The sequence below is a fragment of the Zootoca vivipara genome, chromosome Z, assembly GCF_963506605.1.
Source record: "Zootoca vivipara chromosome Z, rZooViv1.1, whole genome shotgun sequence".
NCBI lineage: Eukaryota > Metazoa > Chordata > Lepidosauria > Squamata > Lacertidae > Zootoca > Zootoca vivipara.
Genome location: NC_083294.1, coordinates 41196118 through 41267993, shown reverse-complemented (window position 1 = coordinate 41267993; position 71876 = coordinate 41196118). Strand labels below are relative to the sequence as shown.

The 71876-nt window shown below is 42.9% G+C and overlaps 2 protein-coding genes across 6 annotated transcripts; both read left to right on the top strand.

Moving 5' to 3' along the window:
• The first annotated feature begins 22441 nt into the window (after positions 1 to 22441).
• On the top strand, positions 22442 to 48793 carry FMR1 (fragile X messenger ribonucleoprotein 1). 5 transcript variants are annotated; one of them, XM_060270599.1, is made up of 16 exons: positions 22442 to 22904; positions 26136 to 26188; positions 29332 to 29425; positions 31425 to 31496; positions 32074 to 32222; positions 32823 to 32916; positions 33011 to 33127; positions 34389 to 34559; positions 34703 to 34781; positions 37208 to 37317; positions 39152 to 39214; positions 42425 to 42511; positions 43246 to 43441; positions 44345 to 44524; positions 45673 to 45755; positions 46869 to 48793. In XM_060270599.1, exons 1-16 carry the CDS (start codon positions 22854 to 22856, stop codon positions 47028 to 47030), a joined length of 1761 nt encoding a protein of 586 aa, XP_060126582.1. In that variant the 5' UTR covers positions 22442 to 22853; the 3' UTR covers positions 47031 to 48793. The 5 variants fall into 5 exon arrangements, with proteins under 5 accessions (XP_060126582.1, XP_060126577.1, XP_060126581.1 ...); XM_060270594.1 differs by having other exon boundaries at positions 22699 to 22904; positions 44381 to 44524; XM_060270598.1 differs by having other exon boundaries at positions 22699 to 22904; positions 46874 to 47008.
• Positions 48794 to 57573: 8780 nt separating this feature from the next.
• Positions 57574 to 71372, top strand: FMR1NB (FMR1 neighbor). The gene is made up of 5 exons (XM_060270581.1): positions 57574 to 57640; positions 59767 to 59880; positions 63109 to 63249; positions 68152 to 68245; positions 71213 to 71372. Exons 1-5 carry the CDS (start codon positions 57574 to 57576, stop codon positions 71370 to 71372), a joined length of 576 nt encoding a protein of 191 aa, XP_060126564.1.
• Positions 71373 to 71876: the final 504 nt, after the last annotated feature.

Below are 71876 nucleotides of genomic sequence, written 5' to 3'. Positions count from 1 at the left end.
GGCACTTCGCCCTTCTATGGGCATCAGAAAATGGCGGCGGCGGCAGCGAAAGTCGCTTTTACGTGTTTCCGGTCATGCGCGGAAGCGACTTCCGGCGCTGGCGCCGCCATTTTCTGGTGCCCATAGAAGGGCGAAGCGCCACCGGAAGTTGCATCACGCAACTTCCGGTCATGCGCGCGCTGCCAATCCCGGATCTTTACGATCCGGACTTGGCAGCTATGATTGGATGTCTATGTGTTCTATCCACTTTTTGCAGTGCACCAGCCAAGCAATGTGTTCAAATTCATGCGGCATATATTAGGGCAAAATGTGCACGAAACTACATACATGAGAGAAAATAATATACTAAAATGCATTATATTGGGGAAATTTTGTTTGTTAAAAAAAGGGCATTCAAAAATATGAATATTAAGAGAAATTTGCATTTTAAAATGTTCATGAATTTTTATAGTTACAGGTACCATAGGTAGCCGTGTTGGTCTGCCGTAGTCGAAACAAAATAAAAAAATTCATTCCAGTAGCACCTTAGAGACTAACTAAGTTTTTTATTGGTATGACCTTTCGTGTCTGAAGAAGTGTGCACGCACACGAAAGCTCATACCAATAACAAACTTAGTTGGTCGCTAAGGTGCTGCTGGAAGGAATTTTCATGAGTGCTTTAAGAAAGAAATCCGCAAACTGACGTAGGAAGGCATTAAGATTGCAGAAAAGAGAGAGAGAAACAGGAAGACCTGAAATGATCAAGTGCATCTGTCCCAATGCAATACCCATAGTTACCAGTATTGTTCTTTCTTATTGCATCCAGATTTTATCACAAACCTCCTGACATTCTGTACACTCAGGAGAATAAACACAAAATCCCAGAGCAGATCCAGAGCAACCCTGAAGTTGGTTTTCAACTTTTGTTTTACACAAGGAGTCAGGGGAAAATAACACTGGAGCGGTCTCTCTCTCTCTCTCTCTCTCTCTCTCTCTCTCTCTCTCTCTCTCTCTCTCTCTATATATATATATATATATACACATATATATATACACACACACACTGTATCTCAACAGCCAATTAATAATTCAAATAGATGCTGACCTATTCTGCCCCACATCCCATCGTTTATTTGTTTTCTTTGGGTTTATCAGAAGTGCCCATCAAGCCTCTCTTGATGCATCTGTAAAAAAAAAAAGATATGACTGCATGACAACATAAATCCATCTGACATAATGTCAAATCTGAAAACTCCCCTTTGGGAAAATCCAGCTTTTGAACCTGCTCCAGAAAAGGAGCAGGTGTGCCTTCTAGCAAATACAACCCAAAAAGAAAACCTAAAGCCAGGTCTGAAGAATCCCCCCACCACCACCAAGTTAAAATGCCCACCAGTGGCTACATTATAGATTGTCACTCCAGCCACTGAAAAAGCCATAGCAACTGCCCTGTGTGCAGAAGATTCCCAGGTTCAATCCCCAGCATCGCCAGGTGGTGCTGGGAGAGATCCCCACCTGAAATCCCGGAAATCCACTGCCAGGCACTGTCGACAGAACTGAGGTGGAATCCACACACACATTTTTTATTTGAAAAAACACTGTGAAAATGCTTTTCTTAAAATAAAATTTAAAAGTTTTCAAAAATACATTGAATTTGGCACAGATTACACTGTTGCCATCCAGGGTCACATTTACATACAGTATTGCACTTTACAACACATTTAAAAAGTTTTATTTGCAGCTGCATAGCTGAGTCCTGAGTTAGGCAGACCGATGGTCTGACTCAGTATAGGGCAGCTTCCTACATTCTTGGCACCCTGAATTCAACGGCTGAGGCAAAGCTTCATAGATGCAGGCAACAATAGACTGTCTTTTTGCAGCACCTCTAGAGGGTGCTGGAATGCAGCTAAGACGTCTTTCCTTCAAAAACAACAACACGCCTTATCTACCTTATCAAAATGTAAGTCCACCCCCTACCTGAACATGCTGCAATCTTCACTGCAATCCTGTTGGTATTATTTATGTATTATTTAATTGCAGCATTTATTTGCTGCTTTTCAAGCTGACCTTGCAAAGCAGTTTACTTAAGATGGTTTCAGCAATAATTTTTTTTTTTAAAGTTACAATAGAATGGAAAAGACAAGTTGTTTGTTTAAGACACACCTGCTACTGTCTCTTCTCCCCTCCTCTCTCAGGGCAAGATGGTTCTGCAGAACCACCTGCAGTGGCTACTAGATGAAAGAAGAGCCACTTCTCTGTGTGCGCGCGCATGTGCATGCACGCATGCGCAGCTTTTCCCCACTAGCTTGGTGATGGATGAATCATCCCCCCCCCAAAAAAATATCACGTGTTTATGGAGATTTCCCTCAGACCTTCTCTAAGGCAGACTAGAGATATATAACTGTGTTCTGAAACCCTCAGTAAGGTAATACCTTTATCCTATATAATAATGTGCAAGTGTCTCTGCGTCCAGATTCCCTGTGTCCCTGTGTCTGTGCTACTGCGCATGTGCCCCATGGACACAGGGACTGGACGAAGAGACTGCACGCGCGTGCGCTCCCCCCTTGCCTCCTCCAAACGCCGCTCCCGGCCGGACACCGCCTCACTGCAGGGCACGTCGGGGAAGCAAGGGTGGAGGCCAGCGGAGGTGAATGGGGGGGAGGAAGGGTGCCTTTGATGAGCCCAGTCCAGCTCCCGATGCCGCCAAGGCGGGGAAGGAGCCTCTTCTCCCTGGCGTAGGTCCCAGGGTTCGGAGAAGCACTGCGCAAGCGCTTCTCTGAACCCCGGGGTGTTTCCTTCCTGTCGGCGGCTGGCCGACGACAGCAAGGACAGGTCCCGGGGTTCGGAGAAGCGCTGCGCAAGCGCTTCTCCGAACCCCGGGATGTTCTAGTGCCCATTTACTCAACGGGCTGAATTACACTAGTTAGGAATGAAGCATTTGCCACAAAACAGTGAGCAAGCTTTTAAATGCTCCAGAACATTTCAACAGGCTGGATGTTAAGCGAAGTGTGTGGGGGAGAAACTCCCCCTGTCTCTCCCATCAGACCCACCCAATTTCAGTATTGTCAACAACAATAAGTGCAGGATCTTACAGTTCCTAAGAAGCCTCTGAGGACTACTCAAGTTGGCAGGTTCCTTACCCTTCAGGATTGTTCAGATCTTCCAAAGCTGCCTTGAATTTCACTCCAGGCAAAACCTGGTGGAAGCTCTAGCCCACTACCATCCACAGCTATTCTAAATTATGTATCTCTCTCTTCCTGGCCAGCTGTCTCAATACGCTGCAACAGTGCTTCATTTTTGGCTTGCTCATCTAACTGGTGATCTGCAAACAGATGTTCCGAATGAAATGGGAAACCCGCTGCCTTTGACATGTATTATTCCCATGCCAGATGGCGGGCAAAGAATGACACTATCTGCTGAGAGAAGGGAATTGTGTTTGACATGTCCTTCATTTCGATGAGCAACATGGCACTGCTGGTCAAACTTATCATCCAGTCCATCAAATGCTACTTGACAGGCCTAGGCATCTGCTAGGATGGCGAGTGCCTGGGTATTACATGACAGAATAAGAAGTATGGCTATGTGGAGCATGCATTATTTCAATTATTTGCCAGGTTACTGAAGAAGGTCCTGCTGGATCAGGCCAATGCCCTGTCTGGTACAGCATCCTGTCTCTGGAAATCCTGCAAGCAAGACCTGTCTGGTACAGCATCCTGTCTCTGGAAATCCTGCAGGCAAGACCTTAGGGCAATAGCACTCTCTCCACCTGCATTTCCCAGCAACTAGCATCCAGACACATGCTGCCTCTGATGGTAGAGGTGGAACATTGCCTCCATGGTCTGTGGAGGTAGAAAATAGCATCTATCATGGTTAGCGACCATTGATAGATTTATCTCCATGAATTTGTCAAACCCTCTTTTACAACTGCCCTAGCTGATGGTCATCATTGCCTCCTGTGGAAGAGAGTTCCCTGGTTTAAGGAGTACTTCTGTCAGTCCTGAATCTCCCAACATCAGGTTTGCTGGGTGTCCTACTGTTCTAAAAGATGGAGAAAACCTTTTCTCTATCCATGCCGTTCATACGTTTCTAAACCTCTATCTTACTTGCTTTTTCTCTAAACTAAAAGGGGGAGGGGCTGCCCTTTGACTTCAAAAGGTCTAAATGAACAAAAGGAAACTTTGGGAATTGTCTCCATTTGAAAAAACAAAACAAAATTCCAACAAAATCCCTGGGAGAACTGCTTCTGCAGTAAATGTCAGTTTCTGGAAAAAAAAGGGCCTGCACCCGCCGAGATACTCTGGCATACAACATACCAAAAAAAGGGGGGGGTTGGGTGGGAATATTTATACAATTTGGAACTGCATGCTAAAGGACATCTGAAGCACAAACCAGTTTTGAGGCTGGGGCAAGTGTTTCTGTTTGTTTGCATCAGGACACCTCCCCACTTTCAACCCCCGCATTTCTGAAGCATAATAGAGGGGAGAGAAAGGAGGAAATGGTGGGGCAAGGTTGCAATTCTCTGCTGATCAGGTTTTACAATGCACTGCTCCATTTCTTCACTTTCCACAGCGTCCCTAAAAAGTAAAGCAGGTAGAAAGATCATATCATAATAACAGACAGGGGCAATAATGGAAGGTGACCATCTCCCCAGGTAAAATCCTCCAGCAGCCCTTCTCTACACAGAGTATTCCAACAAATGCAGAAATGATTATGCTCACTTATTTGTCCCACTCAATCAGAGGAAGCTGCCTTATACTGAGTCAGACTTTTGACCTATCTGAGTGTTGTTTATTCTGACTGGTAGCCATTCCCCAAAGTTTCAGACAATGAGTCTCTCCCAGCCAAGGGTTGAATCCCAGGGCCGTCAGCATGCAAGACAGATGCTCTACCACTAAGCTATGGCATACAGCTCCATGTCTGGACTCTGGAATGGGAATCAGCAAATATGGTTGGTATTTGCTGTTGTTACATGTTACAGGCTTGAATACATTCCACATACCCACACCACATACCACACCCATGCATTGTGTTTCCTTCACATTTAAATGAATGGAGTGGAATAAGTATGTGATGTAATATTGCCACAGCAAGCAGCAAGAAAAATAATGTAGTGTTTGGGGGCAGAGGGCAAACTGCAGCAGAAGGGAAACATGCTGCATGTGATGAACACAGGGAGGAAAGCAATGTCTTCTTATAACCCTACATAATATGGCTGAATTGTGCCCCTTGAACCAAAAAAACTTGCATTTGTTGCTACGCCTGCTTTTGCCCTAATTTCCTTTTTGGAGGAAGGGTGATTAATCAATATTCTAAATAAATTCCCCAGCAATCCACCCCCCCTCCATGGTAATTCCTCTGTTCCCCTCTCATCCTAGAAGAAACCTGATGCTGTCAGTTAGCTAGCAAGCAGGGCAGTCTCGAGCAGGTCGGCCGCCCTGGCACTGAGGGGCAGAGATCGCTCCGGCGCCCCCGCCCTCGCAGGGCGCAGCATGGGGGGGCCACCGGGGGTCTACCTAGAGCCGGCCCTGCTAGCAAGTCAGAAAACAGTCGCTGCAGGGCTGTAGTATTGTGAGAGACAGGCTGCAAGTCACCAGGGAGCTTCTGGGCACATTGCAGCTGGTTCATAGGTTGCTTTGTGAACAAACCACATAAGTTTGCTTTTTTGTGAAAGAGAAGAGTCAGGGAAGGGGAGAGAAATAAGTTTTCCAACCAGAGTCCTTTTTTTTTTTGCTGGCATCGCCTCTTAGGTGCTGACCAAGGGCGGCTGCCATAGGCTGGGCAGAAGCAAGCACAGATTCAGAAATAACCTCCAGGAACTGGAGATTTGATTCACAATGTGCACATTCATTCTTCCCCAAACTGCAAACTCATGCACCTTCTCTTATCCTCCCAGAGTGATTGCCGTCTCTCAAAGATCTCCACAAAAAGTTGAAGTGTTGCCATTTCTCAGTGCAGGGCCTTTTAGCGTTGGGTCCTTAGGTAAAATAGTTGATGGGGATGCTCCAAGCATTTGGGAAAATGAAAGGGGGAGCTACAATCTGAGTATCTAGACACAGGAATGTAGGAGTTTGCCCTAAGAATTTAAGAGCCCTGCTGGATCAATCAATCAATGGACCCTGTATTCCAGCATCCTGTTCTCAAAGTGGCCGCCCAGATGCCTCTGGGAAACCCACAAGCAGGACCTGAGCACAAAGGCACTGTTCTTTCTACACAGTTCCCAGCAACTAGTATTCAGAAGCACTGCTGCCTCCAGCCATAGCTTTTTCCGGTTCAGGCATTGTATACCGTGATCATAGCAATCTTCAGGTGTCTGTCTCAAACACAGTTTCCATGTGTGGGCAGTATAAGGTTTGCTTGCTTGAAATTAAACACAAAGAGAATGTTTTGTTTCAGAAAAAGAAGTGTGTGAGAATGAAAGCGGAATGGAAACAGCAGCTCCTATAGGAAATAAGGGAAAGGAGATTGTCTATCCTTGTTGTAAGCCTCTTTGATGAAGAAAATAATCACAAGGCTTAATATAAAGTGAGACAGCACCCCCTTATGGCTCAGTGAAGAAATGATAACAGATATTGCTGGGGGGACGGAACCCAGTAGCAATATATTGGATATGGGAATAATTATTTAGGTCTGGTTACAGGTAGGTGGCCGTGTTGGTCTGACGCAGTCAAAACAAAATTTAAAAAATCCTTCCAGTAGCACCTTAGAGACCAACTAAGTTTGTCATAGGTATGAGCTTTCATGTGCATGCACACTTCTTCAGATACACAGTGTATCTGAAGAAGTGTGCATGCACACGAAAGCTCATACCTATGACAAACTTAGTTGGTCTCTAAGGTGCTTCTGGAAGGATTTTTTTATTTTATTTAGGTCTGGTAATTTTAACATTCGATCTCTTTATGCACTTTCTTTTTGCAACAGCTAGAACTCTGAAAGGGCCTGAGTGAAATTGAATTGTTAGTGGTGAGGGTATTTTATAGTTTTGATTGATTTTTAAACATGTTTGCAATTGTTCTTACATGTTTAAAATTTTAATAGTTTTGGGTTTGATGCCCTAGGTTCCTTAGAGAGGAAGGGCAGGGTATAAAAAATTTAATAAATGATGCAATAAATAAATGACTGAATAAAATAATGAAATAAATAATATGTAACAAAACAACATCAACAACAATTTTATTGTTTATACCCTGCCCATCTAACTACCGGTATGTTGCCCCACATCTCAGGGCATCTTATTATATTTATTGTGTGAGCAAAGTCATTTTGGGAATGGTGCTGTACTAAACTATTAAAAACACAGAACATTAATTTAGGCAAAGTTCAGATACCCAGTCAGTTCTCCACCACTGATTCCTTTATTGCAAACGTTAGTGCTGCAGTGAAAACATTGTGAAGTTTCAGTGCTGATTCATTCAAAATAGTTGTACAGTATATAAATGGTTTTGCATAGCCATTTTCAAACCCAGTGTTAAGCACTGAATGAATGAAGCAGACATATGTGAGTTCACAATGCATGCATTTCTTGATTACTGGAGGGTAATGGGAAGAGCCATAATTCACAGGTAGAGATGTGTCATGTGCCAGGAATCGGCTTCACCTGCTGAGCAGCAGCTTGAAGGAGCAGAAGGCAGAGTGACACCACTTGCTCCAGCTTTCTTAAGCAAGGTTTCCAGCCTCAGTCAGTTGCTGGAAACAACATTCCTGGCCAGACCTTGCTGCTTCTTGCTTCTTGTGACCTTGGACTCTCAGCTTTCTGGACCCCCAGACTGTCTGACTATGTGAACTGAGATACACCTGACCTTAGGACTAGACTGAACCTTGCATGATGACTCTGCCTCCAGGAAAGTACTCACCAAGACTTGGCTGGTTGGCTGGCCTCTCTTGCCACTGAGCTCTGCCATGGCTGGGCAGCACAAGACTACAGCAATTTGTTTCCAGCACCTTTAATCCCCACTTGCCTGGAGTTCAAGTAGGCCTCTAAATATGCAACTGCCAGAGGGATATGAGCAGTTATTGTCTGAGAAGGACCAGTTGGCCCAGCAAGTGACTTAACCAGCCAGTTGCAGGCCATCCAGGTGGTTGGACTCCTATGCCGGAAGCTTGTTCCGAGAAGTTTGATGGGTCCCATCGAAGTTTCCAGCCTTTGGGGGCCTGGGCCAGTCTTTCCTCAGTTTGTGGTCTGAGGACTTTCTGCCAGACAGTATAAAGTGGAATTTGTCATCAACCTGCTTTCTGGAAGCGCTGCCAAATGGACAACGCCCTTGCTGCAACAACAGAGTCCACTGCTGGCTGATTCTGACTCCTTTAGTCAACAGCTCCAGGCCATGTACAGAGACCCCGTCAGGCCCCAGACTGCTGACCGCCTGATCTGGGTGCTGAAACAGGGAAATTGGTTGGTAGGGGAGCATGTCAGTGAATTTCACAGGACGTAGCCTGGAATCAAGCAGCTCTGGTGGACCAGTTTCAAGAAGGGCTTTCAGACCCAATTTTAGATGAACTGGCCCACACAGAGTGCCAAGGGGACGTGCAAAGCCTGAGTCTCTTGTGCCTCAGGATTGCTGGACACCTACAACAGTGCAAAGGCTGGGACAGAAGCCATCTGATGGCACCTACTCCAGGGGGTTCCATGCCCCAACCTGCCTCAGAAGCTCCTCCTGCTGAGGACCCAATGCAAATAGGGGGAAATTGCCCTCATTTGACGGCAGCTGAGAAAGAACAGAGATGCAGAGAGGGACTGTGTCTGTGGAGGCTGGGGACAAATGGCAGCCACATGCCTGTCAAAAGAGGGGATCTGCTTCCCGTCCAGGAAACAGAATCCCCCTTGTTTAGGTAGGCTACTAAGCCAGGGTCTGATGTGTATTGCTAGTGCCCAAATGCCTTGCTCCACACCCTCCAAGCACCTGGTGATGTCCATCACCCTGACACCTCCAGAAAGACCAGCCCTGCAGACCTGGGCCATGATAGATTCAGGGGCTATGACCAACTTCATGGACATGGACTTTGCTACCTGGAAGGGAATCCCCAGGGATCCCATCCAGCCACCTCTTGTGGTGGAAACAGTTGATGGTCGGCTTTTGGCCTCAGGACCAGTGACTTGGGCGACAGACATTCTGCGGTTGCAGGTGGAGACTCATAGTGAGGAGGTGGAGTTCTATTTGGCTTCTGCACCCCATTTCCCCATTGGATTGTGCCTGGAATGCTTGGAGGTCCATGATCAGTTGGTCCCAGAGGCAAATCAGCTTCATTGCCCAGGGCTTGGCAACCTGCCTGCCAAGTGTGCCAAGTTTGCTGACGTGTTCAATGAAACAGAATCAGACCTTTTGCCACCCTACGACTGCCCTAGTGCCCTATTGACCCTGATTCCCAGGGTCCTGTATTTACCTTTTGTTGGAACCTAAATTGGCTGTGTTACATGAGTTCATCACCAAGAACCTGCAGAGGAGTTTTATACAACCCTCTTCCTCACCAGCTGCTGTTCCTGTACTATTTGTGAAAAAGAAGTAGGGGGAGTTGCAGCTTTGTAATGACTACCAGCAGTTAAACCAGGTCACCATCCAGAATCGGTACCCGCTACCCCTCATTGCTGAGATTTTGGAGAGGCTGCCAGGAGCCACACTATTCACCAAACTAGACTTGCGGGGAGCCTATTACCTAGTGTGCATCTGGGAGGGTGCTGAATCGAAGACAGCATTTTGGACCTGATAGGGGTTCTTTGAATACCCCATAACACAGCCTCAGTCATGGAAATAAGATTTGTCATTCCTGGCCAGACTTTGCTGCTTCTTGCTTCTCATGATCTTGGACCCTTGGTTTTCTTGACCCCTGGGCCGTCTGACTACGTAACCTGAGATACTCCTGACCTTAGGACTAGACTAAACCTTGTGTACAGACTCTGCTCCAGGCAGGTATCCCTCTGAGACTTGGTTGGCTGGCTGGCTCATCCTGCTACTGAGCTCTGCCGTGGCAGGCCAGCAAGAGACCATGGCAGGATGGGGGAGAAATTCTTTTTAGTTTGTATTTCCAAATTCAAATTTTTCAAAACAGCACCAGAACCATAGCACAACCATACTTCAAAGTCTGCATGTCTCCAAATTTCACAAAGCATTTCTCCAACCAAGTAATAGCTACAAAAATGCAAATATTAAGGTGTGCCTAAAGATGGTTATTTCTGTGAAAACATACAAAACTGTGTTGCATTGTGGTAAAATTACTTGTAATGACATGTACATTATACAAAGTTGCATGCCATTTCCGGCTTCTGCATGCAATAATTGTGTTCTACAAACAGGAATGGGTGATTCTTTGGACATCTCTGTTTCTTATTTCTCTGATCTTAAGTTCATTTATCCACATTTCCACATCAGCTTCGGATTTGTTTGTTTGTTTGTTTGTTTGTTTAAACTCCTTGTGAAAATTCATCAGGATTTTAGTGTTTACTAAAATACACACATTTTTGTATTTGACTTTGCTCATACAAAATAGGAACATTGTATTCTATTATTAATAATAATTATATTTTTACTCCGCCCATCTAACTGGGTTGCCCCAGCCACTCTGGACAGCTTCCAACATATATAAAAACATAATAAAACATTAAACATTAAGCTTCCCTATACAGGGCTGCCTTCAGATGTCTTCTAAAGGTTGTATAGTTACTTTTCTCCTTGGCTCGGGGGTTCCCTAACTCCATCCCCTCCAACATTTCTCTGATGAAAATAGAGACATCCTAAGGAACAGGGGTCAGGGGTCATTCTGGGATCAAATCAGAAACTGGGATGGCTTCTGTAGATCCAGGACTATCCCTGGAAAATAGAGGCATTTGGAGAGTCTGATATGAGCTGTGCATGCGATCCATGAGTGACCACTAACACAGACTCTCCCAAAGACCCTAGTGATCTGGGAGGCCTATAAGGGATTAGATGGTTCTTGGGGTATCCTGGAGCCATGTTATGGAGAGCCTTGTGAATTAATACAAGAACCTTGAACCGGGTCTGGTAGCATGTAGGCAGCCAGTGCAGGTTTTCGAGCACTAGAGTTATGAGCTGGCGATGCATGGATAGCTCAGTTGGTTACAGCATAGTGCTGATAATGTCAAGGTTGCAGGTACGATCCCCTTATGGAACAGCTGCATATTCTTGCCTTGCAGAGGGTTGGACTGGAATCCTCTACAATTCTATGGTTCTTATTGTCTGTCCCTATCAGCAGTCTAGCTGCAGCATTTTGCACAAAAGCTGTAGCCTTTGGACCAAGCCCAAGGGTAGCCCCACATACACTTCTGGCATACACTGCTTCAATCCAAGCCAATAATCCGATAAATATCAGTTCAGTAAAGTACAGGGGGTGGGGGACATTGGAATTGAGACTCTTATTGAGAAAAATGAGCATGAGCTTAAGCTCTAAAGAGAAATTCATGCTGATTTTGTTTCTTTTTACAAGTTTCTACCTTGGCAATAAAGACAGATGTCTACCACAATGCCATTAATGTTATTGCCATCTTTATTAGTATATTTTTACCACAGGAGACAAGATGTTATTCTTTCTAATCTCAAATATGATGTTTAATACGATCATTCCAAACACATCTCCTCTGGTAGTTATTTTATTACATTTGCTGCAGATGATGCAATACTCAATTATCTGCCTTGTTATTGCTACTACAGCCTTTGGTTTAGAAGCCAAAACCACCATTTACTGGAATAAGCTGATTTTATGAGTCATATAATCTGCAGCATGGCTTAAGAGATATTCATGACCATATCCCTTACTACCACAGCTCATTGGTGTAACATGGAAAGAGAGTCTTCCAGCCCTTTAAAAAATGTGGCAGCATAGCATGTAAATATTTCAGAAATACATAAGTACCTTCCACGATTCAAAACCTACACATTTGTTTGCAGGCATGGTTGTTGTAGGTGGTGATTGGCATTTTAACTCACCATAGTCCGCTTGTCAGCTGCAGATAACCTATATAGATCAGTATGTGATGCACACCCCTTCATGGATCACTGCCTTGTCATGGCGAAGGGGCTTAAATAACTTAGAGAAGTTATGTTTTGACCAAACGTGATCCACCTGGAGAAGGAACCGGCAAGCCACTCCAGTATCCCTGCCAAGAAAACTCCATGGACAAAGACAACAGGCATATAAAAGTTATGACGCTGGAAGATGAGCCCCTCAGGTTGGAAGGTGTCCAACATGCTACTGAGGAAGAGCGGAGGACAAGTACAAGTAGATTCAGAGCTGATGAAGTGGCTGGACCAAAGCCGAAAGGTCGCTCAGTTGCGGATATGCCTGGAAGCGAAAGGAAAGTCCAATGCTGTAAAGAAAAATATTGCATAGGAACCTGGAATGTAAGAACCATGGATAATGGTAAGCTGGATGTGGTCAAAAATGAGATGGCAAGAATAAATATTGACATCCTGGGCATCAGTGAACTAAAATGGACGGGAATGGGCGAATTCAGTTCGGATGACTATTATATCTACTACTGTGGGCAAGAATCCCGTAGAAGAAATGGAGTGGCCCTCATAGTCAACAAAAGAGTGGCAAAAGCTGTACTGGGATGCAATCTCAAAAATGATAGAATGATCTCGATACGAATCCAAGGCAGAGCTTTTAACATCACAGTAATCCAAGTTTATGCACCAACTACCGGTGCTGAAGGAACTGAAATTCACCAGTTCTATGAAGACTTACAACACCTTCTAGAAAGGACACCAAAGAAGACGCCTGCTTCTTGGGAGAAAAGCAATGACAAACCTAGACAGCATCTTAAAAAGCAGAGGCATCACCTTGCCAACAAAGGTCCGTATAGTTAAAGCTATGGTTTTCCCATGAGTGATGTATGGAAGCTGGAGCATAAAGAAGGCTGATCGCCAAAGAATTGGTGTTTTTGAATTATGGTGCTGGAGGAGACTCAAGAGTTCCATGGACTGCAAGAAGATCAAACCTATACATTCTGAAGGAAATCAGCCCCGAGTGCTCACTGGAAGGACAGATTCTGAAGCTGAGGCTCCAATACTTTGGCCACCTCATGAGAAGAGAAGACTCCCTGGAAAAGACCCTGATGTTGGGAAAGATGGAAGGCACTAGGAGAAGGGGACGACAGAGGATGAGATGGTTGGACAGTGTTCTCGAAGCTACGAACATGAGTTTGACCAAACTGCGGGAGGCAGTGGAAGACAGGAGTGCCTGGCTTGCTATGGTCCATGGGGTCACAAAGAGTCGGACACGACTAAACGACTAAACAACAACAATGTGATGCACAGCTACTGCTATGCTAAAAACAGCAATGGTAGCTTAAAAATCTTGAACTGGTAAATGCATTTAAAGTATTTCCTGTTGTCCTTGTACTAAAGGTAAAGGGACCCCTGACTGTTAGGTCCAGTCGCAGACAACTCTGGTCTTGCGGTGCTTATCTCACTTTATTGGCCAAGGGAGCCGGTGTACAGCTTCCGGGTCATGTGGCCAGCATGACTAAGCCGTTTCTGGCGAACCAGCAGCACATGGAAACGCTGTTTACCTTCCCGCCGGAGCAGTACGTCTTTATCTACTTGCACTTTTTGGTGCGCTTTCAAACTGCTAGGTTGGCTGCAGCAGGGACCAAGCAACAGGAGCTCACCCCGTTGTGGGGATTCGAATCGCCCACTGATTAGACCACAGCACCACCTGCGTCCCACGTTCTTGAACTAGACCACTATTATTGCTTGCAGAGAAATCAGGAGGTTTGCACTGGATTTCCCTGTGTCCATAATGATTGGGGCTCTGTGGAGAGATTGAGCAAGGTGGCAGGTCAGAGACTCTCCAGGGAGTTTCAGAATGCAAATCAACATTGGTAGAATCATGTCAACCATGATGTCAGGGATGACCTGCAACACCAGTTTACAAAAGCATGCTTGCATCAATGGTTTGTTGTTGTTGTTTGTTTACTGCTTTATGTTCCAAATGGAAGCTTTGGAATAATGAAGCTCTATAGACCACTTAGCCCTTGACTTTTTAGGTACACAGCTTAGAAACCACTTTGCTTTCAAGCCATGCTCAATACATGTGCACTGCCTAGAGAACATAGGCTATGGGCCAAATTTTAAAGTACACTAAATAAATAGATGTAAGTTAGGGGGTGCCAAGGGACTGGAAGGACTCTTACAGGTGTGTGGCAGAGGCAAAGGGGTTGGGGACTGACCCAGGAGATGGGGGCAGCAATTTATGGGGGTTTGCACCACCTGAGTAGCAGGAGCAAAGGCGGGGGGGGGGGGGGCGGAAGCTCAGAGCAGTCAGAGATGGAGGTGGGGGCACAGGACCTATTGGAAGCAAAGGAAGAGGCTTTCAGGCAAGGCGTGAAGCAGTCAAATCCCTGCCTTCCCTGCCCCACTGTCTCCTAAAACCAGAATGGGTTTGAAGAGGGAAAGGTAGTGGTAACTTCCATGCAGGAGAAGTCTCAGGTTGTGTTTGTGATTAGTCTGCTGGAAGGGGAAGTCAGCCACTGGGTGGTCCCCATTCTCATTGCTCGGCATGCCCACCTGCTAAATTATGATACTTTCATCACACACACATAAACAAGATGTTCCAAGAATCCCAGAGTCCAGCATACACTGGCTGCAGAGACTGAGACAAGGCTGATCTACACCACCAATTTCTGTTTGTTGACCCAAGACATGGGGTGGAATAATGTAGCGCTGATAGCTCAGTACCACTCGGACTAAAAAAGGAGATAATGGATGAGCTGATCTGGACCAGGCTGCCCAGCACCCTAGCACTTGATTCAGTTATGTGTGGTGGGAGAGATAATGAATGAGCTGATCTGGGTGGTGGGAGAGTTGCTACCTGCCTTGAAGGTCAGCTCCTAACAAGCCTGGTCCTCTGCACCTGACCTCCCCACTCTTAAGCCCAAGCCAGTGGTGGTTTTGCATTTCCCAGAGAGTGGCACTCCAGGAACTCATCAAGGAGCTTACTGGACTTCGTTGACAAGGCCCAAATTCAGTGCTTCCTTTGCAGTATTAGATATATCTGTAAGTTGCCCTGACAATACATTTAGTCTCCAAAGGCTGCAATGCTGCTGACAAGTCTGATGCCAATGCTGTTTGGATTTTGTCATGATATTCATCAGATTCCCCCATCTCATCAGCTAGAGTACAAGAACCTCCTTGCACCATGTCAGTGTCAGAGGCCTCTTCTGATAGCTCAGAGCAGCCCATGTAAATTTCAGCCCTCAGATGGTACTTTCCAATTTTGCTTTTAGGTCCCCCCAAACCTCACAGCATTATCTTTCCGAAGACAGTTTTAAGCACTGGAGAGCATTTATTAGCAGGAGACTTAATTTTAAGCCTCCATTAGGATTTCCAGCAAGCCACACCCCACCTTCTAATGAATTTTAATTAGCAAATCTGTGGAGGGCATGTGATTTGGGCCCGGGGCTTCCAGCCTCATGCTATGTCACTATTGTTACTCAAGAAGGTTAAATTGAGCTGTCTCTTTACTAGAAGTCTTACACCACAGTTCCTTGCCTTCAGTAGTAAGTGATTTCATTTCCCTTAAGTGCTTCTTGTTCACTCTTCTGTTTTCCTCACCCACACTGTCAATACCTTTCACCATGTTTGATGTCAGCAAGACCTCCTGACCTTGCTAATGCTCTTCCTACTTCCAGGTGATGTGGTGATGTGGTTCCTAATCAAGTGATGCTCTGCAATTGATTCTCCAGCCATTCCAACTCTGCCTGTGTGCTACAGATTCAGTAAAGGATGGCTGCCTAAAATCTTCCTGCTTAAGGGCCCTCTTAAGTTTAAATGAAAAACTGCGTAAGGACTTCCTTTTTGATCCCTTAGAGGAAAGCACCTGAAGATGCAGCTATGCTGAGTACAGCCAAAGATGACATGCAGTCACACTGCAGGTCAACGCTAGTCAAAGCCCTTTTGTCAAAGTCTCCTGTTCTGATGGCTCTGAGATGGGACAGAGCTCTGGTAGCAACAGCTGCGCTTAGGTGGGAGCCCTTAAAGAGATGGTTTGGAGGACTGTAGGTGGAGTATATGGAATGTTAGAGGACTGGTAGTACCTCTGTCAGGGGGCATGTTGTGTGATAGGTTGTCCACCTTTGGTCCCCACCCTTCACTCGCTCTCACCTGTGGCTCCTAGAAACTGTCAGCATGTGACAGCTGCCACATGCTGGGAATGGCTTCGACTGACTGGCTAAAGCAGGTGAGGATAGTTGATGAGTCTCTATCACTTGGTAAGTTAGGGACTTCCCCTGAATGGAATGACAGGCTATGGTGGATTGGTGGATTGTCAAACCAAATAAATGGCAGCCAACATTCCCTCAAAGATATCTGGAAGCTGTAGTTTGTTACAGGTGAAGAGAATGGTTAGGAGACCATTATTCCCCTAATGAGTTATAATTCCTGAAGTGATTAAAGAATTGATCCGTCTTTGAAGAAAACTCTAGGAATCATACTCCATGGGAGAAACAGGGGTCTCATGACCACTCGAAAATCCCTTAACAGATGGCAGCTCCCATAATTACTTGGGGAAAGCTATGAATGTTGGAAGTGGTATCGTAGTGCTCTAATGATGTGAATTTGGTCTGTGACTGAGAGCCATGGAACACTGACAGTGTTGGCTTGGGAGGTGGGAATGGAAGATCTGGTGGGAGGGAATGTATTATACTGTAGTACACTGAATGTTAGCATTAGTGTTGAGGGATGTGTACCATGAGTTTAAGAAACTCCTCTCCACAGGGTCTCCCACATCCCAGCTGTTAACAATAAAAAACTCAGCTTTAGAGGCTGGCAGACAACCCCAAAGCACCATAAGAAATCAGAAGGAAGTTGTCAGTTGGGAGGGGAAGGTCCTTCCCCACCCCACCCCATTTCCTCTCCCTGAAACCTTCCTTTCCATCTGCAAATGCCAAATACCACATGGGTAGGCTCAGCTGGTTAGAGCATGGTGCTAACAATATCAAGGCAGGGGCGTAGCCAGGATGAAAATCAGGGGGGCAAGGGGAGGGGGCAAGGGGAGGGGCCAAGGGGAGGGGCCACAGCAGGGCGAGGAAAGCTCCCTTCTCCCTTGGCAGCTTTCCCTCCTCCCGCCCCGGCGATCGCGGAGGGGGAGGAGGGGATCGGAGCAGCCCGATTTCGGACTGCTCCGACTCCCTCCTCCCCCTCCTCGAACAGCTGGGGCGAGGAGGAGCCAGGATCAGCCCGAAATCAGGCTGCTCCGACTCCCTCCTCCCCCTCCGCGATCGGCAGGGGCGAGGGGCGCCAGGATCAGCCAGAAATTGGGCTGCTCCGACTCCCTCCTCCCCCTCTGCGATCGGCAGGGGCGAGGGGGAGCCAGGATCAGCCCAAAATCGGGCTGCTCCGATCCCCTCCTCCCCCTCTGCAATCGCCGGGGCAGGTGGAGGGAAAGCCCCAGAGCCGCGCAAAGCGGTTGCCTGGCTTTCCCTCCGCCCGCCCCACAGCCAGCCGGCTAGAAGGGACGTCTCCCTTCTCCCTTGCTTGCTGTGGGGCGGGCGGAGGGAAAGTCAGCCAAACGCTTTGCGCGGCTCTGGGGCTTTCCCTCCGCCCGCCCCACAGCCAGCCAGGGAGAAGGGAGACGGCACCGGGCGGGCAGCGGGGCAGGCTGGCCAGCGCCCCTGCTTCTAGGGGGGGCAATTGCCCCCTCCTGCCCCCCTGCCTACGCCCATGTATCAAGGTCACAGGTTTGATCCCCATCTGAGACAGTAGCATATTCCTGTATTGCAGGGGGTTGGACTAGATGAATCTCGGGGTCCCTTCCAACTCTACAGTTCTGATTCTAAATACACCTGCTCTAGGCTGGCTGCAGCTCAGAACAAGTGTATTCAGTTCTCCTTCATGGGCTCTGGGTTCCACTTTTCTTACTAGAAGCTGAAGTGTAGCTTATAAAAGCCCTGAGACACAGTTGATTTGCATGCGTTACTCAGGGAGAACCCCAGAGATGTTATGGGGTGGGGGGTGGGTAGAATTAGAGATCCATTCAATTATTTTCCCTCAACTATAATCAGCAGCTATTCGTTATGGAGATCATTCTAAATTACTGAAAATTGTGTTAGCTATTTTAGACTATAATAAAGGGATGTGGAGAAATATTAGCATTCTGAAGCCAAATTTATATTGACTCATCTTTCCATTTTTCATTTTAATAATGTTCGTACCAAAGAGAAAACGTTAAAGGGATAGCTTGTCATGGGGCGCCATCTTGTGGCAAATCTCAGCTAATGCTAAAGCATGGCACAGAGGTGGTCCTATTTTTTATGTTTAAGCATGAGTGCTGGTTTTGCACACCAAATGGCACAAGAGGGATTGCAGAAGTACCAAAAAATCTAGTTAAAACATACTGAGTTCCCAGCCCCTCCCAATTAGCCCAATGATGGAAGTTCATGCTCAGTGGCAACAGAGTGCTGGGTGGAAGAGGAAGAACAGAAAACTAGGTGAGAGGAATATTCTGTACTTCATGCCTGCCACCACAATACATAGGCGTGCTCCACATGGAGCAGAATGCTTTGGAAGTATCTGTTCTATACCCTATGGTTCTCAGTTTATGTATAATGCTCCCAGGAATCTTGAATTATGCTGGACATGAAAACAGGAGTGGAAATTCCTGCATGTTTGTTAGATGTTAAGAGGTACAATCATGTCAGCAAATACAAGTGGTGTTTGCTTATCATTGTTTAGTCCACAAACATTATGTAAATACTGATGCCATTTACTGTATTGTTTTTTGACATTTTCTTTCCACTGAAATTATCTATTTAGCACCAGCTGTAATGAACCCAGACTGGGAAAGAAATAACTGCCTTTCAGAATTTAGATAAATCCCAGGAAGGGTATGACAAAACACAAAATGGCTGCCATATCCAAGACTGAACCACATTATGATGTGGGATATCCCTCTTCAGTGATGTGCAAGGAGAAAACCTCTTTGCACCTTTTCTGTATTGGAATAGAGAAGAGCATGGGTGGTAAATTCTGGAATCCAATGCAATGCGGACCTGCTTAAGAGGGGTGCTCAGTGAAAGGGAAACTGAGCCGGCATAAATAAGAGCTGCCTAGTGTTATGGGTGGAGGGGGGCTTGCCTTATTTTTGTGCTCACAGATACCAGCACCTGAGTGCAGCGCCACACAGCCTGACAGTGGCCATGGCACTCAGCAAGGGCTTCACTGCACAGTTTAAACAAGAATACATGCCATAAATACATTTTCCCTGCCATAAAACAGCCAGAATTGGGGCTCCAGCACCATTTCAGGCAAGGGATCTCGCTTGACCCCATTTTACTTCATTAGAACTCAACTGCCTTATCAGGAGCATCTTCATTTCATACCTAGCCAATCACAGAAGAGATCCACCTTACACAACAGTGGAGATTACAGGTGAAAATGATTATTAACAGGCTCTGCAAAGCATAGCATCTGCGAAATCTGAGCTAAAATCTCTGCAAGCCTCAGCTATTTGACTCCCTGCGGAGGTGATAATGAGGACCATAAGCCTTAAGTAAACTAAAGGAAAGTATCAATCAACAATATCTTCCAATATTGCCAAAATGTTAGCCTATGGGGAAACTTAATAAATTCACTAAAAATCAGTCATTTAAACATTTCTCTTTGTTCCAGTGGTGCTTTGCTCCTCTCGGGAAGGGGAAGGGGAGGGGACAGGAACCATGATGTGGGCAGCTGTCAGTCCACCATAGTCCGTGTGTGTGTGTGTATAATTATTAAATGTTCTGTTTTACAATTTTGAATACTCATTTAAACATCTTTAAAGTATCAATGACTTCTCCTCTTCTCTTTCAATGGTTCATTTTGCATATCATAAATCCCTGCATATTTTACATAAACTAAACCATTCAGTATTCCATTATTACATCCATCAAAACTTATTTACACTGAATTTATCTTAATGCTGCCAGGGTTTTCAAGTGACACAATCTCCCCCATATATTCAATAAACTTTTTCCAATCTTCTTTAAATGTAAAGTGTTACTAGTCCCAACAAAGGGGGTCAGGTAGGGTGGGGAAGGTGTTATCAGAATCACAAAACTTCAGACGGAAAACCCATCTTCAGAGTAGAATGCGATCCAACCTGGTCAAGCCATATTTTAATAGCAAAGGATATGTAAATGTACGGTACAGTATGTACTTTCATTAGCCTGTTGGGGACAAAGGTTGGGACAATATGGGATTGACAAGGGCATGTCTGTATCTCAATTTCTGCCTAACACTACTCCTCTTTTGTGACATTTCTATGATGTTTTGATGACACTAGGAATTGTGGGAACTTTTAAAATCTCATGTAATCTTTGTTCTTGGCTTCTTCTTCTTTGCTCACCTTAGAAGGTGAAACCTTTGCTACAACAAATAAAGATCATGCCTACTGGCTGCTGATTTGCACCTTCTTTGCTTCCCTGAAATCTCGTTTTTTTCTGACTGATCCAGAACCTGCAGGGCCATTAGGTCCAGTCGTGACCACACTCATCTCGCATTATTGGCCGAGGGAGCCAGCGTATAGCTAGGTTGGTAGGAGCTGGGGCCAAGCAACAGGAGCTCACCCCGTCACAAGGATTCGAACCGCCGACCTTCTGATCAGCAAGCCCTAGGCTCAGTGGTTTAACCCACAGCGCCACCTGATTTGCATCTTCTTTGCTTCCTTGAAATCTCATTTTTTCTGACTGATCCAGAACCTGCAGGGCTAGACTCTAGCAAAGTTGGGAAATGCTTTAAGCAGCGTACCCCAAGTTTTGTCCTTTTCACCAGGAAGAGGAAACATATATTGTGGCTTTTTGAAAGGATATTTAGTACCTACAAAAGGTTTCCAGAAAGAAGGCATTGGAGGGTACAATATATTATATTTTTTAGTCATAGGGTCATGAGCAGCGGATAGTAAGTAAAAGTATTAACACTAACATTAAAATAATGTAAAATAATATTCATGTTCTACCGGTACTCCAATAATAGCAATAATGCGTGGGAATTTGAAGAGATTATTTGAGAAACCCTTCTACAGAGACACATAAAATAGACCACACCCAACAGTAGTATTTTAATTTATCCTTGTTAGATGGGTTAACATTCTTGAAATGTTCCAGGTGAAACATCCTTGGCTATGTTATAGTACTTTTTAAAAGCCACTGCTCCTGTACCTCAGTATTTACCTTTTCAACATTTGTTGTTGTTTAGTCGTTTAGTCGTGTCCGACTCTTCATGGGGTTTCACATGATGAATTCTGCATATAAGTTAAATAAGCAGGGAGACAATATACAACCTTGTCGTACTCCTTTCCCAATTTTGAACCAATCTAAATGTTTCAACATTTAGAGCTCTTCTTCTAAACACCCAGTCTTTGACTTAGTGAAGGAACAGATGCAAATCTTCCAATTGCATATGAACAAATTCATATGTTCTTTTCACAAAATGTGCTTTGCAAGCCTATTTTACCACCTGGCCTGGGAAGGCAGGGCCTGGATGGCGGACTAGATGGGCTACAGGCTCTTTTTGGGTATTTGTGAATGTCACACTGGGGGGGGGGGACACACACAGTACAAAAACCAAAGCCTTATACTGTATATGGTTTTGACTGCGTGTTTATTTAAATGCTATGTTCTGGTACTTTTCTTCCTCAGAAAACAAAAAGTATTCCCTTCCTTCTATTATCCCATTGTTAAAAGAAACCGTCCAACAACAAAAACCCTCGCCTCACATCTCCTCCCTTAGCCCGCCATTAACGGCCCCAAGCGCTTTTTGAAACCTAGGAGTGTTCGCCCCTTCGGCGCAGACTTCCACGATTTGAGGGGGCAGCTTTCTCTCCCTGACATTTCATTGGGCGGCGTTGCCGTCACTCTTTATGGAGTATATTATGAAAAGGCGGGCTTGGCGGAGGAGGCGTCGGCGTCGCTAAGCAGCCGTTCCGCGCTCACGAGTTGGGCGGCGCGCGCAGGCGCGCGCCCCCGTACCCCGCGCGGTCTCAGCCGCTCTGACCCGCCATGTTCTTCTCGCTTTGTTGCGCGAGATCGCGCTCCATTCGCCCCGCTGCCGTTGGCCGGCGCGTAAGGGAGCTCAGCCTCCCGGCGTTCGGAGCAGCTCTCGCGAGAGAATCCGGAGGACGCGCGAGATAGCCCTGTGCTCGCGAGCGAGCGCGCTCTGTCTACACGCAGGCGCACTCGCGCTCCACTCGCCCCGCTGCCGTTGGCCGGCGCGTAAGGGAGCTCAGTCTCTCGGCGTTCGGAGCAGCTCTCGCGAGAGAATCCGGAGGACGCGCGAGATAGCCCCGTGCTCGCGAGCGAGCGCGCTCTGTCTACACGCAGGCGCACTCGCGAGGCCGTTTAAACCCCCCCTCCCCAGCCCCCGCCCCCCCCGCCTTCGCCGCACGCACTCGTTGCCGTCTCTGTCGCCGCCGCCGCCGCCGCCTTGGGGCCCCGCCGCGTCACGTGACGGCGCCAGGTTTTTAATGTTTACATTCGAAGCGGGCGGCCCGCGGCGGCGCCCCTCCCCCACTCCCCGCCTCGTTCTCCTCAGTCGCCTCAGCAGCAGCCTCAACCTCAGTCTCCTCGGCGGCGTCCTCCCCTCGGCGACCGTTTCGCTTTCATTTCCGGGCAGCAGCAGCAGCGGCGACGCTCGGCAGCCCCAGCCCCCAGCACCACGACAACGGCGGCGGCGGCGGCGACGGTGGTGGTGGCGAGCCGCGTCGAAGAGGAGGCGAAGGAGGAGCAGCAGCCGCTCGCCGGCCTAAGTCGCCGGCGCCTTTTGCTCCACGCGCCCGCCAGGGACACGGAGTCAGGAGGCCACAAGAAAGGAGGAGCAGGCAGCCGCGCTGCCGGCTGCCTGAGCCGAGGAGGGCTTTCCAGCGCCGCCAGCCCAATCTCCTGCCCGGCAGCCGACATGGAGGAGCTGGTGGTGGAGGTGCGCGGCTCCAATGGGGCCTTCTACAAGGTAACGGGCGAGGGAGGGAGGGAGAGCCTGGCGGGGAATCCGAGGTTTTCCGGGGGGGGGCAGGCGACCGCCTCGCAAAGGGGGCTCCGGGGTTGTAGACAGAGACCTCCGGCGACATCGTCACCTGCGCACCCGCCCCACTGTCGCCCTTTGGCGATGGGCAACAGCCCCCTGTGGCTGCGTTTTTTGGTGGGGGACCCTGGCCCCTCTCCGTTTGACGGCGGTGGTACAAGTTTATTAGGATGAGTTGGGGGGGTGTCCACCTTGCGCGTTACTCTTCTCTCAGGCCTTGGGCTGACTGGCGTCCTGTTGCCTTGGGGGGGGGGGAGTTAATGCTTTGCATTGTCTGTTTTATTATTATTATCACTACGCGTTTTGTGTTTCCATCTTGCATTACTATTCCTCAAGTTTGTATATCGCCTTTTTGCGCTGCGAGCCGCCCCGCGGTCTGCAAAGGGAAGGTGGGCGTACGAGTTTAAAGCATGATTTTTATTTTTATTTTTTAAAAAAGTGCATCAGACCCAACCGCTCCTTCTTCAGCAGCTCGGTCCTGCCACGAGCCGGGCAGAGGCGCCCCAAATGGGAAGCTCAAAAGACCCCGAGCAAAAGAAGGGGGCTCCCTCCTTGGGGCTTCCAGCAACTGGAATCTTTTACTGCATCGCAGGCGGCGGGGAGGGTGTGTGTGTGCGCGCACTTTGTCCGTGGTTATTGTTGTTGTCAGTTGTACTTTTTAGTTGCTTTATTCAGCACACAGCAACCCAAATCTGCAGACAGACAGACAGACGACACACCCACCTGCCTGGCATAGATGGGTTAACTAATATGGAAAAAAGAAATACATTAAAAACATCCCACCCACTTCCAAATGGACAATATTGGTGGTATATGCAGTTCATTTTGAGTGTGTGTGTATTATATGCATATACTCATGGGGTCGTTTTGGTAAAGAGTAGATGTCTGAGTTGGGCAGTAGTTAACCCAACTGAGTTGGGGTTACCTAGTTTTGATGAAGGGGGTTAAGGAGTTGAGAGGGTAGGATGCCCATGGTTTCTTTCCCTGGATGATTGAGAGATGCACCCCAGAAGCCTTAAAGGTGTATTTGGGGACCCAGTTAAATATTGAAATGTGTGGGGGAAAGAGTAGGTTTTGAGGAAGAGTTGCTGGGGACATTTAACTTGGATGAGGGGATTCTAGCAGAAAGAGTGTGGCCATACATGTGAGATGCCTGGTCTTCGTTGCTCTGTTATACAAAGTGCACCAAAAATTTGTAAAAGTTCTTTAACATTGAATCCTCATGAGCACCTTTTTGCATAGTGTTAACTAACACTTTTTCTTGTTTCAGGTAGGTAGCCGTGTTGGTCTGACGCAGTCGAAATATATTTTAAAAAAATTGTCCACTAGCAACCTTAGAGACCAGCAGACCAACTAAGTTTGTTATTGGTATAAGCTTTCGTGTACTGTATATTCCTGCATATAAGACTACTTTTTAACCCAGGAAAATCTTCTCAAAAGTTGGGGATCATCTTATATGCAGGGTCGTATTTCTTATACGGCGAGTCTATCCCAAATTCAATATTTTAACTTGGAAAAGTTGGGGGTCGTCTTATACACCCAGTCATCTTATACGCCGGAATATATGGCATATTTTGACTATTTCTTGTGGTTCTAACTTGCATTGGTCCTAGGTTGGCTTCTGCTGCAACAAATTAATAGTTAACTTCAAACTGTTAATACATTTGTATCCGTTTGCTGAAGGTTCTTTTTATTTTTCCTTTCACAAAATATTCTCAACCAAATTATTCAGGCATCCTCTGCCCTTTTTCAGCCCTATTGAAATCAATATCACAATTATTGTGATTAAGCTGCTAGCATATTAGAGTTTAGACTTACAGTATTCCATTTGATACTGGAGTAATTGGCTTAATGGCAACATTCAGAACATATATAACATTTATTGTGAATTTAATTCAAGTACTGGTATCTGTAATTTCCAAAGAATTCAGTGGTATCAACATCTGAACCTTAGTTTTCCTAAAAACAATACCTAGGGCATACCTAGTCCTCTCGGCATTGTGGTTGGTACAGAAAGTGAACAAAAAATCCTAACTTGAGCAGCTATGATCTGCCTAGATTCTTAGAAGACATTTGTGCTTAAAATAATTTGACTGCTAACTTTCACTTTTTTATATAAATGCTAGAAGGTAGCTCTTAATGCTTAACACTAATAGATATTTGGGCATTGTTTCTTCTCTCTATTCTCTCTATTTTTTTCATAGCAACTTTGACCAAAAGAGTTAATACTTAGCCTCTTAAATGACCACATGGTTTAAGACTATAAAACCAATCAAACGGGCCAGACCTAACCAGTAGTTCAGGTGGAAGCTGCCTGCCACATACACTTGATGGGATTTTCTATCTAAATGATGGAAAAGAAGCAAGAATGAACTTGGCAATTGGGTTCTGCAAAAGTTACCTACTGGTACTTGTTATTTCCAAACAAGACAGTAAATTCCAATGTATCAAGATAGTTTTGTCCAAACAAGATCATTGACAGTTATTAGTGGGGGTTTCTGATACTATTTCTTTTCATTCTGATGAAATAGGTGTGTTTTTACTTTATAAATGTACAGGTTTATTAATGTTCCTCTAGCTGCAATATGTACAGTTAAATTAATTTGAATCCAGCTACAATCAGCAAGTTACTTAAATAGAACAAAATAAAAGCATCTGCCTATAATACTATGGAAGCATGCAGTGGTTCTTAAAAGTTTTCTATTTCAGGACCACTATGCAGCGTTGCTTTTCCTGAATCGGAGGTCTTGTAAAAAGATTCCAGATTAAAATTCAGAAGTTACATTTGTCCTCTCTGAGCCTAATCTTTCAATGCTATGGCATAAATAGTGACAACTACCTATTCACTGTGTGCGTGATACAATACTTTCTAAACATTAAACACTTACTTTAAACAAACTTTTTGCTGTAACATATTCATAATAACATTATGCATGCCATACATATATTTTGGTACCCTTTTGCATTTGTTATTTTTCTCTTCCATGCATGCAACATTCTTAGCATAGCCAACCAACTACTGTACTATATTGTGCCAGTTTGTTGCATTTAGATTAAGGGTTCAGAGTTTCCATATTATACCATTAAGAATAAATGATAATTTGTATTTAAATGATATCTTAATAGTAATACCTGTAAATTCTCACTTCTCTTTTGCAGGCTTTTGTGAAGGATGTGCATGAAGATTCAATAACTGTTGCATTTGAAAATAAGTACGTATGGTCCTGGTACTGACTTGAATAGTTTTGGGAGATGCACATATGAATTTCATATAATCTAGAAATTTAGTGGTATTGAAGTAGTTGGTAAACTTAAATAAGTTAATATCTTGATATTTCTCTTGCAGCCTTGCACCCAGTGTTCGAAACTCCCATTGTTCTAGGTGCATTGTTCAACAGGGAATTTCATTAGCATGAGCAGTTTCTGAGCTCTGGGCCTAATATTTCCGATTAAAACTGCAGAGTGTAAGGAAAGGGGGAATTTTTTCTGCCTCCTCACTTCCACCTACTCTCTGAAGACTGGAGAAGAAACCTTCTTAAGTATATTGGGGGAGGGGCAGGGGAAGGACTAGAGCATGTGGAAAATGAACATATTTCAGCTGCAATTCATTTTCAGCTTTGTATTCTTGTTATTTAAAAGCGAGCTTAGACATTCCGTTCTTGCTCCCATAACCTAGGTTTAAGGTGCCATTTTGCTCCTTGTTTTAATATCTCAGTTTCTAACACTGCTTGCAACTACTTATAGAAGTGGTTGCCTGCCATTGCTGGCATTTTCTTTGGAACTCGAAGGCACTTGGTCAAATGTTGGAGGCAAATGCTTGCTATTATTTCTCACAAGTATATCCTCACCGTTAAACACATGGGGAAAAATGAGTTGCTGTTCACTTAAATAACTCCTCCCCTTTACTGTATACCCATAGCTGAGGAGATGACTATGTAGGTTGTCATTGGGATATTTTTTCCATGCGGAGGAGACGTTTCCCTAATGCTTTAGAATAGTTTATAACCTGAAGAATTGTTGAGAAGTTTTATATAGAGAGACGAATTATAACAAACAGCATGTCTGTTAAAGATTAATCCATTTCAGTATTTAACATTATTGAACACTAAAATTTGTTTTCTTGAATGATTAACACACTAATCCAGTTGTCTTTGGTGAATGAATTACATGTATAAATATTATTGTTTACACTGCTTAGATAGTTTTATAATTAAGTAGTCTATTAATCTTAAGAAAATATCATCAATTGCAGGTTCAGTTGCTCCTTTGAAAGCTACCTACAAACGCTAACCTTTTGGAGTTGTATGTGGTGTGCATTTCTTTCTTGCTCCAAGATACGAAGTTGCATACCTGAACTCAGGATGCCATAGTTTATGGTTTTTCATGAACATTCCTTTCTTGGTTGATTGTCTCTTCCCTGCTAGGCTATGGAGGAAACCAATCACAATCCATGATTCAGACTTAATGTTAAGCCAGGGATTGTGTTTTCTTTTCTCCATGCACTTGCATGTAGGGGACAAATATACCAGAAAGAAGCAGCCAGGATAAACCATTAATTCTGGTTTACCGTGACTTACAAATGAGACTTGTGAAAATGTTCTGTCTTGACCTCTTGTATGACAAAGTGATAAACTCTAACCCAAGTGTGCTTTATTGAAGTCAGTGAAATGTTCATGTGATGCATTTCACTCATGGCACTCATCTTTTGCTGCCAGCTCACATTACTTTGGGTGATATACTGCAATGCTTCTTTGCAATATCTCTTAAAATGAGAGCTTAACTGTTTAACAGTTTAACACTTTATTTCGAGAACAATACAAACCTGAATCAGGACATGTTTTTGGCCAAGGGTTAAGTTACTAAGATTAATAATGGAAAATATAAATATTCTGAAACCTATCTTTTTTTTCTTTTTGATGTCTTTTGTTAGGGTTTGTGATTTTGTTTTGACTTAAAATAGTGCTTCAACTGTCAATACACTGCTCTAAGGTTGATTCCTCCTCCTTTGGAGTTAGTTCAAGAAGCTGTTGTGCTATGACTATTACTCCTATGCATTGAAAGTGAGGATTGAAGAGAGCATTTATACAGTATGGGGCCTTTTAAATTGAAGGTGCACAACTCAAATTAATAATAATAATTTGAGTTGTGCACCTCCAATATACACATTTGTGCATGAGGCTTTAAAACATTCTATAACATTAGGCTTTTGTTTTTAATTACTATTGCTTTTGACAAAGTAACATTTTATACAAACGAGTCAGCTAGTATACTGTAGGTTTAGGAGACACACAAGATGACAACAGCATGACGACGGTTCAATGCGGTGATCGTAATGGTCACACAGACTTCTTGGGACACTCCTGTCATCCTCTATGGAAAAATACATTGACAGAAAAATATAACGTCCGTCATCTCTTTTCTGGAATTCACAACTTTAAAAGGAACAACCTGCCACTCTCCAAACGGTCACAGATGCACGCATTTTAAATTGAAGGTGCACAACTCAAATTAATAATAATTTGAGTTGTGCACCTCCAATATACATATTTGTGCATGAGGCTTTAAAATATTCTATAACATTAGGCATAATAGAAAAGCATGTGTCTAGAAGTTCTTCCTCTGCCTCTGTTTCAAAGGTTTTTCCAGCTCTTATCAGAGACTGATGAGAAATAAACTTCCTGATATCTTCACCTGCCAGTCTGCACCATGTAGGATCCCTCTTCTTTAAACTTTTTTCAGACATGTTTTTGTTCCACCATTGTAATGACTTTTCAACAACCTTATTGCAGTACTTCACTTTTTTTCTCAGCAAACCATAGCATGATATTTTCACTAAACTCAAAATTTAGATGGAGAAGCTGTGCAGTCATAATGATGCAACCATTACTCTATTTTTGATATTATTGAATGCATTGAACGAAGATTTGAAAATTAGTGGTTTACATTCTTGGTGGGGGACTAGAAGCTGACAGGAAATAAGTTACAGTTAGTCCATAGGTCTTACATTGTGCTGGATTGCGTTTAAGTTCGTCAATATAAGTCAAAAGAAATTTATCTGGGACAATGAGTAAAACAGCTTTTGGTTACACTTTTAAAAGGCCTGTTTTTTAATACTTCAGAATTCTAAAGATGCATCTCTTTCCCTCATTTAACACTCTTTCCAAGTTAGTTAGCATATATAATCAGTTCATTGCAGACTCCTAATAATTTTGAATTTGTTCAGATTATTCCAGCTCACAGGGTTAGGGTCCAGGTAAGTAATCACTGGCCACTGTTCTTTATTGATGTTGTGTACTTTCTGCTTCACTTGCTTCAGTTACTATTTAATAGCCTTTTCTTTTCTTTTGTACTTCAGTTGGCAGCCAGAGAGACAGATTCCTTTCCATGATGTCAGGTTTCCTCCACCTGTGGGTTACAATAAAGATATAAATGAGAGTGATGAAGTTGAGGTAATAACTTTTAATTGAAGTGTTCAAGTCAGGGGAAAACATAGATAAAGTTGTAGGGTTTTTTTTAGAGGAACATAATTGCAGTCCGTGTTAAAACTTCTTTAGGCTACTTTTTCAAGCAGTGTGCATCCGAGGCAATCTAGAAATAAGACTAAGAAGTAGAAAAAGAAATATCTAATTATTTTCCACAACTTCACTAATTTGGGCCATTTTAAAATGAGGCTGCATTAAAAAAAATTAAATCTGGATTGTATTTTAATCCGCATTTTAATCGATTGTTTTTCTTTCTTTTATTTTTGTTGTGATCTTGTTGATGTCAGCCGCCCTGAGCCCAGCTCTCGTTGGGGAGGGCAGGGTATAAATGTATTATTATTATTATTATTATTATTATTATTATTATTATTATTATTATTTCAATGGAAACAGGAGGAAAATAAACCATCTTTTCTATACCCATCACAGATAATTTACTGTTCCACGTCTTTCCTTAATTTTAGCCTCAATCCCACATGCTACATGCATCAAGAGCTTTTCATAGAGAGCTGTCTTAATCCATCCTGATGCCAGGCTGCTGCTGATTTCACTTAAGCACAAACCCTATGTTGGGCAATTAATTCATGTCCAGAGATTCTTTCACATCTCACCTTGAAACATCCAGCAACCTGTTACTCAGTCTCTAGCCCTTGGCTCTAATCGTTGAGCAGCTTGCATGCATAGGATTTGAAGCAATGATGTGGGTTTTCCAGAAAAGTTTGAGGATTGAAAGCTTTTCATTGACCCCAATTGATATAGTTCTAACATAGCGTGCTTATTTGCCTGGTTTTCATTAAACTAAAAGCATGCACTGTTTTACTTGATCTACAAATATTTCAGACATTTTTCAATAACCCAAAATTATTTGAACTGCAGTATTTTGTTTAAAAGCTTTACTTGGAAATTCCTAACTGTACAATCCTCTACGTGTCTCCTTAAGAGTTAGTCCAGCTGAGTAACAACAGGCTTACTTCTGGGTACTTGGTTACAGACTTTCAGTAATTACATATTTTCCCCATATGTTTAATGAATTTGTTGAGGGTAAGATTGTGCCCACTGGTGCTGTCCCACAGTCTGCGTGCATTCAGCTGTTTACACCATGCACAACTGGAACGCCTGGTACAAACTGTATATGCATATACCCGTATATTCCGGCGTATAAGACGACTGGGCATATAAGACGACCCCCAACTTTTCCAGTTAAAATATGGAGTTTGGCATATACTCGCCGTATAAGAAATACAACCCGGCGTATAAGACGGCACCCGACTTTTGAGAAGATTTTCCTGGGTTAAAAAGTAGTCTTATACGCAGGAATATACAGCAGTTGTACAGGACCTGCTTGGAGCCATTCTCAACTTTCTCATTGAACATGTATGAACACTGAACATGTATGAAGAACCAAATTTCTTTGAGAGATCTATTCTATTCTATAACTTTGAAACTGCCCAAATTGACTCTTAATACATTCGCTGTTTTGTTTTTTGAAAGACTGTATTTTTTTAGAAATAGAAAACTTGCTGTTGAAAGAGAGTAGAACATATCCATTACAGATTGCTTTCCCCACCACACTCGCCTTAAAAAAACTAGCTTCCAGATCAGGACCAGATGAGGTGCAGGATGGCTTTGAATATGGCTAGACTTTGTACCATACATTTAATACATCAGAATGCTTATGGTGCTGCAACTCAGTGGTATGTTAGGGGGATATGAATAATAATCTCTTTTTAACTCGTAATTTCCAGTATAGTGGGGGGCATTACTAGTGTGGTGTACTGTTTTTCAAGTAGATCATAGAATTGTGAAGTTGGAAGGGTGCAAGAGGGTCATCTTGTTTAACTGCTGCAATGCAAGAATCATTTGCTCAGTGTGAGACTTGAACCCATGACCCTGAGATTAAGAGTCATATTCTATGACTGTGTCTACTGCATAAAAATATGATATTCTACACTGTGATTTTGTTTAGGTTTATTCCAGGGCAAATGAAAAGGAACCATGTTGCTGGTGGCTGGCTAAAGTGAGAATGATAAAGGGTGAGGTAGGAATATATATATTTTAATATTCTGGCATTTACATTTTAAGTTCTTGTGGGTCTCTCTTCAGGTACTTCCAATTTATTGGAAATCCCTGCCTGGAACCCAAGTGTTGAAGGGATGCAAGTGGCACTGTGGTCTAAACCACCAAGCCTCTTGGACTTGCCAATCCTAAGGTTGGCAATTCAAATCTGTGTGACAGAGTGAGCTCCCATTGCTTTGTCCCAGCTCATTCCAACCTAGCAGTTTGAAAGCATACCATCGTGATAGGCACCACTGCAGCAGGAAGGTAATGATGTTTTTGTGCGCTCTGGCACTCATCACAGTGCTGGCCACATGACCTAGGAAAGCTGTCTGGAAAAATGCCAACTCAGTCTGAAAGTGGAGATGAGCGCCACACCCCATAGTCAAATTTGACTGGACGTAACTGTCCAGGGGTCCTTTACCTTTTGCCTTAAATATATGTTAAAGCAAAAAAAAATGTAGTTTCTCCCAGAAGTGAGACCCCTTCAAAGTACAGTTGTAGAACACATCACTTCTCAGTTAAACACTCTCTTAGACAATTTTGTTCTTTTGAATTAGTTTTATGTAATAGAATATGCAGCCTGTGATGCTACCTACAATGAAATTGTCACAATTGAGCGTCTACGATCTGTGAATCCCAACAAACCTGCAACAAAGGATACATTTCATAAAATCAAACTTGATGTACCAGAAGATTTAAGGCAAATGTGAGTATAAAGGTCTTTTTATAAAGAGTTTTAATCCATTTTTTAAAAGTTTGTAATACCGTCTCATTATAGTTTTTGTTGTACCCCAGTAACAACAAATACATGACTTTTACAAAGATGTTTACAAATACATTGCAGTTTAGATAGTTTTGAAAGCCCTGAAAGGCATTGTGTACAGCAACATAACATTTACTGGTAAATAAAATATTGTATTTATTGCAATGTATTCATGAATATGAATGATTAGGATGACAAATCTCACCTGTCGCTATTTAATTGCCTGTACATATGTGGGGCAGATAATGACCTAACTAGTTGAAACCAAATGAAAATATGTCAATATACATTTAACTACCGTTGGAGGCTTGTGAATTATTTCACTTTTGGTCATGACTCTGAGCTCTTCTTGCTAGACTGGCATTTCATTGTTACTTTTGATGAGAAGCACAGTGGAGCTCTTGGGTAGCTCTTCTCTTACCTCACACTATGGGGCAGAGCATACTAGGTTATACTGTTCTTCATGCAATCCTGTGATTGCTTTACAATAAGATGGTTCCATTAAATGAACATTCTGAATTTTTTAAGTACTTTGTGTTTTAGGTGTGCTAAGGAATCCGCACACAAGGACTTCAAGAAGGCAGTTGGGGCATTCTCAGTCACATATGATTCTGAAGCCCATCAGCTTATAATTTTGGTATGTGTTTCTGCTTTTGATGTATTCAAACTGTTTTACATTGGATGTGATACTGATAAAAGATCTCTTTTCCTCCCGTCCCCAAATTCTTTAGTCTATTGATGAGGTAACAACAAAACGTGCAAATATGCTCATTGATATGCACTTTCGAAGTCTTCGCACCAAGTTATCCTTGATTATGAGAAATGAAGAAGCAAGCAAACAATTAGAGGTACTGTATCTGAATCTGGGGGGGGGGGGACTGTACTGAAACTCCACTAAAGTTGTATACGCTCTACTGATACCTCTGGAGAGTTTTTGGGTGGGTTCTTTGTTAAATTCTTACTTTTCAAAGTTGCTGCAAAGAAATGATCCATAATAACAATGTAGTACAATTGATGCTGAAAACATTTCACGCACATTCCTCATTTTCAATTACAGTGGTACCTCTGGTTGCGAACGGGATCCGTTCCGGAGGCCTGTTCGCAACATGAAAAGCCCGCAACCTGAAACGCCATATCTGCACAGGTGCGCGGCGCGATCTAGCGCTTGTGCACACGCGTGATTTATCACTACTGTGCATTTGTGAGTGGCGAAACCCGGAAGTAACCCCTTCTGGTACTTCCGGGTTGCCGCGGGGTGCAATCTGAAAAGACGTAACCTGCAGCGGACGTAACCTGAGGTATGGCTGTACAGTAGTACCTCTGGTTACAAACAGCATCCGTTCCGGAGGCCTAGCTGCATCCCCAAAACTTGCTAACTGGAGACACCCTTCTGCGCACGCGGCACAGTTGAGCCCTTCTGCACATGCGCACACGGTGAAACTGCCGTGTTCGCAGCCTGAAGTTTATGTATCCAGAGGAATGCGTAAGTAGAAGTATGACTGTATTGGTCCACTGTCCTAAAGAGGTAGATAACGCTTCGATATTTAATTCAGTGCTAGCAGTAGCTCTTAAAATAGTCCACTGTAGTTTCCATTTTACAGGCTTGCCTACCAGTAACTATTGAGACCATATAATTTGAACCTAGCTCAACTTTTGGAATGGTGAATACTTTAAAATGCTAATAGATTTTCCACATGTAATTGCTTTGCTAGCTTAACTGATTCTATTTGAAGTAAAATAAAAAAATTCCTTCAGTAGCACCTTAAAGACCAACTAAGTTTTTATTTTGGTATGAGCTTTCGTGTGCATGCACACTTTCGTGTGCATGCACACTTCTTCAGATACCTTCAGGTATCTGAAGAAAGCTCATACCAAAATAAAAACTTAGTTGGTCTTTAAGCTCATACCAAAATAAAAACTTAGTTGGTCTTTAAGGTGCTACTGAAGGAATTTTTTTATTTTACTTCGATCCAGACCAACACGGCTACCTACCTGTAACCTGATTCTATTTGGTACTTCTTAAGGAGTCTCAAAGAGAGCGTGAGGAACTTTGCTGATTTTGCACTCCTTTAAAGTTTCATTTCTAACCAAGAATGCATCTTTCCACAGAGTTCAAGGCAGCTTGCTTCACGATTTCATGAACAATTCATTGTACGTGAAGATCTAATGGGTCTGGCCATTGGCACTCATGGTGCTAATATTCAACAAGCCAGGAAAGTACCAGGTGTGACAGCTATAGATCTTGATGAAGACACTTGTACATTCCATATTTATGGGGAGGTGAGTTGCATCTGTTTCTCTCTCTCTCTCTCTCTCTCTCTCTTTCTTTCTCTCACTCACTCACTTACTTACACACACAAACACAGCTCTGATTCTAAGACACTGCAACCCTTTAACATCCATTTTATTTGTATTTCTTATAGGATCAAGATGCAGTAAAAAAGGCAAGAAGTTACCTTGAATTTGCTGAAGATGTCATCCAAGTCCCCAGAAACTTAGTAGGTATGTTGATTTGAACTATGATTTTGAAGCTGTTCGGAACCTAAGCCCAAAGCAGGGAGTACTTGAGTCCTGGGATACCAAAGAAGGATGTCAGAAATGCCATAGTGTTTTTAAAAATGCCAACGTTCTAGTGCTTTATTTTTTTTAAAAAAAAAAAGTGCATACTTATGAGCTGGTCAGGTTTCCTAGACTTTACAGACACCGCAGCAAGGAGATGGCTTGTTCAAACCCAAGCAAACATTCACACTCTTTAGATACACAGCAACATATAGTCATACCTTGGTTTAAGTACGCCTCAGTTTGAGTATTTTCAGTTTAAGTACTCCACGGACCTGTCTGGAACAGATTAATCCACTTTCCATTACTTTCAATGGGAAAGTTCGCTTCAGGTTAAGTACACACTTCCGGAAACCAATTGTGTTTGTAAACGGAGGTACCACTGTACACCACTTGATTTCCTATCACTTCACCTGACCAGATGAGGGCATAGGTGGCAAATACCCAAATCTCACAGATAGTTTCCCATTTCTGGGCTCAGAGCCCAGCAGCCAAATCCCACAGATAAGGATAACATCAAAGCAAGCCAATTAGTCTATTATCAAAGCAAGTCGAATACAAACATATATGAGCTCATGATTACATTGACTACCAATTAAGTGTGGCATTTTCAGAGCTTCTTGAAAAGTTCACCATTGGTTCAAAAGCTAAGTCAGTGCTCTTTTCCTTGGAAAGATCAGAAGACTATGTGAAACATGGCTATTCTATTCTTTAAGCTTCCATTGTGATACATGTGTTGTAGTTTAACATCCTAACAATACACACCATAAAAAGTCCACACATAGCTTCTCAAAACCATGCATTAGATGGCTTTGAGTTAAAATATGCTTTTCTATATTAACACTGAGTGCATTTACCTGGCTTTTGGAATAGGCATTTTAAGTGATAGACCAAGTGATATATTTTAGCTATTAATTGTGTCTCTTACTGGATCCAGTGTCTAGCAATTGATCACATGCAATAGAGCCAGGAGATGCCATCCTGTGTATTAAAAATATCTAGGAAGCCCATATGGATAACTTTGTGCTCCTCTTTTGTGCCTTTCCACTATCTGAGCATTTCAGTTTTCAAATTATGAATACTTGACTTGCTAACTAAACAGCATAATATTTACTTTTCCTCATAGAGGGACACTATTTTGTCCACTGAATCAGCACTTGCTTACTTAACATTCTGCACCCCAAAAGCTGGAAGAACCATCTTGTTTAATTGAAATAAGTGTTAACATATTTCAATTTGACTTCAGTTTCATAATTAATTAGTTTATTTATAAATGTTACAAATAAGTTTTTGTTTTTATAAAAATATATCATAAAAATAACAAAGCAGTTTACAATAATAATTAAATCTAATAAAACACACCCAAAAATTCAAGACCCTCTGCTAACTGTTACGGAGAGATGTACAGTAGTCTTAGTTATCCTATTTTTATATTCTTAAAAGTTCAAACAAATCTGCCTCTTGCATTTAAGTAGATAGAATTCTGCAGTGCATGAGGATCAAATAACTGCAAGTTATAGGGTTGTATGAAGACTAGTTGCAGTAACCAGGTAGCATATTTGCATTTTCAGGAGATAAACTGATTAAAAAATGGAGATATGCAATTGAAGTTATTGTTTTTAAAACTATCCTGATCTAAAACATCTGGAGCACCTGTTTTGGATTAAGAAGAATGTACATTGCTGTTTACGGGACGCAGGTGGTGCTGTGGGTTAAACCACAGAACCTAGGGCTTGCTAATCAGAAGGTCGGCGGTTCGAATCCCCGCGACGGGGTGAGCTCCCGTTGCTTGGTCCCAGCTCCTGCCAACCTAGCAGTTCGAAAGCACGTCAAAGTGCAAGTAGATAAATAGGTACTGCTACAAGCGGGAAGGTAAATGGTGTTTCCGTGCGCTGCTCTGGTTTGCCAGAAGCGGCTTTGTCATGCTGGCCACATGACCTGGAAGCTGTACGCTGGCTCCCTCAGCCAATAACGCAAGATGAGTGCCGTAACCCCAGAGTCTGTCATGACTGGACCTAATGGTCAGGGGTCCCTTTACCTTTACATTGCTGTTTTGTGATAATGTGGGGTTTTTGGTTGAGTTGGTCCAATTTTTTAAGCCATAGGCTAGTAGAAAAGCATAAATACGATAATCAATGAAGATGGAGCATGTGTGTGTGCATGGTTCTCAATCTCACAGGAAAGCTTCTATGTGCTCTCAACCAAATTCACTTACAAGCCCCATGAAAGGGAGTGGTTGGTATGCAAACTTACTGCAGCAACACATGGTTGAAACTTTCAGATAATTGCTGAAATGGCTTTTGTGCTAATATTTCTACTTATCTGAGCAATCCCCTAAAGTCTCCATGTTGTGTATGTTTTTATAATAGGAAAAGTTATAGGAAAAAATGGAAAACTCATTCAAGAGATCGTGGATAAATCAGGTGTTGTAAGAGTGAGAATTGAGGCTGAAAATGATAAAAATATTCCACAAGAAGAGGTAAGTGAAGTGAAGTGGACTTGGTTCATATGCTGTTTCATATTTAGCGAGGGTTGGGGACCGATGCATTTTCCCTAAGCACTGTCCATTTCTATTATAAAACTTATGCATATAGGTTATAAGTAAACAACCCTGCCTAATTATGTTTGATCTGTTTAAATAAACCTCTGTTTCAATAATAATATTTCATTGTACTTAAAAGTGCCATTAGTTATCCTTATTTTTAGCCTGGTGAAATAGGTCGCTATTTCCATTTTAGAGAATAAGACCTTGCATTAGGAGAGAGGGGAACTTTCCCCATGAATACATAGCAGGCCCATGGCGGAAGTAAAATTTAAACCAGGATGCAAGTCCCAGCAGTAGCTTATCGGATAACATTTGCTTGATATTGTTGAAAACTGAAGGTTTTCCTTTATTATGTTTAGATAATTTGTACCAGGGTGGATTTGATTTAAATCAAATTGATTTAAATCATTTTATTTATTTTTACAGAAAGACTCATTCTTACTGGTATAATCTTAATATTTACAACCAGAGGAAGGTTTCATTTTTGGAATAATAAATTTTCAGAGAAGTTTTTACAGTTAAATCAAAAATTTGGTTATCCTATTAGAAATACATAGGCAGATAATTATGAAATTATTGTGAGGTTTAATGAGTAAACTGTCTATATTTGGACAACTTTTCTGCTGTACTTCATTGGAAGGAGAAAAATAATCATTTCCTTAATAACTATTTATTTAACTAAAGCAATAACATTATAGCATATGTATCCAGGTTTGTTAACTGGTGTGGTTAAATGTGTTTGTTAAAAATAATAATAGCACACATGAAAAACTTAGAACAAATATTATTTCCTGATGCATAGCCTTTGGACTATAATGTAACTTAAATAGAAAACTATCTTTAGAAAGATTTTTCCTCCAGAAGCATTTTATTTAAAAAATATATGATTTAAATCAAGAAAACTGATTTAAATAAAAAATATACGATTTTTAATTAAAAAATTGATTTTTATCCACCCTGTCCTGTGCATTAATAACGAACCATTTTCCATGTATAAATTCTTGTGTAGCAAAATGTCACCATGCACATGCAAGTCAGTATCAGCAGACTTGTGTGAATCCCAAGGTTTTCAAAGGTATAATGAGGATTGACCATGCTCAATGGACATAAAAAATTAGTTGGGGTCTAAAATAGAGAATTGTGGATGGAAGAGACTGGCTTAGAACTTTAAGGCATCTTAAATGGTCATAATACAGACTTCCTTTTTATGTTCTGAAGGAGCAACAGGTGCATGTATGTGATCATCAAGAGTTGTATTTCCATTTCAGAATTTATGTATATCTCACAGCTTAGGTTTTGGTGATGGTCTTTATATCCTGCTCTATGTTATGGGCTCAGAACTTTAATAGATTGAGTCCGAAGTTTGGTGGTGGTATTTAGCCCAAAAAATGTATTGTAGAAGTACAGTTAGTTCCAATGGCATACTTTTCACTTGCCTTTGTTTCTTTAACAAACACCTGATTTAATAAATATTTATAACACAAATCTGTTGCATTGGACCATTGCATAATTTCTTTGGAACTATTAAGTGCTTGTATGGTGACCATGTCTCAAAAAGCAGAAATTACTGCAGAGAGATACTTGCACTTCATAGCTGTGCTACCAATGTAATCTGTAAATTGGGCATATACCTATTTGCAGTTTTCAAATGCTTTTTTTAAAAGTTGGGTTGCAGTGTTTATAACCTGTCAAGTTTTGAGTTTGAGGTTCTGTGTTAACTCCTATGTATTTAATGACATCACTAATACTTGCATTCCTTACACTGCAGGCGTTAGTTGTGTCATCAACTGTAGCAGGGAGAAAGCAAAAACCTGAACTCAAAACTTGGCAGGTAAGTAACATTTAACACACACACACACACACCTGTTTTTCCTCTTCTTTTGCAAGTTGATACTGTTGGAGAGGTGGGGGACCCAGATTTCTACTGGCAATCCCCTCCCAATCTCTTGCCCATTCTATTTTCTTGGTGAACTGACTATTGTGCCCTCTGATCTGCTGGTCCTGTTGATGAACACCAGGCCGGTACTTAACAAAATCTCAAATCTGATTCTGGATAAGGGAACAGACCTGCCATATATTACCAGGACTTGGATGAATCAGCTGGATAAAATCTATCTGACCCAGCTTTGCCCACCTAGGTACTCAGTGCACCACCAATCCAAATTAGATGGTCTGAAGGGGAGTCATTATCCACAAGGGTACTTATGTTCAACATAATAATATAATAATAACTTATTATTTATACTCCACCCATCTGGCTGGGTTTACCCACTCAGCCACTCTGGGCGGCTCCCAGTGGAATATTAAAAACATGATAAAACATAAAATATTAAGAACTTCACTAAACAGGGTTGCCTTCAGATGTCTTCTAAAAGTCAAATAGTTGTTTATTTCCTTGACATCTGATGGGAGGACATTCCACATGGAGGGCGCCGCTGCTGAGAAGGCCCTCTGCCTGGTTCCCTGTAACCTCACATCTTGCAGTGAGGGAATCGCCAGAACATGAAACCCCCTCTCTTCTTTACTGGGCTATGAGAGTTGTACCTGGTGTTTGGTCAAAGAAATTGATTGGGGGTGCTATGGGTGTCCTGTCAACCTCAGAAGCCCACTGTTGAAATTCTGCAAGGCAATTTGAGGAGATAATTGCCTGCCCTCCATATGAAGCTAAGTGTTGCCATTGATAAAGTTTCTGAAGTGTTCAGCATACCTTCCTGTCCATTTTTATTGAATCAGTTGCAGTTACTCATGCCTGAAGATGTACACAAGATGTATGCAGCTTGTTATATGCTCTCTGCCCATGCCCTTCCTGTCTGGTTTGCATCTAAGAGTTGGGAACACTGTTTTAGGATTGTTTTACTCCTGTGTCCAGGTTCTCTTCCACCTTGTACTGGACAACTGTGCCTAGGCCCCTTGCATCGTTCCAGAGGGCACAGTTCCCCCCCCCCAATTGCTATTTAACACCTATATGAAGCTGTTGGGTGCATTCATTTGGAGGGTTGGGTCAAGGTGTCACCAGTATGTTGAAGATACCCAAACAACTACTGAATTCTTAAAACATGTAGACACTATGGATGGGCAGTTCCTAGGCCCGGCAATTGAGTTGTATACTAGCTCTGGATGGAGTTTTACTCTCTCTAAAGGAGCTGGTACATGGTTTGACTCGGCTGCTCAACCAATTGCTACTTCTAGAAACCCAGCTGGCCTCATTGTCTTGGGGTGTTTATTACCAATTTCAGTTGGTGTGCTAACTTTGACTGTTCCTGGACAGGGATATCCTTGCCATGATGGTCCACGCAATGATAAACTCATGATTAGACTCTTTCAGTGCTCTGCAGTTGGGGCTACTCTTATGCCTGGTTCAGAAGTTGCAACTTCAGATGTGTTCATAGCACACTCAGCATTGAGATCAGCATCTGCTGCCTACTTACTTGTGAGCCAAATTCAATGTTTTGTTGATTTTATCCTGGAACAAGGATATCTAGCAGACCACCTCCCACAGTACAGATCAAGCTAATTCGTAAGATATTCTGAGGAAACACCACTGGTCACTTTGGGACAATGCAAAAGTGGGCCTTTTCAGTGATATCACCCACTTTCTGGAATCCCCTTCCTCAAGTAATTCACGAGGAAGAGATAGTACAGACTTCCAAACAATGCTTTAAACCAGTGGTTCCTAACAGGTGGTCCGGGGACCCCCAGGGGTCTGCGAGCTATGCCAGAGGGGTCCGCAAGATGCTATTAGAATAAAAAATATATTAAATATATTTCGTATGATAACAGATTTTTTGTTTTGGCTGCTTCCTGCATGAGCAGAGTCTAGTGCAAAACTAGAATTAGATAGAGGCAGTAGTTCTGCTGTATGCCGTTAGGTGGCGCTTTACAAACACTACTGTTTTGCAAAGAGGCAGCGCGCGCATTCTACTAACGCTCACCTCCCCAAGATGCTTTGCGCGCGTCGGCTTCATTTGTGCGCTACTGCGCAGGTACCCTGTCTTCTCCATTCCCCTCCCTCCTCCCTGGCGCGCGGTGCCTCTTTGCAAAACAGTAGTGTTTGTAAACAAAGCATTGTTTTTCGCGGAAGCTACAGTTCGCGTAGTTAAAAATGGACCGTTGGTTAAAAAGTGGTTCGTTAAAACGACAAAGGCCTACAGATGAAGAGGAAGAACTGTAAAAAAAACCATAAATATAAAATATAAAAAGACTCTTAATTTGGCTCTCACTTTATAATTTTAGGATTAGGAATTAATGGGGGTCCTTGTCACAATAGCGGCTCGATGAGGGGTCCTCGAGAAAATTTTGTTGGGAACCCCTGCTTTAAACCTTTGGTAGCTTACACCTTCCTCAACTGACCTGTTTTTTCTTTTTCTTTTGTACACTGCTTGGCTTTAATTGAGATATACAGGTAGCTTACAAGTACTTGCATTTAACATGTGAGATTTCGACTTTGCACAGTAGAAATAACACAGATTAAATACACGAAAGGCAGAGTTCTTTTTTGTGCAGTTTCCCCACTCAGAAAGAGCTTTCAAGCTCTCTGCCTTGCTTGAGGGGTGGAGGGTAGGACTATTCAATGCAACAGCTCCAGAAGATAAGTTTGCTCCCCCAGGGGCAGTTCTAAAGCGTGGTTTTTTGTGTATATATGCACCATCTCCAGAATGTAACCTTCATGTAAGATGTGAGTTATCCTTATTATGAATAAATATAATATTTTTTATAGAATTGTATCCAAAGTTCTACTCAGAGAAGACCCATTGAAATTAATGGACATGACTAACCTAGGTCCATTATTTTCAATGAATCTACTCTGAGTAGAACTTGGTTGGAAAGAACCCACAGTCTTTATGTAAACCACCTGGAGACTGATACTTTTTGATTTGCTTGTACTATTTTATGCTGCTTAACATAATTAGCATAGATTTTAAATACCATCTGGAAAGTTATGAGTATTGATAGAGCTAGGAATGTTCATTCTTTTCCTAAAGAAATTGCAATTGCTATGGCTTTGTGCCTGAAGATCTCTGATTCACCAATTTCTTTCTAGGGAATGGTTCCTTTTGTCTTTGTGGGAACCAAGGACAGCATTACAAATGCCACAGTTCTTTTGGATTATCACCTCAACTATTTAAAGGTAAGGAAAATGAACATACTTTGTGGGAAGTGGAAAAGTTAGCTTAGAACAGGGATGTCCAACAGGTCGATTGCGATCTACTGGTAAATCCCTGATAGGTTTTGGTAGATTGTGGTTGATCTCTGGCTCCCTTTCCTTAGTGCCCCTAAAACTGACTCCTGCCACACACACCCCTTGCCACCCCCTCCATATTTGTACGATCTGTGGAAGGGAAGACGGAGCTTTCTTTGCACTGCTGTTTTGATCCATAGCGATCTTTTTGTGAGTGACTTCACCCCTTTGTCCCTAGCCTCCCCCCCCCAAAAAAAGCTATTTCTTAAACCCCTTAAAAAGCTCAACAACTTTGAGCTGACCCCTCCCCCCCAAGGGGCTTTCCTCCTCCCTAAAAAAACACTCAACAACAACTTTGAGCTGAACGCTAGAAAAGCGGGGGTAGATCACTGCCAGTTTTTAATTCTGAAAGTAGATCACAGTCTCTTGAGAGTTGGCCACCCCTGGCTTAGAACAATGGTTTGTGATATTTTTTTCTGAGTTTCTAAACTAATTCAAATCCTGAGGTTAAATAGCTATGTAGAAAACAGAATTCTTAACAATGCTGAGTGACTGGTTTAAATCCTTACATTATCATATGTTTCTTAAGTCAGTTGTCGAAGAAGCCAAACCTCTTACCAAGACACTTAATAAGATTGCTCAAAATGGCAGCAACTTCCTGTAACTTATTTCTCTGCTTATAGGAAGTGGATCAACTGCGTCTAGAGAGATTGCAAATAGATGAACAGCTTCGACAGATTGGGGCCACTTCTAGACCACCACCAAACCGCACAGATAAAGAAAAAGGATACATGACTGATGATGGCCCAGGCCTTGGAAGAGGTAGCCGACCCTACAGAAACAGAGGGCATGGGAGACGTGGACCAGGCTATGCTTCAGGTAGGTAACTTGGATTGTTCAGACTTGTACCCTCTGATTTGTTATGTGCCTTTATTTGTTATGCTAACCTGGAGTTCATGTAAAGCAAGCAGTGAATGTGGTTGAGTATGTCTAAAAATGTGAATGAGTTGCAGAGGTGGAAATAAATGTGATTTCTACATAATAGTTGTGACACCTACTATGTTCATTATCAGATTCATTTGGTTATCTGTTAATGTCCATTCTGAAATACTATATAGATTGAACATCTATAAATTGACCGCAGTAACTTTATTAACGTACTAATGTACCTTGAGTTGAAAGTAATGTATTGAGTTCAAAGATCCTAATTTCTTATCAAGAAGCAGAAATTAATTCTTCCATTATCCATAGTTGGATAGTGAGGTTCTCATTTGTTTCTGGGTGCTGTATAACAAACTACCAAAACACCATGAAAAGCTTTTATTTTTACTGAAATTTTGACATTGTCATGTGAACTGTATTGATCAGTGTCTACAAACTGTTGTGAACATAGTTCAGTCTACACATTGTGCTTGTTACATGAAAGCCACTTGCAGTAGTCTTAACAAGCCATTCTGTACAGTTTCATCATGCATGCAACATGTAATCAGGACTTATTGCAACAATCTCAAAGCAAATTTTAAACAGCAGCTCATATAATGAATTCCTCTTCATTCTTAGCTCTAGTGAATTGAGCTGAGATCCCTTTTCTGAAAGAGATAACCTGCTTAATCTAGACTAGAACTTTACTTTTACATTGTCCTTGCTGAGATACTACAGAAACAATACGGAATTAATATTTTAGAAAGATTAGTTTTAACCGGTGGTTCATTCAGTTGGTTTTTTCTAAAACATTGTCAAAATAGATTGTGGTATGTCTTGGTTTTTTTTAAACATTGATAGGAGCTAATTCTGAAGCATCAAATGCTTCTGAAACAGAGTCTGATCACAGAGATGAGCTTATCGACTGGTCGCTAGCCCCAGCAGAAGAAGAGCGTGACAGCTATCTTCGCAGAGGAGATGGGCGAAGACGTGGTGGAGGTGCACGTGGTCAAGGAGGAAGGGGTCGGGGAGGTTTCAAAGGTGAGTAAATGATTATGATACTACATGGCAGATGAGCTATTAGAGCTCTTGATCACGTCCTGTACAGCTGGTTATGTCTGAAATGAAGAAATGAAGCTAGTAGATTTGCTGAGCAACATTGTAACAGTAACCAAAGAAACAAACAAACCCTTTAAAACTTAATCAGGCCAAACCATATTCCATGCGAACTGAGGAATGGTAGAGGCAAAATAGCAACTGGAATTTCCAGAAAGCAAGGAGTGAGAGAATACAGAGGAGAAATACATACAGTGGTACCTCAGGTTACAGGCGCTTCAGGTTACAGACTCCGCTAACCCAGAAATAGTACCTTGGGTTAAGAACTTTGCTTCAGGATGAGAACAGAAATTGCACTGCGGTGGCCCGGGGGCAGCAGGAGGCCCCATTAGCTAAAGTGATACCTCAGGTTAAGAACAGTTTCAAGTTAAGAACGGACCTCCAGAACAAATTAAGTTCTTAACCCAAAGTACCACTGTAACAATAAATATTGTTGTCCACTCACAAGAAGGCCACCAAATCTACCCAATTAGCAAGCTGCTTTGTTCCTGCACAATATATGTCCCTAAAGTTGCACAGCTTGGGGCTTATGAAGGCAGGTTTGCTGTAGGTCCCACCCTAAGCTACTGATCAGAGGTGTTTCTGTGACTCGTTTCCCTAAAATGTTTTATGATTTTTATCTGTCTTAATATGTCAACATCTAATTTTCACCAGAAATGTAAAGCATTCCTTTTTTTACATTTTTATATCACTTTCCTACCAGTAAACTCAGTGCAGTTTACTATCTAAAAAGTATTTTTCATGTATAAGACACTTCCCCCATGTATAAAGACTTTTTCTTTTCTTTAATCAAAACACTGGTATATTTAGTACCATATATTTAAACAGCAGCGATCAGGTTGGACAAAGTTGTTGAGCTTTTTTTTCAGTGATCACAAGCTTGCCCAGACCACCACTACTGAGCCTGTGCTGAATACAAACCCCTGTGCATTCGCCATCCGTATATAAAACAACCCCAATTTTTGACTAATTTTAAAAAGCCGAATACATTGTCTTATACTCGGAAAAATCCGATAAGATAAAAAAAAACAATAACAGGGAAGACTTTTCTAAAATGCATCTTTGATGTGCAGGAAATGATGAACAGTTGCGAACCGATAACCGTCAACGTAATTCAAGAGATACTAAAGGGAGAACAGCAGATGGGTCACTTCAGGTAAAAAAAAATGGTTTGTTTATTTATTTATTCATTATCTATGCACTCATCAGCATCTGCATAAATGGAGTGATGCATCCATGCACACGCATCCCTGTCTGCATAAGAGTCTCCCCACCCACCCCCAGCAATTCTGCAACTTTACATTTGGTCACAGGTTTTTAATCTCCATCATTCCCAAAAGATCAAGTAGAGTACCGTATTTTTCGGACCATAACACGCACCGGACCATAACACCAACCTAATTTTTAGAGGGGGAAAGGGGGAAAGCTCCGGGTTTTTTTGGGGGGGGGGATCAGCTCAAAGTAGTTGATCTTACTTTGCAAAGGGAACCATTTCTACAGTTTTCAGACAGTCACATGTGCTGGGGAAACAAACAGCCTTCCTCTGCAGAACATTCAACAATAGAGGGTGGAGCAAGGGGGCAGACCAGGAAGGGAGCTAGCTCTCTTATCTCCCCCTCCATCTCTTGCAATCAGCTGTTGAGTGGCTTCCTTTAAACACCTTCTTTCCCTCTTGTTAGCCTTTAGCTCTTTCTTTTTTTTTAAAAAAAAAAAAGCACGATCTGCTTTTTGCCCCTGGGCAATTTGGCTCCAGGGACCACGCATTCATTCCATAAGACGCACAGGCATTTCCTCTTACTTTTAGGAGGGAAAGGTGCATGTTATGGAGCGAAAAATTGAACAGTTGACTTAATAAAAGCTCTGAAATGCATTTTTAGAAATTAGAAATCCTTTTTCTAAAAATATACAAAAATAAACCATTGCTTAGCTTTGACTACTAAATGCTTACCTGTGGAAGATCAACTTCCATCTTATTTGGAAGGTAAATGTCAGGTTTTGTTGGGTTTGCTTAGGAAACCAATTTTGCAAAATTACTAATAGGTATTATACATAGTCAGATGTTGCAGAAAGTTCTGACCTATATAGAAGCCTAAAGGCCTGAACAGTATTAAAAATAAATTTGGTTCCTTTTAACGACACACTTCTAGAATATATTTTATTTGAAGAAGGGGGAGAACGTCTTAGAAAAAAGTGCTTTCCGAGTCTTAATAAATGTTCCTTTATAAATTATCAAAGGGGTATGCTTTATATAACTCTTAATTTGTTTCAGATCAGAATTGACTGCAATAATGAAAGGAGTGTCCACACTAAAACATCACAGAATACCTCCAATGAAGGTAGCCGGTTGCGCACGGGTAAAGATCGTAACCAGAAGAAAGAGAAGTCGGACAGCGGGGATGGTCAGCAACCGTTGGTGAATGGAGTACCCTAAACTGCATAGTTTGAGAAGTTATATTTCCTAAACTGTTTCAGTAAAACTTATTCCACATTAGATATAATTAGGCCAAAGACAAATAGTAGGCAAGATGGCGCAGGGCATGAAATGAATATAAAATGTTCTTTTCGCCTTTTTTAAACATCAGTATGCAGTTTTTTCAAAATAAGATGTTATACTTGCATTAAAAATACCTTGAACTTCTGGAAAAATTGCTTTTAAGTACATATTGCACTTCAAACGATGAAATAATCCATTTGTTTGTTTTTAAAATAATGAAACTGTGCATTGGTATTTCTGTTCAGTTGTACCATTTCAATGAATTGGTCAAAATCACTGCTAAATTTCAATTTTTAGAATAAATAGTGTTTGCAGTAATCAGATTGGGCTTCTGTTTTCAATCTTTTAGAAGTTACTCACCTTAAACATTAAAAGGTTCTATTTTATGTCCTGTGTCAGTTCACATTTTGGTTCACTTTTTCAGTATTTTAGTGAACCTCTGGATATATGTGTAATGTAACAAAGTTGTCATTTTCATTAGCAAAAAGTTGTATGATCTGTGCCTTTTTTATATCTTGGCAGGTAGGAATACTATATTTGGATGCAGAAATCAGGGAAGCTGAGTTGGAAACACTAAATGTACAATATATGTAGCAAAACCTCTCCAACAATTAGTACTTTATTAGAAGAATGCATGCTTTCCATATTTTTTCCTTGCATAAACATCCAGTTAGGCAGTTTTAAGAATAGGAAATTTATTTTGCACTGAAATAATGGCAGATTGTGTTACTGAGATGGTGTTTTTTGTTTCCTTTTCAGACAGGACAAGAGAAGTTTTTTGTTTTGTTTTTTAAAACCTATTTCCATTTGTGATAAACTAAAAAAAATTCATGGTTACTGAGGGAACAAATTGTAAGTTGTTCATAAGCTAGTAGTTTGTGCCTGCTGTTGGCCAGAGGACCAATTTTAAAGAATAGCTTTCTTTTTAGTTCCCCTACATTTTTGTTTGAAATTTGGAATATGTCTCAGATGAGAAAGGAAGTTGATTTCTATATGTGAAATTTAGAAAAATTCAGGGATAGTGTAGTTCAACAGCCTTGGAAACAGAACAGTCTTACAAGGTCTCGTGTACAAGTAGATTCAAAACATGTTACTGAAGTTGGCATAAAGTTTAGTTGCCCAAAATAGGGGTGGGGGATGCTTTTTATTTCTGATCATGAATGAAATTGTACTTGAAAAAAAAGTGTAATAGGACTTTCATTTTAAGCTATTCTGTTTTTCATAAATTACTCCAGTAGGAGTTTGAGTGATTATGTACAGAATTGTACAAACCTGGCCCTTGTATCTGCATGTTGTGCGTTTTTGTTTCTCTGCTGCTTTTTCTCCGCCCACCCGCCCCCTTGCATACAAGCAAGCATATAAAAATGGCAACAAACTGCACACAACTTAACAAATATTAAAAAGTCTTAAATATTGCCAAACTTTAAATGTTGATTTCTAGTTATTTATTTTGGGCGAATGTATAGTATTTGAAAAACTGAAATTGGTACCTTGCACACATCATCTGTAAGCTGTTTGGTTTAAAATACTGTAGATAATTAACCAAGGTAGAATGACCTTGTAATGTAACTGCTCTTGGGCAATATTCTCTGTACATATTAGCTACAACAGATTGGATTTTATGTTGACATTTGTTTGGTTATAGTGCAATATATTTTGTATGCAAGCAGTTTCAATAAAGTTGGATCTTCCTCTGCTAATGGATGTTGATGCAATCTTTATAAATGATTGCTTTTCAAAAAAATCAACTTAGAAAGAAGCAAGAACCTATTTTATTTCTGTGTTAAATTGGAAACATTGTTTACTCCAGATGTGTGAAAGCTGAAACATTTTCAGTTTCAAGGATTTGGCTGGTAATGTGCCATTACTGGTTGAACAGTACATATTTAGCAATTATATGCACTAATTTTACACTCAAGGCTGACTTCAGTAAGGTGCTAACTAGATTTGACTTACTAAAACTGTAATAGGTTAATCACATTTTCAAATGACATTTTTGCAGTATTTTTGTGCTTTAGATGTGTATCCCTTTCCAAGTAAAAAAATCCACTGTTTATAAGTATTCGTACAATTTAAAAATTGTAAAATCAAAATGTAAAACTCATTTTGAAAATCATGCATGTTACAAAAGGTTGAAAGTGCAGCAAATGTCTGATGTTTGGGTTTACTTCCTTATTGGTAACTTCACATACAGTCTAATGAATTACAATTATTTTGAAAAATAAAGTTTTTTTAAAGAGTGAAAGGTATCTGTGAATGACCACAAAATTCAAGTACAATATAAGATAGCCCTCCCCAAGAACTTGAAACACAAAACCAAATTTGTTCACTCTCACACTATGGTATCAAGGATGAAGAGACAATGTTGACTTTTTTCCATAAGCAAGGTTGTTTCTGATATTAGTAAATGTCTTCCACAAAAGGATCCAGTTTTCATGCCTTCAACCAAATTGTTTATTTTATTTAAACAATATATACTGCAACCTATAAAATCAACCTTAATTTGAAATGCCTGCTGGTATTACAAAGTCTTCTCTGAAGTTAAGTAGGGAGGGGCCTGTCTTTGGCATTGGCCTTGACAAATAATTCAGGCATTTTTAGGGGTAAGTTATTTCTATTGAACCATGAAGATTTTATGATGCTTCTCTAGACTCGCTAGCTTTTTTCAAATTTGGCTGCTGGCTGGGGCTTATAGGAGTTGTAGTTCAGCAGCATCTGGGAGGCCAAATATTCCCCACACTAGCTCATTTGTTGTAGAATGGAGAGGACTTTATTCCTAAAAACACTTGTCTTGGGCATGGGGGAGATACCAAGATACAAAATTCTCAGGCTCCTTGTGAATTTTCATATAGAACACAACAAGGCATCAACCTAAGCTTTCTGACAGTTCACCTGAATTCAGTATGGATGTTCTTGCATTTCATTATGCATTCTCCTGTTTCTCTGAAAGGGGTAATTTATTATAAAATTGTTTTTTGTCTAAATAATCATCACTGTAGTGTAGATGATCTTCCCAGACTATAACAAGCTCCATACTTGCTTTCTCCCTAATCTTGTCTTCATTCTATTGACCAATTGAAGAGTGCTAAATATTACCTTCATCTTGGAATTAATCATTTATAGGCCCATTTGGAGAGAGCTGTTCCATGTTCCACTTCCCAAAAATGGGAATCACAGAGAGTTTTGTAAAAACCAGAATGTAAACTAGGAAGTGTTGGGAGAAGCACATTTTACTCTGCAGATAGCAGCTATGAAGGAGAGAGAATTATTAGCCCATGGTCACTGATTTTTTTTTTAAAAAAAAACTATATGAAGTCTAGACACTACCCTTTCTAGCAGGGTATGCATTTTGCAAATAAAAAATAAAAATAACGGTCAGGGGTCCCTTTACCTTTAACTTCATTAGAGAGGAACATTTTGGGTGGTCCCGGAAGGGGTACAAATGTATTGACGAACTTGACTGGGATGGCAAATTCATTGGGGTGCCTTTTGTGAGCTTCAAATCCTAGTTATTTCAAAATGTGCACCTGTATGTATAAGACTGTATATGCACATTTGTCTTCTCTCTGCCCCACCACCCTCTTTTCAGTGCTGTATACCTCATTTTGCGGAGTGGGGTGTGCGAAGTGTCCACCTTAAGAAGGAGGCCTGAGTATTAAGCAGTCACTTCTGCCTGCAGAAAATGGGATGCTCACCTGGTGCTGAGGAAAGCACCATCCAGAGAGCCTGCATACATTTTGACATTGAATTTCTATTTTTTTTTTTTAAGAGAGGGGGGTGATGGACCAAATGAAGCAATATTTTTAAAACGGGGTCAAAGGAGGGGACAAGGCAAAAAAAAGCTTGCTTGAACTTTGTGGCTTTCCTAAATTGGAGATTAAGGTGACAGTGAACTATACTGGGCCCAGGACCCTCATACTTATGGGACCGCTTCTCCCCGGTATGCCCCGCAGAGGATCTTAAGGTCCATAAATAGTAACACCCTGGAGTAACACCCGAAGGAAGTCAGATTAGCCTCAACTAGAACCAGGGTCTTTTCAACACTGGCTCCAACCTGGTGGAATGCTCTTTGTCTCATGAGACCAGGACCCTGCGGGACCTGATTTCTTTCCGCAGAGCCTGTAAGACAAGAGTTCCGCCTGTCCTTTGGCCTGGAACCAACTCGATCCTCTCCCCCACTTTCCCTTTTCCTTTGTATGAGGCTGAATTTTAATTTTAATGTTGGATTTTGTCTTGTTAAGTTGTGTCTTGATTGCTTTATTTTGTGGTGTTAGCTACCCTGAGCCTGGTCTTGACTGGGGAGGGCAGAGTATAAATAAAAATTGTTGTTGTTATACTGAAAGATTTCTCCTCTCTTTGGTCATGTAGAGCATTTAAGTAGAGATGAGAGTTAGTAGATGAGAGTTTTGTGCCATCCGTCATTTAAAGCATATGGTATGCACTACTGAGAAACAATAATAGCCTAACAAAATTCTGGGCTGCTCATCCCTCCCCCGCCACCTCTGCCACTCACAAGAACAGGCATAGGACCCGCGGTTTGGTGAGGCGCAGCACCTTTTCCAACCGTGACTCCTGTGCCTGCCCTTGCGAGAGGTGGGCAGTGGCAGCGGGACCAGCGGCGAGAAAGGGCTCATTTCTCGTCGTTCGTCCCTCCACCGCCACCCGCCTCACTTGAGTATAAGCCGGGGCGGGGGTGTTCAGCACAAAAATGTGCTGGAAAAGTCAGCTTATATGCAGAGCAAGTTTATGTGAACTGGCAAAAAATTTCATTACAAGAGGGTTAATATTCTTGATGCAAAATTGCTTTTCCACAAAATCATGGCTTAGAAGCCGGTAAGTCTGTTGTTGTTGTTGTTGTTTAGTTGTTTAGTCATGAAAGACTCTTCGTGACCCCATGGACCATAGCACGCCAGGCACTCCTGTCTTCCACTGCCTCCTGCAGTTTGGTCAAACTCATGTTGGTAGCTTTGAGAACACTGTCCAACCATCTCGTCCTCTGCCGTCCCCTTCTCCTTAGGTTCCTTAAAAAAAAGAGAGATCAATTGAGACATCATAGGCATACACACAATTGAATATTGGGCCTGGACCACCTCAATAAAATACTGGTTACGCTGCCATTTTCGCTGCCCCCCATCAAGTCTGCTCGCTGATTTGCTCAAAGACTCCTATAAATGAAGATGGTATCAGTACCTTGAAAAAAAAAGATTGAATCTATAGGCATCAAGTTGGAGCCCTTTTAGAATTCTAGCGAGCAATACATTTTCCATAATATCCTAACTAGACTAAAGGATGTCGAGAGACAAAATATTGTGGCAGCTGTAAACAAAATTTGCTCCCCTATATTCTATGATTTAAATATCCTAGATAGCAGAGCCAATTACGTCACTAAATAATCCCAGCCCAACGTAGGGCTTTTATGTTGGCCCGTCTGAATGTTTTTCCCTCGGCATTTGTCAGGGGAAGATATCAAAACATTCCTAGAAACAAGAGATTCTGCAGATGTTCTATGAATGTCCCGGACACTGTAGAGCATATTATCTTTCATTGTCCATTGTGCAGTACGCCCCGTCAACGTGTGCTGTCCCCTCTTTTGGGTGGTCTGGAACCCCAATAAGGTGAAAGTGTGGGATTCTGCCTATCTGACGTTGACCAAAGCGTAACGGCGGGGGTAGCCGAGTTTTTGGTAGCAGTCCTCCAAGGAGCAGGTTAACAAGGAAAGCCACAGATTCTACATACACACACACACACACACACACACACACACACACACACACACACACACACACATATATATATATATATATATATATATATATATATATATATATATATATATATAATCAGTCTATGTAGCCAACTGCTGCCTTTTAAATATATATTTCAAAGCTCTTATATGTTATTTTCTCTTTTATGGTTTTATTTGTAAAATGCCTAATAAAGGTTTGATAAGTAAGTAAATTGAGACATCCGGCCCTCAACCAATGCCATATCTGAAACTTTGACAATTGTTCAAAACGGCATCCACCACAACATGGCAGGTGACTTCAAATAAACTTGAAAACCAATTTGTCATCAGGCTTTGGTAGGTAGAAGAATTCTGAGAGTTGGTTCGCTTTTGTTAATAAGCGCATTCTGATGAAGCAACAGTTGTATCTTTTTGGCCTCTAACTTGTCAGAAGTGAGAGATAAAACAATGATTGAAGAAGCGGGAGAGCATTTTATATTTGCTAGTTATAGACCTTTCTGTAGTTGGCCTGCACAGTTGCTATGCAGAGAGCCAATCAATGAACAGTTATGTGTAGCCCTGTTTTTCAATCACATGAAATTGGTGAATGGGTTAAAAGTATGCCAAAGGCCCGACAACATAAGTTGCACCAAGGATCCTGTAGATTTGTTTCTTTTTACCATGTTTTGTGTGTATTCACAAGAACTCCAGTTAATCCTCAGGGTGAAGTTTTTCATCTTGTCTCTTTCCCTACCATTCCTTACGTTGTGATGAAAAGAAACCACTTTTTATCCTTTAAATTATCTTCACAGTTGCTTTAAGTGGTGTGACCTGTCCCAAAATGAGAGGCTGCAAAACAAGAAAGGAATGAAGTCTTGCAGCCAATAAGCGCTTCTGAAACTCAAGGTGTCTTGTCTTTTATCTGTGCAATGATAGCATTCTTAAGATCACACCTATACCAGTGTCACCAGCAGAGTAACGCAGCAGAGCTTCAGAATCTTTGCCCTTTTCTGTTTTCAGCTGTTTTAGAGTTGACAGTGGAAAAATCTTTTTGCTCACACAGTTCAAAGTAAATTGTTTTAGTGCCTCAAGTCAACCCGTCACAATTACTATTAACACTATATGCATGTACTTAAGAGATCCTGGTGCATCATAAAGAGGTTGTAGTCAAATTAGTAGAGACTCAAAACTGGAGAGAGATCCTCACTTCTGAAATCCACCGCCACAATTTGCTGGCTACTGAATGCAGCCTTGGCCTTATACCCGCCAACGCATGTACACATTATCTGGAGGAAGTAGGGTTGGATTAATTGTGCCAGAAGCCTATAGCCTTGAGCAAGAGGCCTATCACAGCTGATATCCTAATCCTGAACAGAAATCAGATGTGGAAGAATGGTAACTTGAGACACAAACCAAGTACATATCCCCAAATTACACATAAGCAAAAGTGTCACGTTAATATTCCTGATTCTGAGCTTTGGAGGGGGTGGGGGGCAGCAGAAGAGAAGCTTCAGGCACTTAACACCTTTGTGTTCTTCTCAACCTCTTGGTCGTAAGAGGTTCTTCCACCTTTTCCCAGTGAAAGTGACACAACCTTAGGCACTTTTTGCCCCTTCCTAGCTAGCAATCACTAGGAGCTTGTTCTGTTTCATTTCTCTCATATCCCTGGCTATGTAATGTTACATTTTCTTGATCTCAAGTCACATTGGTACATGACGAATGCCTAAGATATGGTTACCAGACGTCCTTGTTTCCCGGGGACAGTCCCTGGATTTACAAATCTGTCCCCAGGCAAAATCCGTCCCCGGAATGTCCCCGGATTTCATTTAATGTCACCGGATTTATATCTTGTGTTGTAGATTCATTAGTACAGAATGAATGTTGCCTGATTGGTTCAATGGCACAAGACACATCATATGGGGACTTCCAGTGAGGCAAAATGGCGGGTGCCATGGCAGCAAACAGCTGAAGCCAACCAGAGCCAACTGCGCTACCAGGCTGGCTCTGGGCTTCTGAAACTGCTGCTCCTGCCACCACTGCCCCACGACCCAAATCGAGCCAGGAGCAAGAGCGTCTGGCCACCCGGCCGACTGCCCAGCAGTGCTCCGGGGCCAGGGAAACCCTGGAGGCGACGTAAGGAGAAGGGGAAGGAAGAGAGAGAAAGAGGAAGGAGAAAAAAGAGGGGAGCCCCGACCTTGCCGCCCCGCTGCTGTTGCTGCTAAGGAGGAAAGCCCTAGGAGGGCAAGCACACATGGACAAGCCCAGGCCTGACCCAAGCCTACTCCACGCGGCTAGTGCTTCAAGAGAGCAGGCCGGGGCCCAGAGGAAGGACACGTGACAGAGGAGACCACAGAAGAGAAGATATTACTTCTTTTTAAAAAAAACAAAACCAAAACTTTTTAAAAAAATAACTTTTCTCTCTTTTCAAAAAAAAAAAAGTGTCTCCGGATTCTTTGAAAAAAATCTGGTAAGCTTATAAAGAGTCATTTGAGACCTTAAAGACTTGTGGCATAATTTCATTCAACAACAAATCATGATCTTTAAAATATCCAAACTGGTTAACATAGCCAGCCCTCTGGAAGTCATTACCAAACGTGTAAGTCATAATAGAGATCCCCATAGCTACGACACTGAACCATTTCCTTAAAGAGTCTGCAAGTTGACAAGTGTGCAGAGACCTCAAAATACAGAAATGTATGTAACTTCATTTGAGCCATGAGGCAATTGATTCTTTTCTAAAAGCTAGAAAGGGTGGCTGGAGACCTCTCAGTAGCTAAGGTTAAATGAATCTACTTTAACCTTACTGTAAGTTTTATTGATCAGTTTTATCATAACCCTGTATTAGGTTAGGGCCTTTCTTCTCCATCTGTGTCTCTGCAGTTAGTATGAATTAGGATGCCCTTAATTTGCTTAGTAATATTAAGGTCCTGCACCCCAGTTTAAAGTAAGCAAGATTTGCACTGTTCTGGAAAGTTAAGATCTAAGGTTTCTACCATTGGGGATGACCCATTTCTGGCTAAAAGTCAATAAGGGTTTAACCCAGAGCTGCTTTGATGCATCAATTTAAGGTGATTAAAATATTACTAATATTGAAGTAAGAGGCCACTAGGGCAGCAGATTAAAAAAAATATATTTAAAAAATTAAAAACTTTCAGAAACTACAGGTAGTGAGCATTATCACACCTACCTCCCTAGCACCTGCAGGTAGTGGACACCATCCTGATACATGAGGTAAAGAATTTTGGGTATCTGCTGTGACGTGTTCTTTTTTAAAGACAAAATTATGTGGTCTGGGGAGAGTCTGTTTTACTTAAGTGAGAATCTATGCAAATTCAATCTATCTACTTGAGTAAAGTTCAATCAGCTAAGGTTTCTTCAATCAGGTGGCGGCATGATTTTTGTTATTCACCTTTGTAGCCTATCTTATTCCACTGAGCTCAGACCATTGTATTTAGATGCATCAAGATGCATTCTCAAAACCCCTCTGTTAATGCCTGAGAGAGGAAGATTGGGCCAAGGCCACCCACTGTGAACTTGGTTATCTTCCCCAGCTAAGAATAAACTAAGGATGTGGAGCCTGGGGCCCTCCAGGTGTTGGGCTCCAGCTGTTGCATTGCAGAGGGTTGAACTAGATCACCCTTGTGGTCCCTTCCAACTCTACGAATCTAAGTTCCCACCAGCCCCAAGCTATCATGGCAAATGGTCATGAACGATGGGAGTTCAAGAGCAACTGGAGGGCCACAGGTTCCTCAAACCTGGTCTTAACTCATAACTGCCACACTAACTCACCCTCATCCAACCTTCATCCAATGACCCTTTCATGGTCTGAAATGAAGTTTATGGAGTTGAGAGGTTTGCTGGACTCATTAGCATCCACTGAGTTGGCAAGTGCCTGGAGTGAGTCAGCAGTAAATCACACAAAGCAAGTGGAGTTAACTCTTTATCAGCAAAAACAGGATCTGCACAGCAACTCCTCTTCGGTACGGCTTGCCCCCATGAAGCAGTTGCATAGACTGAAGGTCCCCACCTTCCCACAGCTGCCTAAGTCCCCACCTCTCCAGGATTTCTCCCAAGGAATCCAAGACAAAAACTGTGTGATGCTAACGTAGCCCACACTCTACATGCCTCTCTTGGTTCTGTGGTACAAGGAGGGAGGGGAGCTTGTTGCAGCAGGAATGGGAAACACCTGTGACTCTTCACCAGCCAGACTCATCTCTGCTTCTTGGCCTCCCTCCTCTCCTGCTTCAACTTCGATTTCTGATTCTGGACTTCTCTCTGCCACAATTGTTGTTGTTGTTTAGTCGTTTAGTCGTGTCCGACTCTTCGTGACCCCATGGACCATAGCACGCTAGGCACTCCTGTCTTGCACTGCCTCCCTAATACCTTGCTTACTAATACCTTGCTTACAATACCTTATTAACTCTTCAGCTTCTGCACCTCTTCCTGGTCTACACCCTCTTCTCCCTCTGACCACTCCATCGTCCCACCACCAATTCCTGAGCTCTGAGCCTTCTTCCCTTGGGGATTCCCCAGCTAGTTCCTCCCACCAATCCTCTGCACCCAACCAGTCAAGTGTGATTCTACAAAGTGTTTTTAAATGTGTGGAATTGATCTGGGGTTCCCATGCAAAATGACTGTTGCCCCATGCAAAAGTAATCCAAATAAGACAAGACTTTTGAGTATTCTTTCCTCAATAAGCAGGTGAAGGTTTCCTGGAGTTTACATTATTTGTTTTTCATTGCAGAAGTAATACTGATGATGATCTCTGTGACCCAGATTTTAGCAAAATGCTTGTGTGTATTGTATCATGCTGTTAGCCCAAGTGAGTATTATAAGGAGTAGTTCTTAAACATAAGGTAGCCTGCAATGTTTGACAATAGAGGAATTGCTCAGGGAAACTTATAAGGCTACCAGCTTTTAAAATTCAAGGTGTTGACCATATCCAATCTGTACTCTAGCTGTGTGTATCTGTTGATCTAAACAGCATGTGGGCAAACTGGTAGCCTGTCCTCTGGATTAGTTCTTATCCCCCAATCAATTTCTTCCTCTCCCTCTCCCTACTACTACCATCACTGCTTTGAAAAGTGCCATAACTCAGTGGTGAAGTATACATGCTTTGAATACAGCAGGTATCAATTCAATCCATAGCGCAGGGAACTTATTGCCTATGTGCTTAAATAGGACCACTAGGCTTCAAAGGTTGGCCTACTGGGTCATTTTCTGCTAACAATACCCAACTTTCCTAAGCCAAGAAATGAACTGAGAGTGCCCTAGCATCCCCAAATAGAGCTAGGAAATACTCTTGTCTGAAGCTGTAGACAGCTGCTGCAAGTCCTGAGCTAGCTCAAAAGTAGCCAGCATGTTTCATTCTGGCAGTTGTTGGATTCCAGCTTCCATCAGTCCAATGCAATTTTGCAAATAGTCAGGATTATTTGCTGTCATCCAGCTCACAACTGCATCCAGGCACCAGTTTATGACCTCCTGATTTGAGATGTTACAGAGAAATGGAACTAAGTGACATCTTGCCAGATACCTTCTAATGACCTCCACAGCAGCTTCATCTAGATATTAAATAGTGTTGGAAACAAAATTGTGGTACCCAACAACTCCTAGGGGTCCAAGGCACCATCAGTCAATACTTTTCAATGGAACAGACCCTGTAAGTAGTAGTGAAGCCACCGCAAAACAAACTACGAACTCGCTGAGACCAGACATACACTGTGGTCTGTGGTATCTCAACCCACTGAGTGATCTAGGGGAGTCAACAGGTTCGTGGTGCTTCTGTCTTTCACCCAAATCTCACCCATCAGAGTAATCAAGGCTGATTCTACAGCCAGCAAGAGCAGCACTCAAGTCTATATGAAGCAGACAATTTTGTCCTTGCAGATTTTCTACGGTAGGCTCCAAGACTGGGTTAATGAGGGTAAATGATTGTCACTTCCATTGTGGAATAGCTTTTCTAAGTGGTACATGGGTTGCCAAATAGGCTGTTTTCTCCATGTTAACCACCACACAGTAGGCATGATTATGTGTACAGTCTCCTTCAGAGCAAAACTTATACCACTTGTACTGCAGTTGTCTCCAGTTGCCTGGAACTCCCCAATAAATTGGGTGGTTGCCTAACTTCAACAGCACCAGAGAGGACATTTGGGTGCAGTTGTGTCAAAGGCCTGTCATGTCTCACCATTCCACAGGGAGACTAGGACCTTGGCAGAATTGCCTTCCGAGGCTTCTGGAAAATCTCTAGCAGCATTCAGGAATCCATCAGCTTTCACACATTTCTGGAATGCACCACCAGTTGGTCTCTGATCCTCGTGGGATAGCAGCAATTACCCTCCCAAAACCTCAAGTCTACCTTTGTGGAGCACTGAGTATCTGGGAAGACATAAGTAGGTCAGGTTGATTGTTCCCAGCTAACCTATTCAGGTCTTGGCAATACAGCGGTACCTTGGCTTGGCTCCCGAACAAATCAGCTCCCGAACGCTGCAAACCCAGAAGAAGTGTTCTGGTTTGCAGATGTTTATTGGAAGCTGAAGATCTGGCTTGGCTTCCATGGCTTCCGCTTGAGTGCAGGAAGCTCCTGCAGCCAATCGGAAGCCACACCTTGGTTTTCGGACCGTTCCGGGAGTCGAACGGACTCCCGGAATGGATAAAGTTCGACAACCAAGGTATGTGCCAGATTGGCTCCTTCATATACTTACAAAGCATGGTGGGTGAGAGAGATTTTATTTTGAACTGACCTGATATTCTCCTCCAACCACCACTAAGACAGAGGGCATAGTATTCAGTCCACCACCTACCTGAAGAACGGGATCAGAAGCTGAGTGGGGGGAAGTGTTTTGATAGGGGGGGAGAGAGAGTTTAAGTGGGAAAACTGTACTATGGTACTTAAATGAGTTTCCCCCTTGAGTTGCCGTGCAGGAGTTTGAATTGTTCTGGGCTTTTCAGGTTCTGCATTTCCCGCATTGGATGATTTAAATGAAACTGAAGTTGCTCCCCGTGAGCCAAGGACGAAAGTACAGATCGTATCTGAACAGCTGGTGACCTTTTTCAACCCAGTGAGTAAGTGCTATTGTGGCGTCATATTTCATTGCCCCCACTTCAAATCCTTGAGTGGATTTGAAATGTTTGTTACTGTGGTACTTCAGTGAAAGGTCTCTTTGTTGGGCTATATTGAGGGGTGTTGTTCTATGCAGAGTGCCACGTTCCATGTTTGGGAAAGGAAATAAAAAGGGGTTGCCCAAAGGAATGAACCTTCCCTTTCCTCTCATGCTGCAGCTGCACATGGGTCACCCATACTGCTTTGCAAGCATCTTAGAATCATAGAAGTGTAGAGTTGGAAGGGACCACGAGGGTCATCTTATTTGAGAAGCCCTCAAAGCCCTCCTGATGCACAGGACTACTTTCAGCAGTTCTTTGGATGGGTTGAGATGCTCCCAATGCAAATTTAATGGTGGGTATCAAATGTTAGCATACTGCTATAGCTACGCAATGTATTTACAGCAAAAGAAAAAAAGTCAACACAGCAGTAGCTGCTGTTGTTATTTGTTACCCACCCTTCACCTTAAGATCCCAGAGAATGTTACAACAATTTAAAACACAACATTAAAAACAGTTTGTTTTCAACTTGCAAAGGAAGAAGAGGGGGACCATCTTAAAAATGGACATCTCAAGTGTCAAATGTCAGGGTAAAAGGGGGCATCTTTAGCATTCACTAAAAGCTTCAAAGTGAAGAATCCAGACATACTTCTCGGGGGAGTGGGTTTCCACAAATTAAGGGCTGCCACAGAGAATAATCTTTCCTAGGCTGCCACCACCTGAGGGTAGTGGAACAACCAAAAGGACTTAGAGATACATGTGGATATTCACGCACATATACATAGTTATCCAGCGGTGGTCCTGCTCAGAGTATACCCATTGAAATTAATGGACTTAGTCTCTTTATGTTTGATGGTTTTACACTGAGTAGGACTTGTATACAATCCATAAATCCAGTGCTGGGCAGGCCAATGAAGCAGGGTTTTCCTTTCTCTCCCATTCTTGCCATACTCATAGCTGCCAAGTCTCCCGTATTCCCTGGGAAACCCCCGTTTTTCCAGCCGTTTCCCGCTGGCAGCCCAGATTTTTTTAAAAAAACAACGTAAATCCCCCGGATTCTTACCGGCCCGGGGAGGCTCCTTCTGCGCATGTCTGGAGTCCCTGGACATGCGCAGAAGTGATTTCTGGTGCTGCGGCCATTTTGGAAATGGGCAGAGCATGAGTAGAAGTGACTTCCGGTGCTGCTCTGCCCAGTTCCAAAATGGCTGCGTGACTTCCGATCCCAGATTTTTCAGTCTGGGAGTTGGCACCTATGGCCATACTCCAAGAGCATAGGGGTTGGGAAAACAGGCCAATGGAGCACAAGGCAAGCCTTGGACACTCCTCCTGCTAAGCTGTGGTGCATGGATACCCAGCATGCTGCACATATGCTCGCAGGTGTCCACAGCAGACTTCCCAGACTCCCAAAAGGTCGACAACGCTTGCTGCAGTGGCTGGATGCTGAAGAAGTTGAAGGAGAAGAAGGGGGACCCTGCTTTCGGTTCCCTCTTTTTCTCCCATTAGTGGATTCCAGAATCAGTTTGCTGTGCATTGTAGGGGCTGGTCTTTACAAGCGAAGCAATTGCAAAGCCCCATCTTTGCAAACCGCTTAGAGACTATTGTAGTTAAGTGGTATATAAATTGTTTAAATAAATGAAAGGAGGGCCTTGCACAAATCTTGCTGCAAGGCTCTTTTGCTTTTTGGTGGTAGCATTGCTTTTTCCACCAAAAGGAGAAGCAGACTTCAAAGTTGCACTTGGAAATAATCAGCTCATTAGTGTGTGAAGATTGCCCAGTTTGTTCCAACCTTCAAAGGAAACAGGCCCTCCTGAATCTTATTCAGATACTCCAAAGCAAAGGGCTCAATCAAAAACATACTTTCAAAACCACCACATTGATGCTTGGCCCCTCTTTGTGTCTCTCTGTGCTCCCCCCCCCCCCGGCTACTGTTCCTTTTCTCCCTTGCATGGAGTTGATGCATAAGTGAGAAGGAACTCTCAGCAAATTTCCAATAAAACATAATATCAGCCACTTGCATATCCCTCCCAGAAAAAGGAAACATGTCTCATAGAAAGAGGACACTGAGCTAATTTGTATGCATAGATCAGGGCTGGGAAACCTCTAGCCCTCTGGACGTTGCTAAACTACATATCCCATTAGTCCCAGCCAGCATAGTCAATAGTTAAGGCTGCTCAGAGTTGTAGTCCAGCAACATCTGGTGTGTGTGTGTGTGTGTGTGTGTGTGTGTGTGTGTGTGTGGTTCTTCACTCCTGATATAGATACAAACATGGATTCAGAGCCATCTTTCCCATAGGGCTTTACTGGTGCATCGCGCCAGGTTGCCGGCCTCTCAGGGGTGCCCCAGCAAGTGGGGGAGCTTCACGGCTTTGCCGGTGGCCTCCCTTTTCCCTGCACACCCGACAGCTGCGCCCCACTAACCATAAGGCTGGCAGATGTGCAGCTTCCCTCCCACCCAAGCCTCCTCGGGAGGAGAGCGATCCCCACAGAGACTTAGGGTGGAAGCTGTGCCCTGCCAACCATATGGCTGTCGGGCACGCAGCTTCCCTCCCAAGCCTCTGTGGGGATCACTCTCCTCCTGTGGAAGCTTGGGAGGGGCACAACTTCACTACCAAGCCTCTGCGGGGCTCACTCTCCCGCAGAGGCATGGGGGAGAGTTGTGCCCCCCTGGATGGATGGCAGTGCACAGCTACGGCCACCCCACACACTATCCGTGATGATTTGGGGGCACTGGGTGGATATTTGCACCCCGGCGCTGCATCTGCTAAAGACAACCCTGCATGGATTCAAGCCATAGTAATTCTAATGTCGGACCCACTGAAATGAATGGACATGACTAATTTAGGTCCACTCATTTCAGTAGGTCTGCTCTGTATAGAATGCTCTTGGATACCCTGTAATTGGGGAAGGTGGTAACCAGGTGAACTTCATGCTTGCTCTGTCACCTGCCCAGATGTTGTCGCTCACTGTTGACAGGCGACTCTAAGAACCCTCTTGCTCTCTCTTCTTGGGGTCTTCTGTCTTTAAGCCAGACTTGGACTGGAGAGACCTTGAAATAAAGGACTGTTTTCTTTAAAGTGGAACACATGGAATGGAAGCAGCGGTCTGGAATAACTTTGCCTTGTGCCTCAGTGATATGCACATTTAAACTGGGCTTGGAACTGAAATATTGCATTTCTGCTTCATTTCCCAAAGCGTGTCGACCCAAAACAAATCAGCCTGTGGTGCCTTGCCAAGCTGGGGAAAAGAGCAACAAGTCGTTGTGTCTGGAACACAAGTGCTGCTTCTCGTCTAAAAAGCATGTTCAGTTGGACTGCTACACTCCACTCAAAGACCGTAAGTGGCATTCTGCCTTTAGGACTCTTTCACTTGTTCTGCAAAGCTGGACACATAGTTTCTTATGCCTACACTGCCACCTTCAGCCAAGACCTTGTTTCTGCTTTTCCCAGGTGGCACAGCAGAGTAGTATAGATACAGGGGCAGGTTTGTAAGCAGGCTGCTGGGTGACCCTTGGGATTAGTTGGGGCAGAAGCCAGCAGTAGGTGAAGTCAGAGCCAATGACAGGCAGAGCGAACTCACTCTGATTCCCCCACCCCAACTTCCTCCATTCAAGGGATAACACCGAAACTAGTAGGAAGGAAAATGACAATACATTGCCAGCCCCTGGATTGGTTTTAATCAAGGAGGCAAGCTGGTGGGGTGGTGGTGGCTGAGAGCAGCTCAGCTTCATGGGGCAGTTCCCCACTTGCCCTACTTAATGGACTAGCCTCGTGCTTGCATGTCTGTGCTGAGGACTTATGTAATGCACCAGGAAGCTCTCAAATGAGCACGAGGGGCCATAGCTCGGAAGATTTTCACACAGTAGGTCCCAGGTTATATCTCTCTCCTTGCCTGTTAAGTAAAAATCTCAGATAGCTGATCTGGGAAATATTTCTGTCCGAGAAGTCATACCAGTCAGAATAAACACTGTTGGACTAGATCAGTTTAAGTGTTGTGCTGTACCACTTCAGTTGTTGCTGGGCTACAATTCCTTCATTCCATCATCCCTAACAACAACTAGAAGGCGACAGGTCCTGTACCCTTTGACTACACAGAGTAGTGACCTGTTTCATTTTACATCAGTGCACACAGATACAGTCATACCTCGGGTTAAGTACGCTTCAGGTTGAGTACTTTCAAGTTAAGTACTCCGCAGACCCATTTGGAACGGATTAATCCACTTTCCATTACTTTCAATGGGAAAGTTCGCTTCAGGTTAAGTATGCTTCAGGTTAAGTATGGACTTCCGGAACCAATTAAGTACTTAACCTGAGGTACCACTGCATTGTGACTCCCATTGTGTCTTGGAGTGCATCTTAAAATGGTTCTTGAAAATTCAATGTGCTTCTCCTGTAGGACTGGAGTTTCTTTTCCATCCAGTTTGTTTGTAGAGTGATTTTGGTACTTGAATGCTTCAGGATGTGCAGCATATGTCAATAAACAACACGTGCTTATAGTCCACAAAGCACACGCTGTGTGCATTCTAACAATCTGTTGACAAAACACCAACCCTTCACAGGCCTCTTAGACTCCAGCATCTCACAAATTATTGGGTTACCTCCTGCAATGGGTAATTGGCAATTTTATTGCCCTGTTCAATCGTCTGATTCTTCACTTCACTGAACATGTTTTCTATTTTCCCCTGCCAGTTTTGAGAACAGTGTGAGGCAAGGCCTGTTGCTTTCATGTGGTCTTCCTGGAGGCTTCTGGGTGGCCTCTTGGAAAGAAGGCTGCCAGACTAAGTGGACCTTAGGGCTGATCCAGCAGGATTTCCATCACAGTTATATTTGCAACAAACATAGATTAGGAGCCAACAAAAATCCCTCTGCAGCTAGTTTCACATGTTTGGAGTCTTTGAGTTTTTTTGTTTTCTCAAACAGGCAGCCTCTCTTCTTCTGATGCCACATGACAAACTGCTTTTGTAACTTAAAAGGGAGGATATTTTATTTTACCTATTGCCATGTTTATATGCCAGCAACAATATAGGGGGAAAATATTGTGGCAGTGAATGCATAAATTCAACAATACAGCCATTCCTGTATAGGGATAGCCTTACCATTGTAGTCCAGGCTTTGGTAACCTCGAGTCTGGATTACTGCAATGCACACTATGCATTGGGCCTGATTAGGGACCTGCAGTCGGTGCAGAATGGGAGAATGTGGCCAGCATGTGAGACCATTGTTAAAACATCTGCACTGGTTGCCCATATGCTTCTAATACAGGTTCAATGTCCTTGTATTAATTCACAAAGCACTGAAAATTTTAGGCACCTTAGGGAACACCTGAACACTTCTATCCCAGTACAATCACTGAGATCATCTGCCCGCATGTTGGAGGTGGTTCCCCAAGTTGGCAAGGTTTATTTGTCAACAACAAGACCTAAGCCCTGAGTGTCATTGGCCCAGCATTATGGAATAGTCTGCCAACAGAGATTCAGCAGGCACCTTCTGTTTCCAGTTTTAAATGCCTGCTGAAAACTTTCCTATTCCAATAGGCTTGTGCAGGCAATTAAGGCTGCATCTCTCCATAATAGCTAGCTGGTTTCTGATTCCAGAATTTTAATGTAGCTTTTATTGTACGGTTTTTATGTATAACTGTTGCAAACTGCTCTGATACTTTGTATGAAATAAAATTGCATGCATAAAGCAAGTCCCAAACTCGTTGCAAATCAGTAGAGCAGATTAATGCATCAACATAGCTTGATCGCCCAAGGGAAGCCTGAGTAAACAGGTGCATACTAAGCAGGTGTCTAAACAGTGGGTGCTTATTGGAATTGCATTCCAAAGAGAAGGCCCTGACTTTATTCTATTTAATTTATTTTTACTCAGACAAATTATATGCCACTTAAGCACAATTGTCACTAAGTAGCATGCGTCAAACTCAACAGTACAGTAAATATATAAAACCAGTTTAAAACAATAAAATCAGATCTGCCTGTGAAAAGGCCTGCTGGAATAAAAAGTGATCATAAGATGAACCTCAGGAGCATATGGCAATGCTAACAGCATCTCTCCCAAAGATTGAAATATCTCAGCAGAGGTGCAGAATATAAGGCATTCCCAGAGATAACCTGGTATTCAAGTTGTTCCATAGAAAGACCTTAAACTTGGCCCGGTATCATATTTGCAGCCTCTGCAACTCCTTCAGCACAGATGTTTTGCCCTGTGAATGAGGTACCTCCTTCAACAACCAGGCAACAGATTTAATGGATGCCCCACAAGTAATGCATTACTGTGATACACTCTGGAGGTCACAGGTGCCTGGACTTCTGCAGCTAAACAAGCCCAAGCCTGAGCTGCCAGGAAGGGCTGCAGCTCGGTGTAGGGCATCTGCTTTGCATGCAGAATGTCCCTGGTTTGATATCCATGTAAGCCTGGGAAAGATTCCTTGCCTTAAAACCCTGGAATGCCTCTGCCAGTCAGTGCAGACAATACTGAGCTAGATGGACCAATTCAGTTTCCTACCGTATATTCCTTAACAGCCATAGGCAGTCGGAGCCACTGTAGTCACGTGTGTCTGAATAACAAAGATTCAGCCAGGAGTGCACCCCAAAATGTTCAAATTCATATTGTTATAAGGCAACCTTCCCCAATTGGGTGGCCTCAAAATGTTGCTAGGCTCTCATTCCTATCACCCCCAAATGCCTGGACTGGGGTCAAAACTGATGGGAGTTAGAGATATTGGAGGGCAGCAGGCTAAGGGATGCTGTGATAAGGCATGCATTTTAAAATGGGTGTTAGATAGGGAAATGTCTTGGGGGGAGTATTTCCTATAGGATGGAAATGAACAATTACTTTACAGTTAATATCCCTTTTTTTAAAAAAAATTATTAGAGTTTTATTAGAGATTTTCTTCTGTTGCAACACAAGCAAACAAATAATTGGGTGAAGGTACATTCTATTGCACAGCATTCATGCAGGGTATCGTTTCAGCATCATGTGGGTAGGTCTTTTATTATTTTAATTAATATGCCTTTTTATGTCAGTATTTTTCATTATTACGTTTTTTCAGAGGTAGTCAAGGTGGCATAGGAGCCAACACCTAGGGGCTGTGAGTGCTCCAGCCCCCAGAATAAAATATTTGAGGGGGCTGGTCCCCTGCAAAGTTGATGGGCATTGCCATTCAAATGGTGTGTGCACTGTGTCATGTAATTGATTACGCAGGGTGGTGCTTACCTGTGCACCCGCAATATTTTATTCAAGTTGGCACCCCTGCAAGGTGGCATAAACACCCAGTTGGTCCTCATAACTACCCTGTGAGGTATGTTAGGTTGTGAGATATTGACTGGCCCAAGGTCAGCCAGTGGGCTTCATGGAGACTTGAACCCTGATCTCCAAGGTCCTAGTGCAGCACTTTAGCTGCTACACCACAATGGTTCTCCTATGTTTCTGTGATAGCACTGGAGTGTTGGTTTAAAATCAGAGCACATCCCAGAAATAAACTTTTCCCACTAATACATGTAACTGCAGTACAAAACTTATGATCCTCTATACAGGTGCAGCGGAATGAAGTGGTACCATGTCAGACTGCCTGTGAAGGAACTTTAAAAAAAAAAATCTAGCCCACATTAAGAGAGAGAGAGATTGAGATTCTAGGCCAGCTATCTCACTCCTTTGCTAGCTTCCTAGCTGCAGAGACTTGACTGCAACAAGAAAGGAGTTGGGAAAGATCATAGCACCCAAAACATCACCATTCTGTAGTGATTTTTTTAAAAAGGGTGTGTGTGTCCCAGGACACTTGCAGGATATGCTTCATAACTTGGGTAGAAGGTGAACAAAGTGTGTAGTAGTTGCAGTAAGTAGGAGGAGGAGATGCAAAATATTACCATGGAGTGGTTTATGTGCAAGAGGGGTTGCACAAAAGGAGGGGAAAGGAGGCACAGGTATGGGAATGAAGCGAAGGGGTACAAAGCAGAGCTACAGAGTAGAAAAGGGAAGTGGCTTCAGAAATTGGGTTGGTCTGGTGGAAAGTGAGCTTAAGTAGTTGCATGGGGTGGGAAGTGGAAGCTCTAGGGGGTTAATGTGGGGGAAATGACAGGGGTGGTGGTGGAGCAAACAGGAGCACAGCTCCTAGTGTACTATACACATGCACACGCTCTGAAGGTTTCTTAATCGCAAATGCGGCCGTGAAGCAAAGCTGACTCTTTACTAGGTTGTAGGACTGTTACAAGCCAAGCTGACGTTGATTGAACTGTAACAGGCCCTCAACAGATCCTGCGGATGCTTGGTGTCGGGATAGGAGGACTGATCATTCTCGCATTTCTTCCATGTTGCTGTTTTATTGTGGAGAGGAGGTAAGAGATACTTAAAAAGCACAGCTGTGTCATGGGGCACTTCAGCACTTGCACAACCTAAAGGAAAATGCAGTGGAGTGGAGGGAGGCAGAGGCGCCAACCCCTAGGGGCCAAACCCTTTTTGAGCCCCTCAACATTTGTTTGTGGGGAACACCCCCCCAATGTTAAAAAAAATGGTCATGTCAGGTTGGAGGAGCCAGGAACACAATAGCAAGGTGGCTTTAGTGGTTGGGTCCTCCTCCTCCTTCTCCTGGTGGTGGCAGCAGCAGCAGCAGCCACCAACCATTGAAGCCACCACATTCCTGGCTCCTCCAAGCTGGCGTGATGTCCTGACATGATGTCGTCATGTGTGGGATGTTGGGCCCCCCACCACACTTGCAAGTTGGTGTCTCTAGGAGGCAGGAACTCTAACTCAGCGGCAGAGCACACCTAAAAGGCCCCACGTCCAGTCCCTGACATCTCCTGTTAAAAGGACGAGGAAGCAGGAGGTGGGAGGACACATTTGTACCCATACTTAGAAGATCCACCTTGATCACTATGACCTCCTGATGGGGCTTTTCTGCAGGTTCCCCATGTCCCTGATATTAGATTGCCCTTCATTTTAGTCTGGCAGGCTTTGCCCTGTGGAATTTCATCACAGAGCAACAATTCCTAGCAACCTGAGCAAAATACAATTTCCAGATTTTTTTTTGGGGGGGGGGAGTTGGCAACCATTTGCTTTAGTATGATTGCTGAATGTGCTTTAAACATATGGTATGGATGTGGCCACTGTCCATCAGGGTAGACAATCCTGAAGCAGGCAGACCAACAGGAAAGAAGATTCCACCTAAACATTAGGAAGAACTTCCTGACAGTAAGAGCTGTTCGATAGTGGAATTTGCTGCCAAGGAGTGTGGTGGAGTGGAGTCTCTTTCTTTGGAGGTCTTTAAGCAGAGGCTTGACAGCCATCTGTCAGGAATGCTTTGATGGTGTTTCCTGCTTGGCAGGGGGTTGGACTGGATGGCCCTTGTGGTCTCTTCCAACTCTATGATTCTATGATCTGGGGAAACGTAGCTTCCCTGTGTTCCCACACGAACCTTTAGCACAAAATTTCTCAGCTATCAAATCATTTACCATGAAAAATAAATTGCCCTGCCTATACATATGGAACCACACACACACACAGGCATTATTCCTCTCTGCTCACCAGATGGTTATTTGTTGAAAGTTTCCACACATGGACCTCCTGCATAGAATCTTTGCATTTACAATTTCCTCTGCTCTTAGCACCCAATGCTGAAACTGCAGGTAGCCAAGTGGAGCCATTGGCACATCTCCAAACAGGAGCCTAGAATTAGCAAAGAATGGTCTGCTAAGATAAGCCCTGGGAAATGAATGTGTGAGAGATAGGATTCATATCAATGCTGAAGTGATTTGCCCAGGAAGGGCTGTGTGGAGTGGGTGGACTGTTGCTATTCCTAGGAATATTATTGGATGTTGCTTAAAAAGGCCTTTTTAAAAAAGAAGAAAGAAAGCAAAAAAAGGCCATAATTAACTAGATGTTGAACCATTTTAATTTCTAGCACACCCTGTTTGCAATGTTTGAATACATCAAAAGAAGCAAAACTTTTTTAGTTTCAAGATGGCGCCTCTTTTGACATAGGGTTCCAGTGAATTGTTTCAACACATCTGCAAGAGTGTAACATCTATTGGGAAATTACCAACGCTGTATGTGGGTCTTTCATCTGCAGGTGCATCGCACAAGTAAATAATTTCTCACCTGTTGCTGCTGCATTTGGCTTTTTGAAAGCTAAATTGGACATGACGGATTGGCATGCCTTCCTTGTTCGTATATAAAGGAGAGGATTTAGGGGGATAGGGATTACTGCAGAGTTGGGAGACTTGTAGCCTTCCAGAGGCTGTTGGACTCCAGCATCCCTGACCATTGGCCATGCTAACTGGGGCTGATGGGGGGGTTTGAAGTACAACATCTGGAAGGCCACATGCCACCCACTCCTGGTTTACTGGAACTGACTTGGGGATGGAGAAAAGTGGACAGAGCAAATAGACTAGGATGGAAGGAAGCAGCAAAACCCCTCTCTCACACCTTCCCATTACTGTTGCAATCATCTGAATTTCTCTTGCTTTGAGTGAGATTACTGGTTCTTAAATTCAATGCTTCTACTCTGACCTGCAGTAGCTCAGGTTTCAGGCAGGGATGCTTCCCTTCACTTGCTACCATGAATGCATAACGTCCCAGGTTTCATCCCTGATATCACACCGTTAAAAGATCAGATGGGAAGGGAAGGGAAAGAGGCCTGCCTGAGCCCTGTCGAGTTTTTGCCAGTCAGTGCTGAAACTGAAAAATAGTCTGACCTGGTATAAGACCTGGGGCATATCTATACTCATGGTTTTTAATGTTAAGGAAGAGTTAGGGAATGGTTTTGATAACATAAATGGACACATGACACCCTACTTTTTTACGTTAATAATGCGTTATTACCTTGTATTTTAATAGCTTAATTTTTAATTGTTTTATGCTGCTACATTGGTGAAACACTGCTCACATGTCCCTATGTAGTGTTTTTACCCCTCTCTTTATTTACTGCATTCAAATTCTGACCTCCCTCCCATGGGATGGAGGGAAGGAGGAAGGGCGAATTAAAATTTGACACCAGAGGGAGGAACAGAGCAACCATCGACCAGCAACAGGGAAAGAAACAGCATTTTGGAAAATGGTGTGGCTGGGTATTACTTACATTTGACCGGGGTGGGTGGGTGGGTGGGGGCATGATAAAAATGTTAAATAGCAAGTGACATTTTAGAATGACATATCTAATATCGTTCTAATATGGGAAAATAACATTAAACAGGTCAGTGTAGATGCAGCCCTGGTTTGCTACCCTTCCCACCATTTACTGTATCTGGAATCTGCCAGGAAATGCACAATATCCTCATTGAGGGGTTTGTTTTTTGGTGGCATTTCAGCCCATGTTTTAATGCATTACGAAGAGGCCCCAAAGAAGATGATTCTGAAGATTCTGAAGAAGACAGTGATGATGAGAGTGATGAAAGCAGTGATAGCCATTCTTCATCATCCGTCCAAGATGATGTTGAGAAACTGACCAAGAAGGAAAAAGGCAAATAAACCACTCACCGCCATTTGACCAACTTTTGTATGTGTGTTTTGTATTCATATCCTTGACTTTCCCAATTTTTCAGTGCTCACAACAGCTTATATAAAAGCACAACACACACACACACACACACACACACACATAATGCAAAGAATTAAAAAAGATTATAACACAACCCAGCACCAAAAGTAAAGGAAGAAGCAAAACAATAATTAGGCAGGATCCCTCAGGAAGGACAAGTGCAAGAAAGCATCTTGAAAGCTAAAAGGAAACAGGAGTAAAGTTAACCAAATTCTGGGGGCCAGAGTGGGTAATGGTCGAAAAGGCCCTGCTCGTGTAACTACCAACCTCCCACCTATAGGAGGGGATATATGGACGCAAGCCTCTAATGATGGACTCAGTCAATGGGCAAGTTCATATGAGAGAAGACAGTCCTTTGGATAAACTGGTCCCACACCATTTTAGGGCAGCCTCCCCCTAAACAGTCCTCCCCTAAAACAGCTCCCACCAGCCCC

Excerpts from the sequence above, each read along its gene's own strand:
- FMR1 (XM_060270599.1), top strand. The coding sequence starts at position 22,854 with ATGGAGGAGCTGGTGGTGGAGGTGCGCGGCTCCAATGGGGCCTTCTAC. Across the intron at positions 39,215-42,424 it reads CTGAACTCAAAACTTGGCAG|GGAATGGTTCCTTTTGTCTT; the intron begins GTAAGTAACATT and ends ATTTCTTTCTAG. Across the intron at positions 45,756-46,868 it reads CAGCAGATGGGTCACTTCAG|ATCAGAATTGACTGCAATAA; the intron begins GTAAAAAAAAAT and ends AATTTGTTTCAG.
- FMR1NB (XM_060270581.1), top strand. The coding sequence starts at position 57,574 with ATGATGATCTCTGTGACCCAGATTTTAGCAAAATGCTTGTGTGTATTG. Across the intron at positions 57,641-59,766 it reads GTATCATGCTGTTAGCCCAA|GTTCTGCATTTCCCGCATTG; the intron begins GTGAGTATTATA and ends TGGGCTTTTCAG. Across the intron at positions 63,250-68,151 it reads CTACACTCCACTCAAAGACC|GCCCTCAACAGATCCTGCGG; the intron begins GTAAGTGGCATT and ends GAACTGTAACAG.